The sequence below is a fragment of the Lissotriton vulgaris genome, chromosome 7, assembly GCF_964263255.1.
Source record: "Lissotriton vulgaris chromosome 7, aLisVul1.2, whole genome shotgun sequence".
Lineage (NCBI taxonomy): Eukaryota > Metazoa > Chordata > Amphibia > Caudata > Salamandridae > Lissotriton > Lissotriton vulgaris.
Genome location: NC_141695.1, coordinates 195831045 through 195903133, shown reverse-complemented (window position 1 = coordinate 195903133; position 72089 = coordinate 195831045). Strand labels below are relative to the sequence as shown.

Below are 72089 nucleotides of genomic sequence, written 5' to 3'. Positions count from 1 at the left end.
AAGAGGTCTCGAATGCTCGACCTAAAAACCTATCTCATGTTTGACATTGCTACATGTATAATAAGAATCTAGGCCTCAAATAGGGTGCACAAGACAACTGATTTGGATCTAAGTTAACTAATACCACTGCAACTAGGATGGAACAAATATAAATGTTTTCTAAATTAAATTTCAGCAAATACCTCTCAATGCAATGATATACTCTAAAATGGTAATGTTTGAAAGGAATAAAGGGGCATATTATCAAGAATGCCGTTAACATTTTCGCCGCTTTAGCTAAAGCGGCGATAATGGGCTTGATAATATGCCCTTGTGAATTCCAATAGAAGCCCAGGTTCTGGTATTAACCTGGGCTTCCGGGTGAGGTGAGGTTTATATTTCACACAAAGCAGTAGGGGAGCTGCTTCACCACTGAACTGAGGAGGACGCTGTAACGCGAGGGACTGCATGTCCCAGAGAGCTCTGCCCTGCAGAGGATTGCCTGCACCTGACACACTGCGGAGAGGTACTTAACTGTTCGCGGGGCCGCTCCGCGGGGGCCGCTTCACCACTGAACTGAGGAGGACGCTGTAACGTGAGGGACTGTATGTTCCAGAGAGCTCTGCTCTGCTGAGGATTGCCTACACCTGACACACTGCGGGGAGGTACTTAACTGTTCGCGGCAGCCGCTTTACCACTGAACTGAGGAGGATGCTGTAACGCGAGGGACTGCATGTCCCAGAGAGCTCTGCCCTGCTGAGGATTGCTGCACCTGACACACTGCGGGGAAGTACATAACTGCTCGTGGCACCCGCTCTGCGGGACGGGTACGGGGGGGCACGCGCCGGACAAAGCCTGGGTCAAGGGCGGGCCCATCTGAGCCCGTCGAAGGCCGGACAAGGCCAGGCCGGGCCCCCCCTCTAACGGCAACTTCTCCGCAAGGTCAGTTTGTGAAACATCCGTCTAAACCCTTGAGTATAGAGCTACAGTGTCTGTTTGAGCTTTTATCATTGATACATGATGTCTAAACGCGAGGGGAAGAAGACAGGTACACTTACCAGAAGCAGCGTGGCGGGGACCCTAGATCAATTTATACTAAGGGCCATGTCTGTTCTAGAAAAAGAAATAGCTATAGCAGAACGACGCTTATCCCTAGACCCGCAACAAACCAAATAATCCTCCCTAGGTGCAATTGCATCTGCCCGCTCTCCAGTCCACCCTGCCGCCAACCTTACTGCTCATAGACTTATCGTTGATGAGAACAGCCTTGTAACACCCCCTATTGGGCCACCGGAGGATGCCACAAAATCACCTGGAACTGCAATCAAAATTGCTCCTAATTTGCCCCCATGAACGTCAGCCAGACCTATTTCCAAAAATAAAAGCTTATCAATCCAATTGACCCCCGACCCGCCAGCAAAAAGGAAAAGGGGAGGGTGGCCACAGAGGCCAGTGACGGCTAAAGTGCCACAGATTAATAAAAATGGAAATCGACCTCAAGCCAAAGAGTGCAATGTACAAGATAACACTGTAACTCCCTGTCTGGATTTTAATTTTACTTCTATAGGCGACCTTGGCTCAAGCTCAAGTGAGGATATGTGGAGAAGATTGGAAAATCTGTTAGCAATCCTATTGGCCCCGATTACATATAGAGTGAGCCACATTGAGGAACGCCTAATAAATATTGAATCTCAGGTTAAGTCAGGCTTCTCGGGTCAAGAGGCCTTTCTTGTTCAATCGAAGCCTCTAGCTGTGAACAATTCTTGTAAGACGCGGTATAAGGCCACAAACTTAGCTACAGCCAAACCAAAGCCCCTGTGTTCAGAAGCATCGAAACGTCTAGTCCTAAGGTGTCCCTAACTGCACTCTCTGCGCTACACAAGGAAATAATTTTCCAGCACGAGAACAACGCTCATCTAGGGTACACATCAGGAGAATTTGCACAATCAATTATGAGTACATCGGGCGATGGCAAAGCGCTAACAGCAGCAGCTCCAACCAAAATCAACATTTGTAAAAACTCTTCCTTGGACAGACAGGCTAGTATAGCTACAGACCCACAGGGATCTAGGGCTCTGGAACATAATGTCGTGAAATAGAACCTTACTGTTTTTAACCTTCCCCCATTAGTGTTTGTGTTGACGAATGTTCCACCTCTACAGGCAGCACAGCCTGAAACCACAGAACAATTACTACTGAAAGCGCTGCATTGGTTTAGCACTCTTCTTAAAGACGTTGGGATATGGGAGGAAGGTGTTGACCAGCATATGATTATGGCTAGACGAATACCGTGGATAGGACCATCTAGCAAAGAATGGGGTGGTGACTGTGTTAGCGTTAATTTTAACAATGTACATATAACAAGGTTTTTGCTGGAGAATCTGGGAGGGATGTCGGGAGGTCATTCTGATAGAGTGTCCATATTGCTATTAGGGTATTTCTATAAACCCGGTCATCGTTACCCTAATCTGTTGGAACGCCAAGGGATGGATAGGCAAAAATGGGCTACCCTTGGTCGAGCACAAAGTTCAAAAGAGGTCCCTCCGTCTAACAGATTTGCCCCACTATCTGATTTAGACCAATGCGACTGACTACTCTTACATACACTGAATCTGGCGGGGCACTCTGATAGCTGTGTAATCTCATTCCGCTGCTCTAAGGAGGATATGTATCAAACGGTGGATAAGTGCCAGGATCACACTGAGAATTACCACTAATCCACAGGGTATACAATCAACACAGATCTCCCTAGTATCTTAGAATATTGCAGGCCTAATACCTAAGACAATGTCTTTGGAATGGTCAAGTTTCATCGAGGGGCAGGACGTAATTGCCTTCCAAGAAACTTGGTCGGTAGGTATGATCTATCATCCAGGATACTTGGCGTTTGGCAAAGCTGCAATTGCAAACAACAGGGGGAGACCCAGTGGGGGTCTGTTGATCTGGGTTAAACAACAGCCACCAATCAAAATAGTCGAACTATCTATAGGCAGTCCAGACATTCTTGCCATCTAGATCAGCCCGGAGAGAGCGCCAGACTTTATAATACTTAATGTGTATGCGAGAGGGATTGCAGGTGGGAAAGCCTCTCCAACTATTGCCCTCCTGGAAACTTTTATAGGTGATCTGGCTTGTTTGGACCTCCTGGCTATTGCAGGCAACCTAAGCTGCACATTTGAGCATTTAGGGCCAGATGACCATAGTCTCAGCACGGAAGAAGATCAGAACTGGGGGATACCGTCTTTATCGCTGCTTCCAATTAATAAATGGACTGAGGCAGCACTGCAGCTAAAAAGTCTAACCCTGGGGAGGGGGGTTAAGGGCTGCAAACTGGAAATCTCCCTCTGATATGGAAGGTAGTAATACTGTTTCTAATGGGACTAAGGGTAGAAGAATTGACTGCATCCTACTTAGTTTGGAGTTGTGGCCCAGATTTGTGGACATGCGGGTCTATAGCAGACCGGAAAGTGACCACGACCCTCTTGTATTAACTCTAGCTAAGAAGGTTATGGACCATCCTAAGGCTGCACCGGAATCTGATATAGGGGATGTATTCATGACCCAAGATTCTCCGAGGCTGAAATGGGCTGTAGTCTCTAAAGATGAGGGTGCTCTAAAGCAGATCAAGTCGACAATTAAGGAGACCTTATTACGGCTCGGCTCTAGAGATACCCAGGATAACCCTCCCACAGACCTAATGAAGGTTCATAAGGAGTTGTTTGCTAAATTAAAGTCCCTGATCACAAAAAGCAGAAGACCTTATAGGCACACCATAAATAAAAAATCAGCCAAATGGTACAATGAGGCATGTGGTGCTGCGTTTAAGCATCTCTCGAACACAATCAGAATAGGACCATCCCATGATGTAAAAATTGCAAGGGCAAACTATAAAAAAGGCCAAATGCAAGCGAAGAAGGCCTTCGATGAGGAGAGATGGGTGAGCCTATCCTAAGCAAGTAAGGGGAAAAACTGGACCAAGCTTTGTCAAATAGTAAAGTGAGGCAGCGGTGTCATGGATAATACACCAGTAATCAATGTACCTCCAGAACTCTGGGTGGAGCATTAACAAGCCCAATTCGACCCCCCGCACAGTAATGTAATAGTCTACCCTGAAGTTATCAGTGAGGTTGTCCTCACATTTAGTAAAAGGGAGATAGAAAGTGTTTTGGAGGGTGTCCCGGCAAGGAGGGCCCCCGGCCCAGATTGTATCCCTGCCGATATATATAAATTGTACAGGAAGAACTGGACTGAATATATTGTTATCATCATAAATACTATTGCCAGAGGTGCGTCAATTCCAGATACATGGTGCGGGGCTGAAATCATCCCCATTTATAAAAAAGGAGATCTTGCTAGCCCTTGCAATTACAGGCAAATAAGCCTAATCAACACCTTACAGAAAATTGTGGCTAGGATTGTTCTAGGTAGGGTTACCGAATGGGTAATAGATCGACCTACCAAGCAGGCTTCATACCCCACGTCAGCACCATAGATCAAGTTTTTAGATTTATGATGATATATTAGAACACAGTAGTGATTCTCGCAGGGGGCACCGTCTACACAGCCTTCATTGACTTAAAATCAGCCATCGACCAAGTGCCTCATCACAAGCTATGGGCCTCACTAAAGGAGGCTGGGATGCCTCTAGAAATCCTAGGCTAAATTATCAAATTACATATGGCGAATTACGCCCAGGTAAGGTGGGGACAGCAGGGCGAATTAACTGACCGATTCCCAGTTAACAAGGGAGTGCGGCAAAAGTGTGTCCTTGCCCTTACCCTATTCTCCCTGTTCATAAACAAGGTAGTCGGTTATTACACTAATTTTACAACCGATGCACCAACTCTAGCTGGTTCGAGGATTCCTATTTTAATGTTTGCAGACAATACTTTAATTTTATCTAAAACTCAAACGGGTTTGCAACGTGCCCTGGAGAGATTTATTGTTTTCTGCAACGACCATGACCAATTAGTAAACGTTAACAAAACTAAGTTCATGGTGTTGCATAAACATAAATCTGTTAAAGGCAGAGTAGGTTTGAATGAAGCATCCTTGGAACAAACTGATACCTTCACATACTTAGGTGTGACTATGGGTACGAGGATGAACTGGTCACCACAGTTAGATGTTCTGGTTTTAAGGCATAACCAGTTAGCGGGTGCCCTATTAAAAGAACACTTTCTTTCCACAACTAAACCCGTTGGGACAGCAATATCAATTTACAACGGGAAAATCAGAGCTTCTAAAATATATGGTGCCGAACTCTGGGAGTTCAAAAATTTAACACCCTTAGTTAGGGCACCACATAAGTTTCTGAGATCTTTGACCACCCTCCCACAATAGACCCCTATCAAACCCTTGCTATTAGATCTAGGCTGTACTTCCTTCGATGAGGTGGCGGGATTTAGACCCTTCGCTTACTGGAGGAGGCTATGGACTACCCCAGAATTGGCAACCTATGCACAAGCTTTAATGTGCATTAAGAATGCTGATTTGTCTTCAAAAATTAAATGGCTCCAGAAGCTTAAGTGTAACTTGTGGGACATGGGGCTTAGACACCTGTGGGATGACCCGATCGGGAATACATTTCTCAGTAAAAATAACTATAAAGCGCTTTATTGGGATATGATTACTAGGCAGACCCTGCTTCATGCTGCTGGTCTGCCCCCACAGCAACACGTTCACAGGTATCTTTATGGAACATAAGTTTGTAGTAGAAGGAGAGGCCTACTGGAATCAGATTACGAAACCTGGTGACAGGATATCATATTACCAATTCATAGTGGGCACTCTCCCACTAAGATCGTTTACGTCAAACTGGAATAATGCTCCAGACATTAACTATCCCCTGTGTTTATCACAAGAAGAGAAGATTAGTCATCTATTGTTTGTGTGTCCCGCCTATACCAGTCCTCGTCGCAAGTGGCTAAAGCCGATTTGCTCCAACTTAGATACAAGATCGGGTAAGGTAGCACTGCGTATCTTGGTAACAAATACCCGACCCGATATTGTTATAGCTATTGAAAATTTCTAAGCTGGGCAATGGCACTGCGAAGGAAAAATCTCCCTCGTATAGGAACTATTACTTCAAGATAAGACTGGACAGCGGTTCCTTGTTTGTAGTGTTCTGATAAAATAATTTATATGGAAATGTTTTTTTAAGCTATCATGAATCCTCTAGGGTCTTTCGATAATTCTTTTAAATTTTGTAAGTTTATATGTTAGGGTTTTACCATTTTAATGAAATTTTTATGATGTATATTGTCTTTTGTGATTGAAAAATTATCGAATAAACACTAAATGATGTTGATGACACAAGCCAATAAAAAGAATGGGCGGAAAGTGGGCGGAGCTTCCACGAAGCTTTCACACTATACTGAAATCTGCATGCCTCACAAAGCGAGCAACACATGTGCTGCAACGCTAGGCTCGACCTAAAAACAAAGTGAAGTCCCCAAGGCTGCTGAATTAAAATGGTAAACAATGGGCGGGTTGAAATCCTTATGTATTTCTTTTTTGCTTTTCCTAAGCACAAAAATCAGTCTCTAGGCGACAATGCCAATGCGCGCTATGCTTGATCTAAAACTGATAACAGGTCTGCCTATCATGTCTTTGCTCGAGATATTGTTGGGGCAGACCAGCAGCATGAAGCAGGGCTGACATAGGCAGCTCTTTCGCTCTATTAATGATTGTCATCACTGCCAAACTGCAACACCTACAGTCAGTGGCCTGAGGAACATTTTCTTTGGCGGCACCGGCACACCCAAAGATTTTGTACAGAGGCGGGCAAATAAATCCCAACATTGTGCAACCTACCAGGAGAGTTATTTTTCACACAAATGGAAAAATATCACCAATTTGTGTGGTAAATAGCCCAATCTGGCAACAGTGCCCCATCCGTCACTTTACTGGTCTCTCTCTAGGTGGACCTTAGGCAGTGTGCATGCGCTGTCTGCAAGACCTGCTGTAGTCCAAAAGGACTTTGCTCCCACCTGCTGCCTTCCCATTGTTTTAGTGCAGTGTCGGTCTTCTTTGCTGCTTTCTAAATGGTTTATGCAGCAATATTTCACTTCCATTTTTAGGCACTGGAGCACAGGCCAAGTACAATCTTCTTCCACTCCCATTGTCCATGTTTCTTTGAGTGAACTCTTGTTTCAGTTTGCGGCGAGCCCCAATTCCAGGGGGGACCCACTTTGCTTCCTGCCCGCCTCTGCTTTGCTGCCACCATCTTGCTGCAGCACTTTCCTTAGTAGAATGTTTGCACTAATGTGTTATGAGCTGCGACTGCTGATGCATGTTTTTAAAAAAATATATAAAGAGCTCTGTACTCTTCTTTTATAAAGTCTTACTGCCAAAGCATGGAATCCTGTTACAAAAATAAACAATTTGCACGTATTACGCAAGATAAGCGGAGCATGTGACCTTTTATTTGACAAGTAGTTTGCAGAAGTGCACAAACACAAATGTTCTCTTCCTCCTGCGAGTCTGTGTTTTCTGTCCCTGCAGCCTGGATAGACTCATATTCATGCGGTGTTCGTACCCGAGTACATGTGTGCTGGGCAAGCTCTCGCAGGAGCTGCACAAGCTGTAGACTTACCGTCGCACCGATCTCGGTGCCGGAACTCCTGCACAAGCTGCAGACTTACCATTGCACCAACATCCCCGCCGGAACTCCGGGCAAGAAGCAGAAGCCACGCCCACGCAGCGAGCCAGGTCCGAGCGCCATGCACTGTTCGGCAACCCCCTTGACGAGCAGTAGACGCGCCCGACTGTCACCCTTGCAGTCCGGGCTCCATGCAGTTTAAGCTCAGACTTATGTTTAAGAAGTGGAGAAGTGTGGCTCACTGGTTCGAGCAGGCAGACCCTGAAGCAGAGGTCAGACCCGGGACCAGGGTTCAATTCCCGACGCGGCAGGGTCTTGAGCTCAAATGTCCATGGACTCGATAATTCTCGCTTCGGTGCCTGACCTAATCATGGGTTCACACTCTGCAACTCTGGGCATTAAGCTTGCTTAATCTCCACAACGGCCCCCCCCCCCCCCGCGGTGGGATGCCTGGCTTTCACCTTGGGGATGCCCTGTAGGGGCTATCTCACAGGGAAAAGCCAGGACGGGTTCCTAAGGCAAGCGCGGAGATACCCCTTCGGGGGTCGATTCAGGCGCTATATAAGAAACATAATAATAATAAAACAGAGGAATATGATTCACAAGTTCCATTTAATTACTTTTCTTCACCTGTCCCTTTTCCAAAGCACAATTTAGTCACTTCAGGCTTTAATATTGCTAAGATGTTCTTCACATGTTAGCAAAGGCAGCTCATCAGGCCCGGCTCCAGGAATTTTAATTTGGGTGGGCCAAGGGTGCATTTGGGTGGGCCACTGGGGCTCGATTTGTCGCATATATTTCTGGGCAGGCCTACTTCGCGGCCCTCCTTTATCTCTTCTTAGTCTTGCAAGGCCCAGCAAAACACACTCTTTTCCAAATCTCTTTCTAAATGTCATCACTCTCAAAAAGTGTTTTTCCATGTAATGTTCCTTTGATGGGAAGAGGAGATTTCTGAGGTGGGAGGATCAGGCAAGTGACACTTCTCGGGCTCCCCCTGTGCGAGCCTTCAGGGAGAATCCCTCTTCATTACTACCTCCACCTGACCCCAGACTCTGCAACTCACTCCCTTTCAGGCTTGACTATCCACTACTCCTCTCCAGTGCACCTTATCTCACAGCTGACCTTGGGCCCCAGCCCCATATCAGGCACCATCGGGCTCCACTTTCATTTTGCCCGGTAAAAACATTAGTAAAATCACCTTCAAACTTAAAACATTGAATATAGCAGTAAATATAATTAGCACACACTTTAAAGTATGTTCCACAGTTGCCCTTATTACCTGACTGCTAATTAAATAAACAAAAACCGAAAGGCCATGACTGATGCGAAAGTCTTTTTTGGCACCACACTATTAACCTCTTTTTCCGTAAATACCTTTACTACTACCTTCCAACAGTGCCCCTCATTCCTCCATTACCGCCCCTATTGACCTCCTCCTCGGATTTCCTCACACCACTATTGCCCCTCATTTCCCCCATAGCCCCTCCCCTTCATGACCTCCTCCTCGAAGACCAGTACCCCTTATCACTGTAGCCCCCCCCTCATGACCTCCTCATCTGACTCCCTCACTACCACCCCCACCAGTGCCCTTCATCTCTCCCTAGCTCCCCCACCCCATGACCTCTTCCTCAGATTTCTTCACTTCAATCCTCTACCAGTGCCCCTCATCGCTCCATAGCCCCTCCCACTACCTCCTCCTCGGATTCCCTCACTGCCACCCTCCAACAGTGCCCCTCATCTTTACGTAGCCCCTCTCTCATATGCATTTCATTTGTTGTATAGCGCTACTCATATCAGTGTAGTGTGTCAGTACTTTACATCACACACACATTATACAGAGACAATGAATCATAGAAGTATGTAAATCAGCCTGTAGGGAATGTTACTTAAGCAAATGAGGATTACAAGGTGTATGAATCACGTCATCCATACTGGTGGGCAGCATATTTTAAAAGGGTTTGATATGGGGAAACACAAACTTAGGATTTAAAGAGTATTCCATGGGGGTCAGCTTTACTGATAAAAATGCACATCTGCCCAGACATACTAATTTTAGCAACATTAGAATAATGAAAGACTGAGTAAGTTCTAACTATATCACAAAACAAAAAAAGCGAAGTTTTAACTATACCATTCATGTTTGTAGGCAGCTCTTTGGTGACAGTTCATTGGTCACTGTCCTATGTTAGGATTGTACCTTCTGAACTACAAGTAGCACAAGGTTCTCTGTGACAAAGGCAGTAACCCACTGAGCTTCCACATAAAATACAGTTCATCTGCATTTAAAAACTACTAACAAACAAATGATTGCTCTCCAGCAGGATCATTAATCACCAGCGTTATCTAGGCATTTTGTATCGTTTTATTGTTGTCCTGCATTGGCCACAATATTGATAAAAACTGTTTAAAGGAAGCACACGCGAAGTATGTGTCCTGCTGGGTCTGTGCAGATTTTAAAAAGAAAAAAAATGTAGTAAAACATTCTCTTACCTACTCTATTAGTCGGACTTTGTGTCACAGCCTGATGTGATAAGCCACTGCAGGGGTTAGGAAAGGTGACTAGGAATAAACAAACTTCTTTTCTCCTGCACTGCATAGAAAAATAAATATCAATGCAGCAGAACAGTAGAAAAAGGTTACCAAAGGTTACCGTTGTCAAAGAAAGGGTTTGTCACCTTTCACCATACAGAGATGAAGGGGTGAAAGAATAAACAAAGCCTCATTAACATGTTAATGGTCTTTAAAGACCTGTTAAGTACTCGGGTGGGGGGCTATGATAATCTCTAATACTGTCTCTGTGTGCGAGCCGGGAATCTGTCTTGGCCCGGGATGACACACAGGACCTGTGCGTTGCACGCCTGCCTTCAAGCCCTCACTGCCAGGGCCAAGGCTCCTCTTTGGGTGGGCCAGGCTCATGTTTGGGTGGGCCTGGCCCACCCGGCCCACTCTCTAGAACCGGGCCTGCAGCTCATACATGCTTTATGACTGTCACATAGGCATCTTTTGCAGCACGTGCCACGTCATACATCTCAGGTAAGAACTATCGATATGTTTCTTTTCTCAACCACAGTATGCCATTGTTTTTCAGCTGAGAAGCAGATTTATGCACGGGGTAAATGCGTCTGTGGGGTGGGGCAGTCCATAAAGTTTTTGTTGCTTGGGCCCAGATGTAGGTAAAATAGATTTACCGATTTTTAATTACCGAATTCTACCGATTCGGTAATTAAAAATCGGTAAATCTAAGGGGTGGATATGTAGGAACATCCAGATGTTCCTTTTACCGAATCGGTAAATATCTGTATTTACTGATTCGGTAAATACCGACCGGTAATGCCCCATTCATTCCTATGGGCTTTGAAGCCCATAGGGATGAATGGGGCATTACCGGTCGGTATTTACCGAATCGGTAAATTTCGATTTTGACAAGGGTGCAGGGGGTGTCACTTTGACACCCTCTAGCACCCCCAAAAAAGATTCGGGGGCCATGTGGCAGGAATACCTGCCCTAAGGGCAGGTCTGCCTGTCATATGGCACAGGTGTGCATGCACACATGTGCATGCACACCGGAATCGGTATTTTACCATGAAGTTGGATTTCATTGTAAAATACCGATTCTGTAAGGCTTGTGGGACTCAGAAGAGTCCCACCTACATCTCATTGTTACCGAATCGGTAAAAATACAGATTCGGTATTTTACAGAATCGGTAAATTTACCGATCGGTAAATTTACCGAATCTGTAAAATATGTGGCCCTACATACCATTTCGTGAATCTCGGTCGGTAACGGCCGAAAATACCGATTTTCGGCCGTTACCGACCGACCTACATCCGGCCCTAACTGTTTTTGCTTTTTATATCCAATGCCACAGCTTCCCGGGGTTTTTGGAAATAATATCAAGGTGTCTTGACCATGACTATGAAGACGTACTAATAATGATGTCATCTGTCGTTTATGTAGCTTAACGGCTAGAGCGTTCGACTTTGCAGCAGGAGAACCAAGCTCGAGTCTGGCGGGAGTCTCAAACATCCTGTGATTCTGGACAAATCACTTAATCTGCCTCTGCTAAAAATAAATGTGTCCGTCTGTAACACTGGTGCTCATGTAAAGCACTTTGATACCTTCGGGTCAAGTTTGCGGTATATAAAACTGCAACAAAAAAAAAGCATTGACCACGGCTGACAAATTAACTATGACCTCATGTCTGCCTCACCGCTCAGGCCATTGTCGATGGTTTACATTTCTCGTTTATTCATTTAGCATCGATATACCTCATTAAGCCCTGTCCCACAAATAAAAGTCAAGTATAAAAACCAAATGGGAAATGAAGAGCGGTCAGTGATTTCAAAATCGTTCACTGGCATATGACCAACACATGCATCTCACAGTAGAACATGGACAATGGGAACCTTTCCACTTGGTCATAGATAGCACACCTCTAAAACACTGCGTGGAAGGCATCATGTGGACAAAAATACTTTACATGGTCTTCATAGCCAAGCACCATACCAAAAAAATAAAAAACAACAACAGGAACTCAACTCAATGAACCTTCACAGAAGTGTTACTTTGACTCAGCTAATTCAGATGTATGTGGCTCTGCACCATTTGTTCCCCATGTGAGCTTTCTAAACTGTCAGTCTAATGCTCCCGGGAACTCTTTAGTATGGACACTGTAACTGTAAGCTCATTTGGAACTAGGGCACCGGCAAATTAATTGGTTCATCAGCAGAAGCAATGTTGCTTTTTACAAAGCTGCAATTAACTCAAATTCTGCCTTTTCCGGCTCCCCAGTCCGCCTACTGTTGTGTTTTATTTTTGTGTAACTGTATTTGTTTTACCTTTGCCCACACTTCTCAATATCCAAACAAGTATTTTTATTTGGTTGCTATAAAGCAGTTCAGAACTCCTTTCATTCAGTCGCACAAGGTACACCTCCCACTGAGTATCAATATCTAAAAAACTCAGCTGATTTACGGGCTCTTCTTTATATCACACTCCACTGCAAATGCATGTTTTTATTGAAGTTGTATTCAGATGCAAATCCTGGGGTAGAAGGGTCATTGCAAACATTAACTGGTCCCCTTTCTGTTGCTTATTGCTATATTTTGGGTATTACCCTGGCACTAATTAGGGGACCGAATGCCCAGACACTGTTAACAGGTGTAAACAAGCACTGTAAATGCAATAGGTCTCGCATTTGTTTGATTTCGAGCTTTTGGCATTGCAAATGGCAATGCGTTGTACCCATGTGCTATGCAGTGTATGTATGTGGTGTCTAGTGGAAATATGTGGGTCGGATTTTAATTGTCATTTGTGGAGCAGCATAAGAAAAGGCGAGTGAGGCGGTGAAGAGCAGCGCCAGGCACAAGGAAAGAGAGTGAGGAGGAGAAGAGCAGCGCCAAGCACAAGGAAAGAGAGTGAGGAGGCGAAGAGCAGCGCCGGGCACAAGGAAGGAGAGTGAGGAGACAAAGAGCAGCGCCAGGCACAAGGAAAGAGAGTGAGGAGGAGAAGAGCAGCGCCAAGCACAAGGAAAGAGAGTGAGGAGGCGAAGAGCAGCGCCGGGCACAAGGAAGGAGAGTGAGGAGACGAAGAGCAGCGCCAGGCACAAGGAAAGAGAGTGAGGAGGAGAAGAGCAGCGCCAAGCACAAGGAAAGAGAGTGAGGAGGCGAAGAGCAGCGCCGGGCACAAGGAAGGAGAGTGAGGAGACGAAGAGCAGCGCCAGGCACAAGGAAAGAGAGTGAGGAGGAGAAGAGCAGCGCCAAGCACAAGGAAAGAGAGTGAGGAGGCGAAGAGCAGCGCCGGGCACAAGGAAGGAGAGTGAGGAGGCGAAGAGCAGCGCCGGGCACAAGGAAGGAGAGTGAGGAGGTGAAGAGCAGCGCCAGGCACAAGGAAGTAGAGTGAGGAGGAGAAGAGCAGCGCCAAGCACAAGGAAAGAGAGTGAGGAGGCGAAGAGCAGCGCCGGGCACAAGGAAGGAGAGTGAGGAGACCAAGAGCAGCGCCAGGCACAAGGAAAGAGAGTGAGGAGGAGAAGAGCAGCGCCAAGCACAAGGAAAGAGAGTGAGGAGGAGAAGAGCAGCGCCAAGCACAAGGAAAGAGAGTGAGGAGGCGAAGAGCAGCGCCGGGCACAAGGAAGGAGAGTGAGGAGACGAAGAGCAGCGCCAGGCACAAGGAAAGAGAGTGAGGAGGAGAAGAGCAGCGCCAAGCACAAGGAAAGAGAGTGAGGAGGCGAAGAGCAGCGCCGGGCACAAGGAAGGAGAGTGAGGAGGTGAAGAGCAGCGCCGGGCACAAGGAAGGAGAGTGAGGAGGTGAAGAGCAGGGTGAGGCACAGGGACGGAGAGTGAGGAGAAGAGCAGCGTAAGGCACAAGGAAGGAGAGTGAGGAGGTGAAGAGCAGCGCCAGGCACAAGGAAGGAGAGTGAGGAGGTGAAGAGCAGCGGCAGGCACAAGGAAGGAGAGTGAGGAGGTGAAGAGCAGGGTGAGGCACAAGGAAGGAGAGTGAGGAGCTGAAGACAGCGCCAGGCACAAGGAAGGAGAGTGAGGAGGTGAAGAGCAGCGCCAGGCACAAGGAAGGAGAGTGAGAAGGTGAAGAACAGCGCCAGGCACAAGGAAGGAGAGTGAGGAGCTGAAGAGCAGCGCCAAGTACAAGGAAGGAGAGTGAGGAGGTGAAGAGCAGCACCAGGCACAAGGAAGGAGAGTGAGGAGGTGAAGAGCAGCGCCAGGCACAAGGAAGGAGAGTGAGGAGGTGAAGAGCAGCGCCAGGCACAAGGAAGGAGAGTGAGGAGGTGAAGAGCAGCGCCAGGCAAAAGGAAGGAGAGTGAGGAGCTGAAGAGCAACGTGAGGCACACGGACGGAGAGTGAGGAGAAGTGCAGCGAAAGGCACATGGAAGGAGAGTGAGGAGCAGAGCAGCGTGAGGCACAAGGAAGGAGAGTGAGGAGGTGAAGAGCAGCGCCAGGCACAAGGAAGGAGAGTGAGGAGGTGAAGAGCAGCGCCAGGCACAAGGAAGGAGAGTGAGGACCTGAAGAGCAACGTGAGGCACACAGACAGAGAGTGAGGAGAAGAGCAGCGAAAGGCACAAGGAAGGAGAGTGAGGTGAAGAGCAGCGCCAGGCACAAGGAAGGAGAGTGAGAAGGTGAAGAACAGCGCCAGGCACAAGGAAAGAGAGTGAGGAGGTGAAGAGCAGCGCCAGGCACAAGGAAGGAGAGTGAGGAGGTGAAGAGCAGCGCCGGGCACAAGGAAGGAGAGTGAGGAGACGAAGAGCAGCGCCAGGCACAAGGAAAGAGAGTGAGGAGGAGAAGAGCAGCGCCAAGCACAAGGAAAGAGAGTGAGGAGGCGAAGAGCAGCGCCGGGCACAAGGAAGGAGAGTGAGGAGACGAAGAGCAGCGCCAGGCACAAGGAAAGAGAGTGAGGAGGAGAAGAGCAGCGCCAAGCACAAGGAAAGAGAGTGAGGAGGCGAAGAGCAGCGCCGGGCACAAGGAAGGAGAGTGAGGAGGCGAAGAGCAGCGCCGGGCACAAGGAAGGAGAGTGAGGAGGTGAAGAGCAGCGCCAGGCACAAGGAAGTAGAGTGAGGAGGAGAAGAGCAGCGCCAAGCACAAGGAAAGAGAGTGAGGAGGCGAAGAGCAGCGCCGGGCACAAGGAAGGAGAGTGAGGAGACGAAGAGCAGCGCCAGGCACAAGGAAAGAGAGTGAGGAGGAGAAGAGCAGCGCCAAGCACAAGGAAAGAGAGTGAGGAGGAGAAGAGCAGCGCCAAGCACAAGGAAAGAGAGTGAGGAGGCGAAGAGCAGCGCCGGGCACAAGGAAGGAGAGTGAGGAGACGAAAAGCAGCGCCAGGCACAAGGAAAGAGAGTGAGGAGGAGAAGAGCAGCGCCAAGCACAAGAAAAGAGAGTGAAGAGGCGAAGAGCAGCGCCGGGCACAAGGAAGGAGAGTGAGGAGGTGAAGAGCAGCGCCGGGCACAAGGAAGGAGAGTGAGGAGGTGAAGAGCAGCGCCAGGCACAAGGAAGTAGAGTGAGGAGCTGAAGAGCAGGGTGAGGCACAGGGACGGAGAGTGAGGAGAAGAGCAGCGTAAGGCACAAGGAAGGAGAGTGAGGAGGTGAAGAGCAGCGCCAGGCACAAGGAAGGAGAGTGAGGAGGTGAAGAGCAGGGTGAGGCACAAGGAAGGAGAGTGAGGAGCTGAAGACAGCGCCAGGCACAAGGAAGGAGAGTGAGGAGGTGAAGAGCAGCGCCAGGCACAAGGAAGGAGAGTGAGGAGGTGAAGAACAGCGCCAGGCACAAGGAAGGAGAGTGAGGAGCTGAAGAGCTGAAGAGCAGCGCCAGGCACAAGGAAGGAGAGTGAGGAGCTGAAGAGCAGCGCCAAGTACAAGGAAGGAGAGTGAGGAAGTGAAGAGCAGCACCAGGCACAAGGAAGGAGAGTGAGGAGGTGAAGAGCAGCGCCAGGCACAAGGAAGGAGAGTGAGGAGGTGAAGAGCAGCGCCAGGCACAAGGAAGGAGAGTGAGGAGGTGAAGAGCAGCGCCAGGCAAAAGGAAGGAGAGTGAGGAGCTGAAGAGCAACGTGAGGCACACGGACGGAGAGTGAGGAGAAGTGCAGCGAAAGGCACATGGAAGGAGAGTGAGGAGCAGAGCAGCGTGAGGCACAAGGAAGGAGAGTGAGGAGGTGAAGAGCAGCGCCAGGCACAAGGAAGGAGAGTGAGGAGGTGAAGAGCAGCGCCAGGCACAAGGAAGGAGAGTGAGGACCTGAAGAGCAACGTGAGGCACACAGACAGAGAGTGAGGAGAAGAGCAGCGAAAGGCACAAGGAAGGAGAGTGAGGTGAAGAGCAGCGCCAGGCACAAGGAAGGAGAGTGGGAAGGTGAAGAACAGCGCCAGGCACAAGGAAAGAGAGTGAGGAGGTGAAGAGCAGCGCCAGGCACAAGGAAGGAGAGTGAGGAGCTGAAGAGCAAGGTGAGGCACACGGACAGAGAGTGAGGAGAATTGCAGCGAAAGGCACAAGGAAGGAGAGTGAGGAGCTGAAGAGCAATGCACACTGGCCACAGCAGCACTGTACACAGGCTGCAGAATTGTGTATTTATTATCTGTGACACTGCACATTGGTTGTAGCTCAACAATCTGTGGCACCGTAAATTATTTGTGGCACTCGACAGTTGCACTGCACAGTCTGCTGCAGTGCAAACTAACTGTGTATTGTAGCATTGCTCACTGTCTGTGGGAAGGCTAGCCAATTTTCATACTGCTCACTTAATTCAAAATAGATGATGGCACTGCACCATTGGTCGTAGCAAATGGGTATGGCCCTTCCACAGCATAGAGCATTTACCTGAGCATCACTGCATGCCAATTACTGCTTCACACTTTGTGTAGCAGAGGTTACCCCCAAAGGGGGCCTTGAGGGCTGGCGCCGTAACCAACGCCGAGCCCTGGAATAAACCGATTTGTTTGTGCGCTAAGGCGCCCAGGAGCACGAAAATCACCCACGGCGATCGCCAGAGAGGCGCCGCCTCCCCAGCCAACGGGGGCCAGTGCGGGCTACAAACCCCCCAATGAGGGAAACCCGCTAGCAAGGCGGGAAAAGACTAAGGGGGGATATAAGCGACGCTCCCTGGGTAAGCTCCTATCTTCGTGGAGCGGGGGAGCAGCATCGGCACTGGCAAATTTTGTGTGAGGACTCTCTGATTGACTGCCCGATCAACTGCGTGGCGAAGCCCCGTCTCGGGCTCTGGAAAGAGGGTTCACCTGGAGTTTAAGCAGAGGACGAACAGGGCTACCCAGTTGTCCCTGACAGAGTCGGTGCCATTGCTGCAGGAACACGACAATAGGGCAACTGGGTGTCAAACCCCTTTCCTACATCAGAGAGGTCGGGCGGGTGCCACTCCGGCTCCACCATCTTCGGATCAAGCAACGCCGGCCGCCTGCAGGGTTACGCCGGGAGATCTGGTCCGGAGACCTGGGCGTGAAGAAGTAAGGAGACCAGAGGCGCACCCCGGCATGCCGGGGCAGGAGGAGGCCGATCGCGGCAGCAATGGGAGCTCCCACTCAACTTTTGCCCGCATCGCTAATCGTCACGAAAGCTGCATAGCGCATCGTCACGCCGCCAGTTTCCCAGCCAGCCACCGCAAGCTGATACGCCCGGGGCCCAGGTCTTTGTCTAACTGCAGAGCGAGGCTCGGGTGTTGCACAGGAGAGAAGAATCACCGCGCACGCCCCTCCGTGTTGGCCTGGTGTCGGTAATGTCGCCCACTACAGCCTACACGGGGTAATTAGGATTTAAAGGGCCAGACGCATCAGCTGCTGAGAGGGAGCAATGATAAGCGGCCGGCTTGAACAAAAAGCCACCCTCTTAAGGAAATAGGACACAGAGGCTCAGACTCAGGGAATTTAAGCCCGATCCAGAAGGCGTGTAATTATAACATACGTGGTAGCGAAAAGGACAACATACAGGTTGAGGGCAAACAAGTGAACTCAATTTCAAAGCTTGTTGAGGCATAACGGCTGGCGGCAGCACCCCGCCCTAACAAAGCAACTCTCAACAACGCCACAGGAAATTGCAAGGTGCCGGGGCAAGTGCCGCCAGAGGATCTTAACAATCTGCTGAGAGGATACGGGCTGCGTCAGAGGTCCATGGGAGGGACTGGTTGCAGCCTCACCTGCTGAACAATGCCAGAGAAGATCCAAGTAAGCAGACACAAGGTGACAGCAGCACACTAGCAGCCAATAGGAGACTGAGAGCACCGGCCAAGTTGGCGGAAGCAGCACCAACAGAGAGACCCCCACGGAGAAAGACCCTGCAGCCTGTAGCCAGCCCGGCGGGGGCAGGTCCAGCTAGCGAGCCCTGAGACGCGGCAAAAATTGGTGAGCATATGAGTGCAATAGTGACAGAATGTTTAAAGACAATGGGGCGGCGGAAGTGCAAATAGAGGGGGAAGTTTCAGGTCCGTCCTTGGCACATGATGGACCCAGGTCAGGGCACCAGGACTCCTTAAGGGGCCTGGGCACACCAGAGGTGGGGAGAGAAATGGGATCCCCATAACAGCATGGAGGGGCATCCGTGGCACGTGAAGTAGCATCCAGCGCCCTCCCACCACAGCCTTACGCACGGCCCTCCCCCGGCCCGGCATCCTTAACCGCCTAGGGGCCACGGGGCTGGCGAGCCTCATACCACTAACGGTCAAAGAAAGGATATGGAGGAAGGAGTTCATTGATATTTTTACACTGCTAGAGGAAGAGGAGGAAGGAAAGTAAGGAAAGGAATTTCGACAATTGGCTTGACGCCTTCCACATAATGGCATGTATAATAGTAGAGAAAGTCCTGTGCTGTGCAGCCAACCTATGGCTCTATGAAGCCAACATCCATAACGCACACAGGCAGTCCTTTCAGCTTTCCTTTCTCAAGGGAAAGGGTAGGCCATATCAAAGGCCCAAGCAATTGGGCACATAGAAGGCACCACAGAATAGCGGGACAATAGCAATTTGGTGGAAATTCGAGGCAAACAAATGTACCTACGGGGCGTCATGCAAATTTCAGCATATCTGCTCCTCTTGTGGTGAGGGACACCCGGCAGCAGGGTGCAGATGCAAGAATGAGCACAAGGGAGACAGAAAAGAGAAGAAAAAACCGTGAGGCCACCGCAGTGGGTACGGGGGGGGGCTAACGAAATTCCAGGACTGCAAGCTATCCAAGTCTCCCATCAATGCCCCCAAATACGCCAGTTAGCCAACACATATCATAACAAAAATCTGAGATCAGCACTACAGCCCCCTGGGGTGGTCGCTCAGAAAGTAGACAAGGAAAGGAGATTGGGGAGAATTGAGGGTGCCCTCCCCTCTCACATGAGCAAAGGGCTAGTGATCTCACCATTGGGGGTTGCCCTCAAAAAAGAACCAGGGCAGTTCTGGCTAATTCACTACCTGTTCTTCCCAGAAGGGTCATTACTAAACGATGAAATCAGCACAGAAACTTGCTCAGTGGGTTATGCTATGGTAGACGATGCGATTGACCTAGTCAGGTTGGCAGGGCGCTCCTGGCAAAACCTGACATTGAGTCCGCCTTTCGCTTACTCCTGGTCTACCTCTCGAGTTTCCACTTACTGGGGTTTCAGAGGGGGGGGGATTTACTTTGATAAAGCCATGCCGATGAGGTGCATCGCCTTCTTAGAATGGGCACTACACAACAGGCATCTTCAAGGTGGGAAATTCTATAACTTGATGATTTCCTGTTCACGGGCCCGGCGGCATCAACCAAGTGCGGCGATACCCTGGCAGCATTTGCGCAGTTAGCAGAGGACTTAGGGATCCCCCTTGCAACATAGAAAATGGTGGGCCCAGCGACAAAGATAACATTCCTGGGGATAGAACTCGACTCAGTGGTAGGGACATCAAGGCTCCCCGAAGAGAAGGTGGCGGATTTCAGGGAGGAGATCAGGGCCCTTAGTGGGCGGGAGAAGACAACACTGTGGGACCTCCAAAGGATAATAGGCAAACTCAATTTTGCATCCAGAGTTATCCCAGCAGGGAGGGTATTTGCTAGGCACTTAACCCAAATAATGCGCGGACTCACCCACAAGCACCATCATGTTGGGTTAGGGGCAGAAGTGAAACAGGACCTAGCAATGTGGGACACATTCTTGGCGGATTTCAATTGGAAGTTTATCTGGAGGGAGGGCTGGGTCACCAGCAGACAGTTTGCGCTATTTACGGACTCCGCTGGCAGCCCAGGGTTTGGGGCAATCCTTTGAAGGAATGGTGCACTGGGAAATGTTGGAGGGGAACATAGACCTGAGAGCACGCCCCGTCCCAGGGGTGGAGAACGAGGTGGCAGAGCACGGACGGACAGATTCAGGGAACTGGCGCCCGCAGCGGAGCAGGACATGACCCCTTTTCTAGTTCAACTGTGGGGCCTGGTGGGGTAGATCTATCTGAACTGGTCAACCAAGCCCTCGCTCCAGAATCAGCCAGGAGATATAAAAAATATGTTGGAACTGTAATGCGGATAGGGGGCATACAGACCCTGTGAGATGTGGGGGCCACACACAGGGCAGTGGAGCATCTTGTCCAGTGGGTGTACAATGGCAAGAAGTCCAGGTCTTGGGAACAAGCCCACCTGGCTGAGGTGGCACATCACCCCAAAAAAGTAACAGGGCAGGACCCCTCGGCATCACACTATATCAAGGCAGCAATGAAGGGGTGGGCACGCACGGAAGGCACAAGGAGGGACAGCAGGCGCCCAATAGACTACACAAAGCTGGGCTTGCTGTGGGAGCGCTGGGGGAGGTAACAGAGGAAACCTTTAAGCACCTCCTGTTCAAGGCAGCATTTTCAACTGCATTCTTCGGGGCCTTCCGCCTCAGTGAATTAGTGGCGCCCTGGAGGGCCCAGATAAACATTGCTTGCTGGCAAGCAATGTGACACCCAGAATGATAGAATTAGAGATAACATTGAGGAGGTCAAAGACAGACCAAGGCGAAAAATGGGCAATAGTAAAACTACAATGCATCAAGGATCAGAGCTGCTGCGCAGTGTGCTGCATGCTAGCATTTATGGTGGTGCGACCGGGCGGGCGACACCGCCATATTGCCACCACAACGTCACTATAGGTGACTATAAAGTTTGTTTATGTACAGGAAGGAACACCTTTCTATACATAAACATAAACAAACAATAGCATTTTATTTTTTCTATGTGTGCTGCACAAGGCAGCACACATGGACAAAGCAAAATCGAGGAGAAATAATGCTTTCCTCCTCGTTTCGCCATCTTTAGACCAGTTTTTACCTGGTCTTAATTTTGGCACTGCCTCCTATGTACGCCACCCTTGTACATAGGGGACAGCGTCAAAATGAATGGGTGTTGCGGTGCAGTGGAATGCCCACTGCAACGCCCACTGCATGCCCCTTTCACGCTAACCATAGCGTGAAAGAGGGCCTTATGTACAAGGCAGCATTAAGCCACGTTAAGTGGCTTAACGCTGCCTTGTACATAAGGCGCATCGCCTATCGTCACCACAACGTCACTATAGTTGACGTTGTGGTGGCGATAGGGGCTTGTCATATGCCTCTTGGTTGTTTAAATTATAACTATATCCCCTTTTTACTTTAATAAACATACGTTTCAGTTAGCGCTTAGACACCTCAGAGTATTGTTGCGCTTTATAATTTGCCTAATTCATTCATTCATACTATGTCGGGAGTTTAAAGCCAGTTGGATGGACAAATCTTGCCTTAAATTGAAGGAAAGCAATCCCGAACTGATGATCTTAGGGAACAATCCAAACCCCCATTGGTCCCTGGTTTGGTCAAAATGTCTAGGCAGGGTGTGTTTGGATAAATCTCTATCTATGGAAACCCAGGCCATCAAACTCTCGGCCCATTGTTTCGATATCCTTCTAATGCGACCTATGACCCTGCTCGCAGGCAGATCGCTCCCCACGCTGCTGCATGGCTCTGCCTGCATTGTTTTTGCCTAATCTTGTATTTTTCCCCTGTGCCTAACTTGCTTTCTTGCCCAGACTTGTTTTTATTCCCCAGTGCCTGTACTTGCTTTCTCGCCCAGACTTGTTTTTATTCCCCTGTGCCTGTACTTGCTTTCTTGCCCAGACTTGTTTTTATTCCCCTGTGCCTGCTTTCTTGCCCAGACTTGTTTTTATTCCCCTGTGCCTAACTTGCTTTCTTGCCCAGACTTGTTTTTATTCCCCTGTGCCTGTACTTGCTTTCTTGCCCAGACTTGTTTTTATTCCCCTGTGCCTGTACTTGCTTTCTTGCCCAGACTTGTTTTTATTGCCCTGTGCCTAACTTGCTTTCTTGCCCAGACTTGTTTTTATTCCTCTGTGCCTGTATTTGTTTTCTTACCTAAACTTGTTTTTCCTTCCTGTGCCCAGTTCTCCCGCGGCCCCCGCCCGTTTTTCCCACTGCTGCGTCCCTGTGGCCCCGCCCACCTGCAATCCCATTCTCCGCCCGCTCCCGTCTCCCAGCTGCTCCTCCCTCCCACATCCCCTCATATGGAAGCCGCTACGCGGCCGCTGTCTGGCCGTGCTCTGCGGGCGCGCCGCTGGCACACCTAAGGCAAGCCCGTCTGTGCCCGTCCGTGCCTGTACCGCGCCCAGCGCCAGGACCCCTGGACACCACGAACCCGACAATGCCCGACACCGCTACAATGCCAGAACCCTCCATGCATTCAACACCGGACGATCAAACACTTGCTTCCTGGCTGCCCCGAAGCGCACCCACAGAGCTATCATCTGCCGGAACTGCAGCTTCACAAGCATCTGCCCCAGCATGCTGCCGACCAGGAAAGAACCCAACCACCTCAGATGCATCCTTCTCAACACCCGCTCTGCCCGAAAACATGCAGTTGAACTCTGGGACCTACTCGACTCAACCTCCCCAGAAGTCGCCTTCCTGACTGAGACCTGGTTGAACCCGGTCTCAGCACCCGACATAGCCATAGCCGTCCCGGAAGGCTACAAGATCAACCGCAAGGAACGCACCAACAGAGCGGGAGGAGGAATCGCCATCGTCCACAGGAACACTCTCAGAGTCTCGACTAACACCGACGACACCCTCAGCACCGCCGAACACCTTCACTTCCAGATCCACACCGACCCCAACACCACCCTCAGAGGAACCCTCATCTATAGACCGCCCGGACCCCGACCACAGTTCAGCGACTCCATCGCCGACTTCGTCAGCACACACGCCCTCGCCTCCACGGACTACATACTCCTCGGGGACCTGAACTTCCACCTCGAGAACAATGACAACACCAACTCCACCACCCTGACCAACAACCTAGCCAACCTCGGACTCAGACAGCTCGTCACAACACCCACCCACTCCGCTGGTCACACACTTGACCCCATCTTCTCCGCAAGCCCCCACGTCTCCTTCAACCATACCACCAAACTCCACTGGACCGACCACCGCTGCATCCACTTCACCTTCAAGAAATCCACCGCATCCAATAGATGCCTAACCGCTGCTGGAGCAAAGTCATCGAAGACCAGCTAACTACCACCCTCGCCCAGAGCCCCGCCGACCATACCGACCCAGACACCGCCACCCGCAATCTCAGACAGTGGATCAACAACTGCGCTAACACCCTCGCCCCGATCAAGAAACCCTCTAAAAATCATACCATCAAGAAAGCCAGATGGTTCACTGAAGACCTCCGGGCCTCCAAGCAAACCTGCCGAAAGCTGGAGAAGATCTGGCTCCGTGAACGAACACCGGACAGCCACGCCGCCGACAGGAATGCCACCCGCAGACACCATCACCACATCAGATCCGCCAAAAGGGCCTCCTTCAAAGACCGCCTAGACAACAACGCGCACAACAGCAAAGAGCTCTTCAACATCATGAAGGAACTCTCCAACCCCAGCTCCAACACCAACGACGTACCACCCTCGCAAAACCTGTGCGACTCGCTGGCCACCTTCTTACACCGCAAGATCACAGACATCCACGACAGTTTCAACGTCTCGACTGCCCCTACAACCACTGTGACCTCCCCCCCTATGACCACCATCCGCACCAACCACCTACTCTACTGGACCAACATCAATGACGATGACACCATCAAGATCATGAACACCATCCACTCCGGAACTCCGTCAGATCCATGCCCACACCACATCTTCAACAAAGCCAGCACACCCATCGCACCCCATCTCCGGAACGTCATCAATACCTCCTTCGAGACAGCAACCTTCCCGGAGAGCTGGAAGCATGCTGAGATCAACGCCTTACTCAAGAAACCCAAGGCGGACCCCAAGGACCTCAAGAACTTCCGGCCCCTCTCCCTGCTCCAGTTCCCGGCAAAGGTCATAGAGAAGACCCTCAATGAATACCTGACCCGCTACCTCGAGGAGAACAACATCCTGGACCCTTCCCAGTCCGGGTTCCGCAGCAACCACAGCACCGAGACTGCCCTCATCGCCGCCACCGATGACATCAAGTCCCTGCTGGACAACAGAGAAACTGCGGCCCTCATCCTCATGGACCGGTCAGCCACCTTCGACACGGTCTGTCACCACACACTATGAACACGCCGCCACAGCGCTGGGATCCAAGAGAAGGCCCTGGACTGGACCATCTCCTTCCTCTCTGGCAGAACGCAGAGCGTCTGCCTTCCCCCCTTTCGCTCCGAAGCCACCGAGGTCATCTGCGGCATACCCCAGGGCTCATCCCTCAGCCCAATCCTGTATAACATCTACATGGCATCGCTCGCCCACGTCGCCTGTCGGCACGACCTCAACATCCTCTCCTACGCCGATGACACCCAGCTGATACTCTCCCTCACCAAGGACCCCCACACCGCCAAAACTAACCTGCACGAAGGAATGAAGGCCGTTGCTGAATGGATGAGGAACAGCCGGCTGAAGCTGAACTCGGACAAGACGGAGTGCCTCATCCTTGGATCCAACCCTTCGGCCTGGGACGACTCCTGGTGGCCGACCGCACTGGGAACCGCTCCAACACCCACCGACCATGCACGCAACCTAGGGGTCATCCTCGACTCCACCCTCTCCATGACTAAACAGGTCAATGCCGTCTCCTCCTCCTGCTTCAACACCCTCTGCATGCTCCGTAGGATCTACAAGTGGATCCCCACTGAAACGAGAAGAACAGTCACCCAGGTCCTTGTCAGCAGCAGGTTGGACTATGGAAACGCCCTCTACGCAGGAGCCTCGGCCAAACTCCTGAGACGGCTCCAACGTATCCAGAATGCCTCTGCACGCCTGATCCTCGACATCCCTTGCCGCAGCCACATCACACCCCACCTGAGAGACCTGCACTGGCTACCGGTCAACAAGAGGATAACCTTCAAGCACCTCATCCACGCACACAAGGCACTCCACAACACCAGACCAACGTACCTCAACAGACGACTCAGCTTCTACACCCCCATCCGCCAGCTCCGCTCTGCCGACCTTGCCCTCGCTACAGTCCCCCACTTCCGAAGAGCGACCTCAGGTAGCAGATCGTTCTCCCACCTCGCCGCCAAGACCTGGAACACCCTCCCCATCCACCTACGGCAGACCCAAGACCTGCTGACCTTCAGAAAACTCCTTAAGACCTGGATTTTCGAGCAGTAGCATCATTCCCCACCCCAGCGCCTTGAGACCCTCACGGGTGAGTAGTGCGCTTTACAAATGATATGATTGATTGATAATGCTACGCAAAAACTTAACCTGCACCCACTGACATCCAGGAGGCTCTTAGTTTAGTCACTGATTCTCTCCCTCCTGGTCTACTGCAACTTGCTATACCTGGGTGAACCCAAAGCAATCATTAGCAAATTACAAGTCATGCAGCAGCATGTACCCGACTGTCAGACAAGATATTACAGACCTAAACAGGCTACCAGTCACCCAAAGAATCAAATTCAAGGCCCTGTGCATTGTGCACAGAGCCCTCCGAATGCAAGGACCTCAAATCTCTCATCAGCTCATTGCCCCGTACATCTTTAAGAGGATCCTCGGATCCTCTAAAGCCCAAAGGGCGTCAGTTCCTCCTAGTAGAAGAGCAAGAAGTGGAGGAAGGTCCTTCAGCTTCAGTGTATCCAATCTCTGGAACTCCCTTTCCCTAGCATTGCGAACAGTGTGCAACAAACTGCCGATATGTAAACTACTCAAGACCTGGCTATTTGAGTACTAACCCCAGACGGAGTATCCTTAATACTCAGTTTGTTCAACCAGTGATGGGATGCCTATGTGTTGCCATGCCCTCTATAAATGCAATTAGTATAGTATAGAAATTATTCAGCATTCAACTGGGTGGAATTTCTGAGGACAGCAGGCTACTGCTATTCACAGACCTTTCGGGTCCAGGTCACTTCATGCTCCAGAACATTTTAAAGGATTTCCACACCAGACCTATATAAAAGTATAGATGGAACTGTGGCTGCCATAGTACTGGAATAGTAACTAGTGCAGGAGTTCATGACAACTCTAACAGTATTGCTGCCAGCAGGCAAATAACAAAAAACTTAACCTTTGATGCTATTTCTTGTGAATAATCTGTCTGACCTCTGTTTTCTCACCTTTAGAATAATTCCAGCTACCATACTAAAAGCAGTTGCTTCCTTGCACCAGCAGGTGGCGCAGTTGTACTGTACAACAGCTTTGCCCATCCCTGGAATAAATGGTCGCATATAGGCACCACTCCTGCGTACTCTCAATATTTTGCTCTCCTGGGTGACTTTAGATGCAGGTCAATCATGACAATTTGGATGTAACAGTTTGCTGAAACTAGTTTGGGACCTTTCTAGCAGAAAAGGGAGTTCACTCCATGGAACCGGGGTGACGGTGTTGAGAAATCTGCAGTTAGATAGACTATCCACCAGGATGTAACTTATTCTTCTGACAGCAATTTCTAACCAAATATTCTTCACATGTATAAGAGATTCCCAAGCAGTGCCCCTGAAAAGTTACTGTATATATGTACTTTTTTAACATATGATGAGACTTCTTGAAATTCTTAACACAGGAACACGGTTTTTTAATGTGGGCACTGTAATGTTACTTTTTATATATGTATGTGTTGTCTTGTCTGGCACTTATACTGTCATTTTTGTATGATTTTTAAATTTACAGCCCTGAAGAAGTTCTGGTTTCAGAACGAAACGCGTTGGCTGATGTTTTGTCTTTAAGTGGATCATTAAATGAATATTGCAATTTGTACATCACGACTCAGCGTCTATATATGAGGACAATTGAAAAGTTGAATAGTCTCTGGTAACCGGATGAGACCAACTTATATAGCGGTGCTTTTCCATTCAGGATAAAAAAAAGTGCCCCTGAAAAGGGTCTGAAGAGTGGCCTCACCCTGTGGAGCTGATTGTCTACGCACCTGCCGAATGTATGCAAAATACCCTCATAGAAGCCTGCCAGACAGAGGGGGGACAGCCCTCGCCAATGCACTGAGGGGCTGAAGACTTGGATTAAATGAGCTGGTAGGCATTCAGGGGGCTCCTTCCTGGCCAGGGCATAGCATCTGTTTATGTACAAAATGAACCACCTGGAGAGGGCCACTTTCTGCACTAACTTCCCCTTCTTGGTCCCAGCCAAACTTATGATGAGCTGGTCATCTACACAGCATTCCTGGTGTGCATGATATTAAAACTAAGGACAAGCCAATGGAGCCTCTCCACCTCTTTTGAGAGATGTGGCAGAGAGAACAAGGCAGCCGATGGAGCCTCTCCACCTCTTTTGAGAGATGTGGCAGAGAGAACAAGGCAGCCGATGGAGCCTCTCCACCTCTTTTGAGAGATGTGGCACAGAGAAGAAGGCAGCAAGTGGGATGGACTAACCTACGTGGAAGGTGGATACAATACAACCCACCTGCACAGGATTTCTGGGGCCCCCTTTCCCCACTTCGAAGGGATGTTCTCAGGGTCTGCACTAAGAGTGCATTACTTTACTGACAGTGCACCTCCTAAGAACATGCTTGTCTCTATGCCCACGCCCTTAATACAGTGCAGATGCAGAAGCAAAGTAATTCCCTCCTGTGCATAGGGCCACACTCCCATCTAAATGAGGAACACCCTCACACGATAAGGCTGGTGCTAAATGTGTATGAGCACTGTCAGTATTACACATTGTGTAGCACAAGCGTCTGCGGCCCCTCCTGTAATAACATGGTGCCCAGAGGAAGCAAAACACAGGCAAACACGCCCATTACGCCACTGAGGTCCTTTCTGTAACACTAACCGTGGTTCTAGAAACCTACTCAATCAGTTTCACTTCGGAAACATAATCCCATCCAATCACTAAGATCACAGAAGCAACACAAATGGGTGTGCAATGACTGGAGTCCTCCAACATTCATCCTAAAACTACAGAAGACTAGAGGCCTAAAGCTAACTGTGAATACTTGTTAGTTTGGATGACGACCACCATAGTGTCTATATTGTAACACCAATATTAATAATCTGAAACAAAGTGTAGAACCTACAAAACCATTAGAAAAAAACAATTTATTCGAAAATAGATAATAAGCTCCACAATCCCTAGGTTTTGTATGTCAGCAATATCAAAGTATTTCACAGTCTATTCTTGTAGGAAAGTTTAGTGTAATGTTATGTCCTCTTCTGGGGACTTTTTAAAGTATGAAAGCTGCAAAGGTATCTTAACAGTCATGTTGCAGGTGTTCCTATGTTTGGCTCTATTTCTGTGCAAATAAAGAGCTGAACATATTGAGCACTTGCTCTGAAAGAGTCCAGCACTTGGTGGCTTCATGCCCGTGTTCTTGAGCACCCATCCATTCTGTTTCCTGCTTCAGGTCTTCCTCAGTCCACCATCTATTGAGCTTCTTTCTTGAAAGACACCAAGGCAACAACACCTGCTCATGAAGAAGCCACGAGAAGATGAGACACGAAGACCACAAGTGGAGAGAAAGAACAAAGGTCAAAGGTCAGTGGATAGGAAACCAACATTCTTAATGTGTGTATCAAACATTTAGATAGACAGAGTAGCTTCTCCCACCCCAGCTGTGTGACAAAAGCACCACACTTAAAACACCAACAAGCAAAAAACAAACAAAAACTGAGAGTGATGTTTAGCTCCCAAGCAAAAGGCAAATTCGGACCCAGCATCTATGTGCCTTGTAGTTCCCAAAGAGAGAGCTCTGCTGTTAGCTTCTGATGCATGTGCAGCACTTGGCATATGGGTGAATGCTGTCCTCCTGCTGCAGAAGGTCTCTCATCATTCTGAACCCACTATCAACTTCAATAGGTCTGCGCATGTGTTACTTATAGGAACAAAAACATTTTTTTGAGGAGCTTACTGAATGATGGGATTGTCAAATACAAGGCTGCCTCAAGCCTAATTAAGAGTTTAGCAGAAAATGTGCTTCATCGCAAACATAGCAGAGTGTGCTGTCCACCAAAACCTGGGTCCGCCTGCCTCATTTAGAGATAGAAAGACCTTAAAAATTCTGTTGATGGAGCCTCCAGCGGCTCAATGGAGTAGATGCTGCCAGAGTAAGGACATTGAGTCATCTGCCCTATTTAGAGTGAATGTTGTAATGTATGTTTCCCTGTCTATCACTGCCAGGAATCTAATGGAAATGAGGTACAGGAAACAAACTATAATATCCTCCACACCCTGTCTGTCATTGCCAGGAATAATATGGAAATGAGTTGCAGGAAACAAACTATAATATCCTTCATACCCTTGTAGGTATGTGCCTGATCCATTAGTTTTTTGTTTCTCAAAAGCAAACAGTTGCTTTGTTTGAAAGAACAGCTGGGCTGGCAGTCATTTCTACATTTATCAGGTGTCAGTCAATCCAGATGATGGATGTAATGTCCTTTGCCACACTGATGCCCTGTACTCTTTCAGCCAAACACCTAATCAGGCCCTAAGTCTTGACTCAGCCTCCAACCTCTTTCATTCAGAATCCTACAATTCTTATCTCTTTATCTCATGAAAATAAATGCTGCCTAGGTTTGATTTCACCTTATGCTTCTTATGCCCTTCACCCTGCTCTTTCTGTATCTTTATCTCACACTCTTTCAGGTTCTTTTCATCCTTGCCTTTACATTTGCCCTGTATTTCCCATCTTTCTTTTACTTATTTTTCTCCATATTGTGCTTTTCTCTCTCTAGCTCTAGATCGTCTAAAGATGAAAAATGAGTTCTGGTCCCCATCAACTGCAACCACTGCCACAAAGTATGCACTGAAGTTGGCCTCTCTTTTTAAAGTTTTTTCCTCAGTATACTGCTGCTCAGAAGAGGCACCCAACTTTAATGTTGCTACAGTATACTACCCATGCACATACCCCTGTGTTTTGGGTAGTAAGAAATTGCCACTTAGCATTAATGTGCACTATTTTGCAGTTGTGCAATGAAGATATAATTTTCGAAGATGAATTTTTTTAACTTTTCTTGTACTCACATCTGGATATTTCTGGGCTGATACAATTTCTTCCCATTCAGTGTGTGATTATTTTCCAGGACCCTTCCCTGTTTTATTGTTGGCAATAAGATATGAAATGTAGGGAATTGCCACATCTATATGGTTCTTGACTATTGATGGAGCAGGGTTTCGCGAAAAAATTAAACCTGCTCGAATCAAGTACCCCTATAATACGTACTAACAGTAAGTAGAAGTAGTAAACTAATGTGCACCACACATAAACATGAGGGAATTTGCTTTGTGCATGTATGCACTTCTAATGAATTATCATACAAAAGAAATAAACCTGTATTTGCAGTGTGCTTAAAAAGAACCAAAAGATACTACATGAATAGGCTGCACGTGCATCCTTAGTTGCATGTTTCATCCGGCTTTGAAATCATGAATAATGCCACTTTTGGCCAAATATTATGCTAGGTTACACTAATGGGGAATCATACACAGGTGGGAGGTAAACATTGAGGGATACAATGTCATATGATTAATGAATTTCTATATTTCATTCATTTCAGTGGAGTGAATGAAGAACCATCTTTTCTTAAATTGTCTATTGTAAAGGGAGGGCTCGGAATGGGAGTGAGATTGTCATGACAAAGCAACCAGAAGTGCTGAGTACAGCAGAAGATGCCTAAACGTTGAAGGCCGTGATGCTGAATGCCTGCCAAGGGCTGTGATCGACCACGTGAAAGGCGACAATATTTGCGGATGCTGTTTAATTTGAATAAAGAATGTTTAATTGTAACTTTTGTAAATTTCATGTGAAAGAGCTGAGAGTCAGACTAAGTATGGGAAGGGAAGTAGAACAATATAATAGTCAAAATGCAAGTGAAGTTACAGTGGTGTGACATCCCACCCTCCAAAAGCAACCAATTATCTATCAAGCTTCATACATTTTGCAACTAATGTGGGATGGACATGTAGATTTTTAGACTGTAATTGGTTACCTTTAGGGGTGTGGGTTTTAGGCTTAGGCTGGCAGGAGAGAAAAGGGGAGATGCATCGCTGTCCGTCGGTTTGCAGATAGGCCTAGCTGTTCCTATCTTATCCTGTTAGAGATCTTGCGTTCCTGCATATCTTTGGGAACCCCTGTCATCACCTGGGTCCAGGGGTGGTTCTTCCTATAGACCGTTAGGTATGTATTTAGCCTATGTTGTTAGCATAATATAGGTTTTAATGTTTTGTCTTTGAATCTTTGTCTCTCCACCTATCCACTCTGCCAACAAATTATTGATATGCATTATTTTAGATGAACCTATTGTCTCTTCATCTATCTCTCCGTTAGGTATATTGTTGTTTGGCATACTCATTTGCTGAATCTTTATCTCTTACTCTATCTCTAATTTTATTGCTTAGCGAGTCTGTATCCATTTTAAAATGTCTCCTGTAATGAGATTTCAATGTTTTTGATTGTGACCAATTGCAACTGAACATTTAACCTTTAATTGAGATAAAAATGTATTTGTTAACCTTACAGAGAGTCTGTTATTAATTCTGACTAAATGTTTGACAATTAGAATTATCATTGCCATCAACTGCTCAACTAATTGGTCCATCGACCAAATAGGGGAAGAGTTGATGTCAAGATTAGTTATAAGACAGATTTCCCAAAAGGATCAATGAGGAATATTTGATGTAAGCAAAACAAATTGACCCCAGCGCCTCAGGGATACTGGGTGAATGTGTATGGGCCATTGTATTAATGTTGTTGAGTATCGATCCCTGATCAATTATTGGTATTGGCGCTGGATCACTATGTTATGCTAGTCCATATGAAGCAGTGGCAAGATCAGGCCCTTAACAACGTCTTTTTTTTAATAGTTTGGCTACTTACATCTTTAGATTTTTGGCAAGACACCGCTGTCATGACTATAAACAGCTCACAACTGCATATAACAGCACAACACACACTATACAACATACAATGCATCATACAATATGAGGAAAGGGGCTTGAATGGCATGTTGCTGATGGTGCAACTTCATTTGAAGTATTCCCTTTTATTTTACTTATTTTATGTTTGTATTCTCTATTTTGTCTGAGTTGACAGCAGGCTATAAACCTCAGTACAAGAAATACATTGATCCCTAAGATGTTGTTGGAATTAGAATGTTCCCATTCCCTAAGGGCCTGACTGTGAGCATTAGGTATCCTGTTGTTTCATTTTGACTTGAGCCTCCCACTAATCTAGTGCTTGCATGAAGGCCTAGGCTTGTCTTCTGACATGATTGAGGCCCTGGACCTGTCCTCTAACCTGGTAGGGTACACCAAGTATGCTCTCATTTGAATAACCGTGGACTAATGTCCTTGGCATTAATGTAGTAGGTTACGTATGTAGAGTGACGGTGGCAGCGTACTGTGCTTCATGAATCAATAGTTGTGATCAGACCTTTTTATCTGTTTCAATGTAATGGAACCTACTGGCCCATTCATATAACGTTCCAGGTTTATGTGCTAACCCACATTCAAGTGCTGATATCCAAAGTGCACATTATGGGGCCGATTCCGATCCGGTAAAAAGCGATCCGAATAGCCGTTCGGAGCATTTTTTCCTGTTCGAATCGTACCCTGCAACGTCCCCTGTACGTACAACGAAGTACGATTCGTACCAGGAGCTGGACTCCGTACGAATCGTACAAAGACCGTACGACTCTAATCTCCGTATGAGTCTTACTCGGAACCCGCTGTATGCGACATCTATACAGTACGCAGCTGGTTTATATGACACAGCAAGTACGATACGTGTCGGGTACGCACCGTACGACCCTTTTTCTACGGGAGCTGAAAACAGCAGTAAAAGCAGAGTTTGCGATGAAACAGGTACGGAATGGCCCCCCCCCGGGTACGGCACGTACCCCCCATGATGGATGGGTACGGTGCGTACCCCTGCGATCATGGGGGTACGCACCGTACACCCAGCGTACATGGGGTACGCACGTACCCCATGTATGCTGGGTGTACGGCGCATACCCCATGTTTGCTGTGTGTACGGCGCGTACCCTGCGTTCATGGGGGGTACGCACCGTACGGTGTGTATGTGATTGTGCGCTTTTCCGTACGAATCGCCCTTACCTGACGTGGACCGTACGACTCGCGTCCTGATACCCCGGTCCGGATCATACTCGTCGGGTCGTACGGCGTGTGTACAAGTCGTACGGAGACGGCTCCGGATGCGAATCGTACGGACGGTAATTTTACCAGATCGGAATCGGCCCATATGTGTGTGCAGACTGTGTAGTTCTTACATTGTGTGTATGAGTGAATCAGAGTAATCATGGTATGTGGGTTCCATTTTAGAAGTCTCTGGCCTGTTCATGTTTACAAGATGGAGGAGAGATTGCTTTACTAGATAGTGAAATATATTGCTGACATTCATGAAGGTGGAGGCATAAGACCTAGAAACTGAAGAAGAAAAAGAGAAGCTAGGGCTTTCTTTAGAAATGTTAGTAGGTCTTTTGGTTAGAAGGGCTGCTGATTAGTCTTCCTGAGCACCTCCATTTGGTAGATGGTGACACTACAGGGTGAGATTGATGTCTCATTTGTTGTTCTTCTGGTGAGGCCATCCTTTGGTCCCTTTCCCAATCACTGTTCAGTGTGGCTGTTGATAGCCAGGCGCAGAAAGCTCACATCTCTCTGTGCCTCTGTTGTGGTACTTCAGACTGGAGACTACCCTGATGTGAGGAACCTCACTATACAAAGACTGGAGAACAGGCATGAGAGGTCTAATGAAAGAATGTCCAACACTGGTTGTAGAAGTATAGACAGAGATTCGGCAATACCTTTCTGCTGTGATTGTATACAAGTGTGACCCACTGACCCACTTGTTTCAGTTCCACATTCACATTTGTCAAGGAAGTACGTTCTTCTCAGAGTACTTAAAAGTCTGCAATCTGACCAGGATTAAAGTAGTTGTCTTCCAGTCCTGAAGTGTCTTGAGGCCAACCTGCCTACTGAGAGGGAGAAGGAGCATGACAACCATGCAGGTGGTGTGGTTGTCCAGAGCAGGCCAAAATCAGCTGACCATATACAACATACAATGCATCATACAATATGCGGAAAGGGGCTCAGGGTTTATCCACCTAGGAAGAGATGGTATCTGCATGCTCCATGGACAAATCACAGTCCCTCTCAGTTAGGTGCCGGCACAGTGAAGCAGTTAAGTTGTGCCTGAACAGAACACGCCATTGTGACATTATAGAGTTTATTACAAGTGGGATTGTGCTGCTGTGACACTCATGAACCTGTGCCTGCACAGGCTGTACCATTGTGACATTTTGAAACTGTGCCAAGTGGAATTTGCTGCTGCAACATCATAAAGCTGTGCCAGAGTGGGGGGGATGCCTTGTGTTTCAACTGCACCCAAGCATTCTACGCCAAAAAACCCAGCAATATAAGCCAGTTCATGCTGCCAGAAACAATGTGCCTTGAGGCCACCCCATGAGGCTTGACCCCACAACCCACCACGCTAACTGACCCTAAGTCCAGAAGTGGGCTTAAGGCCGGTGAGAGACTGCTACCACGCCAAAGGTTGTTCACCTACACACAAAGCGAGTAGCGGCCTAGGATGCTGCCTTCGGCGGACCTGACGTGAGTGCTAGAGCACTCCCCAGCGTATCTCCTCTCGGAAGAGGAAGAGAGAGGCTGATGAGTGCAGTGGATCCCTGTCTTTGCTGAACAGCAGATGAAACTCCATAGTGGTGAGATAAGGACAATTAGGTCTAATAAGAGTAACTGAGCAAGCAATCTCATTAGAGGGGGTACCACTGCACCTGTGCCTGACACCTACTGAAGGCAGAACTCAAAAAGGGGAGAGAGGAGAGTTGAGAAAGAGTGAAGGAAGGAGGGAACTGGTCGATTACCATGACTGTTGAGTTCTGAGCTTGAAGAACCCCTACACTTCCCTCCTGAGTAGCCTTTTGAATGCTGCCATCTGAGAGTCAAGTGTTGAAGCACTTGCCACACTTTGCAGCTCAATAGTAGAGCGGACCCAAGGACATCATATCCAAATTATCCTCCTCTATTGTTACTGGTTGTGTACATTCTCTCACAGTTCACCCAATCCTCTTGCTCTTTCTCTGCCACTTGCTCTTCAATTTGTTTGCTTTTCTCTTTTGGCACTCATTCGCCTCCTCCCTTCATCTTTCTCTCTCCCCTTCATTCCCTACTCTTTCCTGCTTCCTCCTCCTCTCTCTGCCAGCCACTCTTTAGCTCCCTTCTGTCTCTACATCCCACCTCTCACTCTGAGTATTATGTGTTACAAATATGTGCAAATAAAGAGATAGTTGGCATGCTACGAAAAATAAAAATAGGGATGTATTGGAGTTTAAATTCTGGCTCACTTGCATGTATGTACTGGAAACCTTTTAGTAACCTTGACTTTTCCTGATTGTGTTTAAATGTGATGAATTCTAAATGCAACAAATAAGAAAAGCTCTCTGGTTGGAGTGGCGTTGCTTTCTCAGGCATTTGACAAATGGAAACATAGAGAAACCAGGTGATAGCTTATCCTAAAGTTTTTATTTAGAAAGAGAAATGTGTGCCTGAGTAAGGTGAAAGCTAGGGGATGGAAGTTGACATCAAGATGAGTGTTAGTGTTAACCAGTGTTACAGTCAAGGATCAACATTGGAGATCCTAATGAGCTTAGGGGCCCGATTTATAGATTGAGTGTAAGCGCACTCCATGGCAACGCTTACTGCCAAGATAAGGGATCTACTGGCCTCTGTAGATGCGACTGGGTCATATGTTTAATCATGGTGGATACTACTCCGCCTTTGTAGTGATTAAAATCCTCCAATTGCCCTGTAGAGTAAGGGCCATCAATGGCTGACCTGTATTTCCACCCATCTGATTTAGATGCACATAACAGTTTTACCTCCTGTTACTGACTGGAAAACCCTGACGGTAAGGAACAGTTGAAACTGGTACATGCATCCATGGTGAGGGGAGCGTTGCCTTTTTGATTTTCAAAAACAAAATCCCATTTTGGTATTTTCTTTTCAAAAAGAAAAAAAAGAAAGCAGTTTAGTGCAGTGCTCCGTCATGTTATTGGAGCGCTGCACCAAAGAGCGAAATGCATTAATAGAAGCCGCAGCGACAGCAGTTCCTGGCAATGCATCATAAATGACCACCAGCTTGACAGTCATTTATGAATATGGTGGGTGGTCCCACTGAACTACGGGTCATCCATCAGGATTGAAATCAGGCCCCTGGTCTTGAAGTTTATTAGAATTAGGAAAAAGCAATGAGGATCATGCAGAGACTTGATAGCAATGTTAGTTAGTGTTAAGTATTGGCTTTGGGAATCACGGTGGGACTTGGTATTAAAGTTTATCATAGGTAGGGATCAGTGTTCAGAATAATGGTGAGACTTGGTATTAAAGCTTATTAGAGGCAGGCATCAGCATTGAGGATCACAGTGAGACTTGGAATTAAAGTTTATTAGCAGTAGGTAGCAGCATTGAGGATCACGGTGAGACTTGGCATTAAAGTTTATCATAGGTAGGGATCAGTGTTCAGAATAATGGTGAGACTTGGTATTAAAGCTTATTAGAGGCAGGCATCAGCATTGAGGATCACAGTGAGACTTGGAATTAAAGTTTATTAGCAGTAGGTAGCAGCATTGAGGATCACGGTGAGACTTGGCATTAAAGTTTATTATCGGTAGGGATCAGTGTTCAGAATAATGGTGAGACTTGGTATTAAAGCTTATTAGAGGCAGGCATCAGCATTGAGGATCACGGTGAGACTTGGTATTAAAGTTTATTAGCGGTAGGTAGCAGCATTGAGGATCACGGTGAGACTTGGCATTAAAGTTTATTATAGGTAGGGATCAGTGTTCAGAATAATGGTGAGACTTGGTATTAAAGCTTATTAGAGGCAGGCATCAGCATTGAGGATCACGGTGAGACTTGGTATTAAAGTTTATTAGTGGTAGGCAGCAGCATTGAGGAGCATGGTAGGAATTAGGCCCTCATCACTATGTCGGGGGCGCACCATTGCGGAGTCGGAACCGACTCACCCGGGTCGGCATTATTTGCATGCAACCGCACATGGTGTGGTCGCACACTCCCATTTCTCTATGGGAGCTTGTGCTAAGGCCGTAAACCCGGCCATAGCACAAGTACCTATAGAGAAATGGGTGTTTTTGTTAATCCCTGCACTGCGTGGCAAGCACCTGATGGGGCCTATTACGCGGTGCAGGGACTAACAGGTCCCCCAGAGCTGCAACCGGAGGCTGCTGTGGCAAGGGGGCGCTGCTAAATGCTTCCAGAGTCACTTTCTGACAGACTTTTCATGTCGGAAAGCGAGGCATGAAAAGCCTGTTGGAAACCAACAACAGGCTGGCCGTTGGAAGTCAGTCAATCCAACTGGCCGGTTTCAAATCCGACAGCCTGTATCGTAATAGGACTGTCGGATTTGAAACCAGCGATGTAAGACAGAAAGCCTCTGAACCACGGTCAGAGACTTTCCAATTCATATTGTAATAGGGCCCTTGGTGTTAAAGATTATTAGTGGTAGACATTGGGGTTGAGGATGATCGTAGGACTTGGTATTAAAGTTTATTAGAAATAGATATCAGCATTGCGGATCATGGTGGGAACTGTTAAACTGTATTAGATATCGGACCTCACCTGCCAACAGACTCAGTCCTGCGGAGACCCAACCTAGGGCATACGACCAAGAATATGAAGCATTAACTCCTGCGAATCCAGTGAAGACACTCATAGCAATGATGGCGCTGCAAGCTGGGGACAAAAGGAACAACATGAGGCATCTCTTCGCTCAGGGAAAGCAGATGAGGCAAGAGTCAGCTCACCATCAGGAAAGAATGTTGACTGTTTACTTTGATCACTTATATTTGTTTCATGTGGGAAAATCATTATAGTCATAGTTCCATTTGTACTCATCCTTTGCACTAAATAAATGTTTTGTGATTTTTGGGAAACTTAAATAAACAGAAATAAGTTAGTCAGTTAGTCAGTCAAAGGAATGTTTATTTAGACCATTGGTTTTTAAACAACACAGTGACACCTATATTCACCTTACCGTAAACATTTAACAAATTAAGTAAGATATATTACAGTATTAAAATTTCAACAGCAAAATTCATACTCCAACCAATACAACTTAAAACACAGAGAATGCAATAATATTTAGATTCAGCTTCATACTCATGTAATCAAAAAGTTCTAACAAAGTTGTCGGAATGCCATTGTTTTAAAATTGGATACTTGAACATGTCCGTTCTTAGGTGCCTAGATATACATTTTCAATTTATTATGCAGTGTTGACTCATTTGGAGTTTCTCATTTAAAACCAAGATAAAAACTGCGACATTTAAACTTCCCGATTATATTTGTACCATTTCATTTCTTATTATAACTGCTAAAATAATTTATCTGAAAACAAATTCATTTTATTTATTTGAGCATGACTTTTTAACTGCAGCCATAAACCTTCCATTAGCAATTGAAATGTCCAAGTAGTGTATGTCAGTAAGAAACTCTACAGCCTGAGCCCGATTTGTAATACCATATTTAAAAAACAGTGGGCGCAAAATCAATTTCCGTAAGGACAGCACCTTTAAGCAATCCCGTAACATGTGCAAAATTCCGCATTTTGTATGGAGCCTGCATTTGCAGTTCGCATCAGGTTAGATCATTTCCATTTTTGTTTTTCCATTTGCATAATAAGGACTAACAGCAATTCTTATTCTTAATAAATTCGCACTCAAGCCAGCTGTTTGGCAAGATTTCCAGGTAAGGAAACCAGGCTCCTTTCTGCCATGAATTTAACATAAATTCCCACACAGATATTGCCAATCCATTTCCTGGGATAATTATCTCCCTATTGACCTCAGCTCACTCTTGTAGACTTCTACTTGCAGGGTTTCATTACATAAGCTCACCTTCATATCCCTACAAACAGATTTCAGATTATTTCTGACCCCCTTTGCACATTTTAGTTCACAGTGATGGATCTTGCAAAGGAGGTCAGAAATAATCTGAAATCTGTTTGTAGGGATATGAAGGTGAGCTTATGCAATGAAACCCTGCAAGTAGAAGTCTACAAGAGTTAGCTGAGGTCAATAGGGAGGTAATTATCCCAGGAAATGGATTGGCAGTATCTGTGTGGGAATTTATGTTAAATTCATGGCAGAAAGGAGTCTGGTTTCCTGACCTGGAAATCTCTGTTCCTCTCCCTAGCCCAGTCTTTTCCAGAATCTTATTGAATCCATTTGGGCCATTATGTGTCAAGAGGTCAGACCCACCTCTAGTCTAATGGCCTTTATGATGGAGGAGCCTGGCAGGGACATTAAGGTCTTGATACATTTCCCTTCTTCGGTGTCCCACCCGCTTTAGCCACTAGTGCAAATCAATTCAGCTCCCTATTGTAGTTGTGGTGGTATCATGGCCACAAAAGCTTTCAAAACTGGTCTATGTGACATATCCCCATAGTGTTGGTTGAATTTTCTCAAGCCACTCACTGAGGCGAGGGCCCTCACCTTTAGGGCCTCCAGGTGGGTATACCAATTCAGGGGCCTTTCAAACCATATTCCTAGGTATTTATAGTCATTAACTGTTTCCAGTTTAGTGGTCCCCAAATACCAGCTAAACTTATCAACTTTTTGACCAAAGTAGACTGCTTAGTTTTGTCAATATATATGGTTAACTGTTTGTGACTACAGTAATCTCTAAATGCATCCAACTTTCTCTATAGATCCATCTCTGTCTGATCTAAAATTACAAGCTCGTCTGCATACAGAAGGCATTATATGTGTTTCCCAAACATTTTTAGGGCTAGCGTCTTTTGCCCCGCCAGGGTCTTCAGGAGATGCTCGACAAATATGGAAAATAGCAATGGGACTAGCCCGCAACCCTATCTTAATCCATTATTAATATCTATTTAGGTAAATATTACTAGCACCTGTATTAATATTTACTGCCCTTTGTTTTCTTCTCAGCATCTAAGCAGAAGTGTTTGGTCTGTAATCTGCCAAAGGGCATGGATTTAGGCTTTTGCAGTGAAGTTCCAAACTGCAAGAAAGAAAGAAAAAAAGCAGGAGAGCCAGAAAAACATACCAAAAAGGGATAAATAAAAGAAGAGAAAAAGGAAAGAAGAAAGAAAGGAAGCAAAGAAATGAAGACAGATAGAAAAAAGAAAGGCAGAAACACACGAAGAAAGGCAGAAAAGAAGAAAGGTTCATGCCTGTGGTGGGTGCCATGTGTTCAAGGGAGACACTACTGGCAAAAATATGTACATCATTCATCATCAAGAAACAACTCCATTAAAAATGTTGCATCTGATCTAAAATATTATTTAAATGTAAATTAACGTTTACCAAATATAAACTGGCAAATTGAATGTATTCATCTAAACCCAAACAGTTTGTTAGTGCTGCTCATGAAAACAATGCACCTCATGTTTTGCAAAGGAAGCACTTGATAGTAGGAGGAATGATATGTTATGCTAGGCTATGTCATGCTATGTGATTTGTATTTGTAAACCACGCTATCGCCCGCGAGGGGATCCTGCAACTTACCGGCTCTTGGTTGATTCAAGATGTGAGACACTATTTCAAGGCAATAGCGAAAGGCTGCTGATGCCAAATAAGCCACTTGGCTATGCATTGTACACAAGAGGTTGACTCTTCCAGATCTAATAAAATCCAGGATACATTCTGGGTACATTAGTAGAGCATAGTGCTTCACTGTCACGTTAGCAGCCAGCCCTATTACCATCATTGTATTTTTTCAGTCTACAAATGCCTTTTTGAGGGGATTAATGACTATACAACGCATGACTTTACCATGCATGCATTTACCTCCAATCCTTCACCACGCAGATGCCTTTACTTCGCAGATGCTTTTACCACGCATACCTTTACACGCAAATGCCTTTACCATGCAAGGTAGGTATAGTTAAGGTAAGCTTACCCTCTACCTTTTTATATCCCCAACTATTTTTAATATCAATTATAAATGTATTTTTTCTTTATTTAGGGAGTTACCCTCCAAACCTCCCTTTTCCTAAATTATCTTTACTACCCATACCTAAACGCTAAAAATATCTTTAAAACCCTATACCCTTACCCACCCACACACCCTACAAATTAATTTATCACCTGTATCACCTGTATCATTACCCACCCTTAACCCCTAAAAATACTCTTACCACCCTATATTCTAATCCACCCCAATCCCTAGAAATACCCTTACAGCCCTATACCCTTACCCAAAACTATACCTTAAAAATACCCTTTCCACCCTATACCCTTTTCCACCCCAATCCCCCAAAATGCCCTTATCATCCTATAGCTCTACCCACCCCAACTCCCTAAAAAATTTTGTACCACTCTATATCCCTACTCAACCCAAATCATAAAAATACCCATGCCACTTTATACCCTTAACCACGCATATACCCTAAATTTATCTACACAAACACACACTCACACACACACACACTCTTACCTTAAATATACTTAGCTTGCATTTTAAAGGCATGAGTGGTTAAGACACATGCAGTGTAATGGCGCTTGTGTGGTAAAGGACAAGCATACTAAAGGCATGCGTGGTCAAGACAATATTGTAAACCTTTGGTAGGTTGCAACTTTTAACTTTACTGAAAACAAACATTGTGGTATAAGATGCCATCCTCTCCTCTTCTCAATGCTCTGCGGGATCATTGTTTAACAAATTGAATCAATGTCATTAACAGTCAACTATGTGATAAAACGATTAGTTGTAGAATATCTCATCATATTTAGTGCAATTCTTATAGAGACACCAAACTGTTCTAAAACAAAGTTAGTATAAATATTCACCTGCACCAAAATTCAGGATGGTCACCAGCAACTGCTTATTCATCCCCACCAAAATTTTCTTGATCCAGATTTCAAGGATCTGCGTGACGGCAGACCCCACCAACAACAGGAACGAGATGATGCTGAAGGCTCGAGTGGTGTCAATATCAGCTGCAAGGAACCACGAAAAAGTTTCTTAAAGTGATTCAGAACATGTTTCATACATCACTCTGATTTTGAGTTGCTAATGGGAATTCTGGTGATGGTTTGGGTGAGGTTGGTGCTCCCTCCTAATCAGGGCTAAGACAAACATGTCATTTCTAGAAAGATCTATCTCCCTCCACTTTCGAAAGGGATTAAAACCTCCCCAAAGAACAACCTGTCCATAAGTAAAACTATTTGTTTGTAAAGCCTATTCATCACCTAGGAGGGTATGGCTCACACCTGTATGTAAAAACCTTGGGACACGTGATAGCGCAGTGGCATTAAGAATTTTGTGTACATCAACTCAGGAGTCGATAGTTATTGGGGTAGCCAAATATTTGGGGTGGGCCTGGGCAATTAGGCGGCGATCCTTGGGGAGGTCCAGTTAATCAGGTTTTTAATTGTTATAAAATACAAAACTAATTTGTTATATATGTAAATTTTTCTACGTTGGTATTGTATGAGCTTGCACAACATGTTTTTATGAATTTGTACTTGTCAAATGATATGCTTTTTTATTCTGTCATGTTCAATTTTATGCTGTGCTTTTATGAGAAATTATCTCGAATAAAGCTTGTACACACACGTAAATAGAGCTACTGCCTTCCAGCCCCAGATGCTACATGAAAAGTTACCCCACCTCTCCTAATTAAAACATACTCAATCCACCATCGTGTAGCTCTGCCTCAAGCTTCTACAGTGCTCTGCAGCTCAGTTCCAAGGTCCACACTCTACAATTGCACAATCATATGTGCACATCTGTTTACATGCACTGTCCCTTTGTGATCTGAAGTGATGGCCAAGAAGAGGATTGAAAGCTATGATTGATTCACTGCTAGTAATGCCTGCCCCAGACCGATAATGTCCTGATTGTGATGGGATGTAGAGATGGGTGGACAAGGGAGAGTATCGGATTTCTGAAGGATGTGTTAAATCCTCTGACAAGGAATTCAGAGTCTGCCAGCAGAAGTATATCCATCAAGCTAACCTTACCTATTGTGGATGTTATTCCTCTCATAGATTAAGTAGCAAATTGGAATCCTTCAGACAAGGATTTAGCACTTCCTCAACAAATGGGGGGATTTTTCATTACCACCGAACTTTAATTCAGGCTCATAATTACTTTGTGACCCCTGAATTTAAACTTGCATGCTTGACAAAAATCATCCCTTTTGAGGATAATATATAAACCCTTCAGTGATTCTCCTTCTTGTTACAGAATGTGCTTCCAAAGTTACCTCTGACATTTTTATCCCAGATGCTGGGACAATTCTGTTAGGTGTTTTTTCAAAGGCCAACACAGCACATCCAGTGATTATTTATGAGAATGTGCCGCAGCGCAGTAAGCCACCTTGCTGAGCAGCACTGCATCAAAAGGAAAGAGCAGGGGGGCGTGGCCAAGATGGTGAGTGGGTAAGACGTGCTTCACCTTGTCTCCCCACTCCCGAGCACCCTAACTCACCCACAATAGCGGACTACACCTTCAGAAGCTCAGGGATTGAATAGAAGCTTGGCCCGTCATCACTGCTAAGACAGAGTTCAGCGGGGCTAGGAGACCACCCAATGGCGAAATTGTGCTCCACTGGGCTGTGAGGCAGAGGGGGAAAATGGCGTCTGAAACCGGCAGGTCAAGCGAAAGCGGCTAGACCCATCTGAGAGCTCCTGCCACCCTCGGGAGAGCAGCGGTCTATGTCCTGGAGTCTACTGTGCGTGGACCCCGGAAGCGGAGCGTGAGGGCGGAAACCTAGGGGAGAAAACGGGAGTAAGGCCTCGCAGGCCAGGCGTGACCCAGCGCGAGGTGGTGAAGAAGGCTGCAGTAGTGCGGCAGGCCAACCTCCCAGAGCATCAGCCAGGGACACCGACTGGCGCTCCAGAGCACAGAAGAATCGTGATCAAGGCTTGAACAGAGCTGAGCGTCGGAATGGTGACAATGGAGAGATCGTCCCAGAGTGAGGCCTGGCGGGGCACAGCTAGAGTGGTTGCAGGGAGATGGCAGCGAGGTCAAGATCCGAGGTGCAGCGGCGGCTCGACAGAGCACCGGGCAGCTCCCTCCGAAGGGCGCACGGGCATGGCTGCGGACTGACCCTCACCCTACGGGAGCAGAGCGAAGAAGGGAGCTAAGCGGACCCGGACAGAGACAATAATCCGATAAATCGCAACTTGGGGCATGTCCACTCACAACCTTGACGTGGTCTGGCAGGAGGGCCCTCATATGAGAGACCTCATCGACAGCACAAAGAGAGCCCCATGGTAGGCAGAAACCAGGGGGAGAGTGTTAGGAGGCCACGGGGCAGCCGCCCAACCTAGTGCGCTACTGACCGCCTGCTGCAAGGAGCCTAAGGACAGAACAGGAGGCCGGACACCAGGCAGAGCTCGACAAAGGCCCACTACGAAGCAACCACACGCAGCAGGAAAGCAGCCATTTGGAGCAGGACGAAGGGAGTGGCACAGAGACAAGCGGCTGCATCTGCCTACCTGTGGGGACATTATAGATGGAGAGAGGCCCGGAAGTGCGGATAAAAGTGAGCCCGCCTTCCCCCTGGAGTAGCAGTAGGACACAGGATGGTCATCAGAGAAGGGGACCCCAGCACAACGGAAAGCGGAACACACTAACCACCTCAGATGGGGGCCTACGAGGCAGAGATGAGTAGCCCAGTCAGCCGGCGCATGCCAAACCCGCAGTATTTCGGCCACAGCAACCGAGTGGCATGGTGTCCAATAGCATTGGTTTGCCTGGCGCGGGGAGCTGGACACGGCTACACCGGCAGAAATACACTTGGGCGAGAACAGCGAAGCAGGCGCCAAGTCCTAGCAGGGCGTGACAGCAGAGAGGAGGCCACTATTCCATTAGAAGGCCCAAGAGGAAGAAGTCACCTCAAGAGCAGGAGGCGGTACAGAAACAGAGGCAAGGAGCCATTTCCAAGGGGACAGGAAGTGATGACAGCCTAGAGCTCACATTATCTGGGGATAAACTGGAAGACCGAGGTGGCTGGAAGGAGCGGCGCCGGCAGGCCTGTGTACGGGGAGGGGGGTTTCAACGCACAGCGCACCCCCAGGCCCACAAGAGGAGATGCCACACCAGGCCTGCCCTCTCAACATGCAGGAGAATGACTGCTACACTTGGATAGGAGCCACAAGCAGGGGGAATGCGACTTCGGCAAGGGGCCGGAGTAGGACCGGTGGTCATGGCCACGGTGCCGGGCAAAAAGGATTGTACTTTAAAAGACATGCTAACTAAGATTCCACCACCCAGTGGTGTAGATGGCTGAGTTTCCCAGATACAGACACCCAAGATGGTCCAATCACGCATGCCTTTCAAGAGACACTGTTTGGCATGCTGAGAGAGGACTTTCATACGCAGAAGGGAGATCAAAGAGGTGCGACAGGATATCATTGCCATGAGCGAAAGGGTTGCATCGATGGAAGATCAGGAATAGGCCAGGGAAGAGGAGATAACACAACTGCAGCAAGAGGTGATCCGGATCCAACAGCAGCAATTAGACCTCCAAGCACACACGGAAGACCTGGAAAACAGGTCTTGATGCAACAACGGACGCGTAAAGTGAGTGCCATCGAAAGGAAAGGGATCAGACATCACACAGTACTTGCGGGGCATATTTTGGTGCATCTTGGGCATCCCTCCAAAATTCGATATCAAAATAGACTGGGCTAATCGTGTGGGCCTTCCGCAGCGAGCCCCTGCACCACCACCAGACATCCTATCTCCCAGACTATCAGCTCAAGGGATGCATCCTTCGAGCGGCTAGAGATAAGCAGCCCTTAAGGTACCAAGAGCACCCTATTGCCTTGTTCCAGAACTTGGCATTAATAACCTTCCAGAAGTGTAAGAATTCAGAGTGGCCATGAAACATCTCCGGAACCAGGGAATTCCATACTCCCGGGGTCACCCCTTCCGGCTCATCTTCAAGTGGCAAGGTAAACTGCATCAATTGCACTCTCTACAGGACACTTGCAAGGTACTGGGAATTGAAGGCACGCATCAACAGGAAGAGGAAAAATCCAGTCCAAGCATGGCCCCCAGAGAGGGATGACAAACTGTTGGCAGAAACTGGAAAACGGAGCAAACACTGAGACCGGACCCTGCGCAAATAGCACAAGAACAGCAGTCAGTGCTGGAAACGCTGTCCCGGGTCATCTCCCCACATGGAGATACACAGATTGAATGAACGACAGATAAGTGGCATGAACTGGGCTGTGGTGGGGGCGGAACCACCTATCGGGAGGGGTCAAATGCAAATAGGCGCAGGCATCGTAAAGACACGCTATTTGGTCCGTTATGACAGGGTCAACGTTGAAAATTCTCACTCTCAATGTGAGAGGCCTCAATAATCCCATTAAACATAAGTCGATCCTCTCCTACCTGAAGAATTCGGGGGCAGATATATGCCTTCTCCAGGAAATGCATCTCCTTAGCAAAGATTGGCATAGACTGCAGTCTTGAGTATCCCCGCATCAGTTCTTTTCATCTGGCCTAGACAAAAAGGCAGGGGTACCTGATGGCCAAACATTTCAAGGGGTCAGTAGGGGGAAAGGAGGCCGAGATTAAAGGGCGCCTTCTAGCTCATGCATTCCAGATAGGGGGACAAAAAGTGTTGATAGGAGCCATATAAGTACCCAACACAGGCCAGGAGAGCTTCTTAAAATCAGCCATCATGGAGGTCCTTAACAGCCACGAACGCAAAACCATTTCAGGGGGGGACTTAAACCTAGTCATAGAGGAGTCGAAAAACAGGTCGGGTAGCCAATACTCAGAGACGGGGGAGGTGTCGATGAAGGGCAGACAGTGGCTGCAATCACAAGGCCTTGTGGATTTGTGGAGGACTGAGCACCCTCTCATATCGTAATTTTCATACTATTCTCATGCACACAAGACATATGGATGCCTGATCACATGCTGGGTACAGAAGAAATCCGGGCAATAATGACAGAGATAGATATAGGCGATGCGGCGTTGTCCGATCATGATGCAGTAGAGGTCACACTACAACTGCCACCAAAGAGGGACAAGTTCGAGGAGACGAAGCCTCACAGAGAGGCGGTGAAATTGCAACTCACTGAGTGCATAAAGAGGTACCTAGAGACGAAAGGCTCCCAGACACAAATATGACTTACTTTTGGGGAGTTTTGAAGGCAGTAGTGAGAGGGGAAATGATCGCAATATATGCGGCAGAGGCTAAAAAGCGCAAGGAAAAGAGAGGGGAACTCTCTGCGCAGCTCCTAGAGTTGGAGCGAGTGAATAGCCGGACTAGGCACCTAGGGTAATGAAGCAGTTGAAGGCAGCGAGGGCACAGCTAGCGGTGCTGGACCTCGACAGGGCGGAGTACGCAGCCATGCGTCTCAAACACTCTTAGTACAGTGGTGGGGATAAAACAGGGCGTATGTTAGCAAGTAAACTAAGAGCCAGACACCAACAAATGAGGGTGCAGACGATACAGGATGATAGGGGATGAGTACCATATGGAGGATGAGGACTAAGCCCAGGTGTTTAGGGACTTTTATACAGACCTTTATACCAGAGGTAATATGTCAGATGTACTACAGACATCTTACTTACAAGGGATACAAAACGCCGCCTTAATACAGGAGCAGGCAGACCAGCCAGATGTGCTGATTTGGATCAAAGAGGTAGTGGGGGCAAATTTCCGTCTCAAACCTCTTAAATCCCCGGGACCAGACTGCTATTTGGGGGGCTTTCAAAAGATCTTTTGTCACTTGCTGGTGCCGATACTGACACTTCTGTACAACTCTTTTGAGGGTCCTGGCTCGATCCCCACGGAGATGCTGGTGGCGGAGATTGTAGTCCTCCCCAATCCGGGAAAAGATAAAACAAAATGCAGTTCCTACCGCCCGGTATCTCTACTTAACGTTGACCTCAAATTGTTTACGGGCATTTTGGCGGTGAGACTTGGCTCGATGATGAAAGGATAATAGAGCTAGATCAAGTGGGCTTCATCCAAAACCGTCAAGGGGGGACAACACAAAACGAATCCTCCATCTCATAGACAAGGCCCACCACATGAATACGAACGCACTGTTGTTGAAAGTCGATGCAGAGAAAGCGTTCGATCAAGTCAATTGGAATCAGCTAACGGTTTTGGTTAATTATGCAATGCTCACCACACAGATTACATATGATTTACAGAACTGGAAGCGACACCAGTTATCATTACTGGGCCGGGTTGCTTCAGTCAAGATGTTGGTCCTTCCAAAGGCACTTTATCTGTTCCAAACGATACCAGTTGGACCGCCAAGGGGGACACTTCAGGTACTCCAGAAGGAGATGATCCGCTTTGTTTGGGCAGGAGCGCGACCTGGATTATGCAAGGAGCTGGGCTATTAGAGAGTGGAAGAGGGAGGATTGGGGATCCCGAATCTGGAAGAGTATATAGGGCCACTCAACTGCGTTATCTTGTGGAATGGGGGGTCAGGAGGAATCGGAGCAGAGGTAGTTATTCCACGAAAGGGCACTGGGTCACATATCGATGTGGAAAGTATCCATTTTGGAAAAAGCAGATAGACCGCAGGCACAACAGGGCTCCTCAATTATGAGGGCGGTCTTAGAGGCTTGGGACACGGTAGTGACAAATAAAAAACCGATGTCCTTCCCCTCTCTGCGGACGCCACTGCTAGAGAATAGGGAGTTCTCACCGGAAATGACGGTCACGGAGTTCAAAGAGTGGAAGGGCACACTGTGCAAGGATGCAGGGCACCTGTTTGACTTAGAGGACATTATGCCCTTCACGCAAGTGAGACAGGATTACCCAATACCTGAGTCAGAAAGATATCACTACATGCAGATAAAACACTGGCTGCTACATCCTGATATCATCCCACAAGTAAGCAGAAAGATGACAAAGTGCGAAAAATGACTGATCACGAAGAGCTCGGATAAAAAGTTAATAACTGAGCTCTGTGGTATGATACGAACACAGGCCCCAGATGAATACACCCCCAGCCAAAGGAGATGGGTGAAGGAATTAGGGAGGGACCTCTCGAAAAAAGAGTGGGGAGAGATTTATTACAGGGCCAAGCACACAGCGAGGAACACTGCCGGGAAAGAAACAGCCTTTAAAATAGCCACATACTGGTACCCGACACCAGTGCGCCTAAACCAAGGGAATCCGGATCGCAGCCCTACATGTTGGCGGGGATGTGGGGGGAAGGGACACTGCTACTTCTGTTGTGGGAATGTCCGGTTCTCTCAAATTACTGTCCTCCAATTCTAGACGAGATTGAGGGGCAGTTTGAGACACAGATTCCAAGATTCCCAGCTTACGTGATACTGGGGTTGACCAATCCCCTCAAGTTTCCACTGAAGTCCTGTAAAGGTATACAGATGGGCCTGGCACTGGGGGCGGCGTTTCAGAATATTCTAACACATTGGGGCACACAGGTAGTACCCACTAGGACGGGTTGGCTCCATAAGCTATGGCACATTCTAGGGATGAAGCACATACGGGCCACACTTACAGGCCCAGGACTCGAGTTTGGGGAGGTGCGGAAGCCACTGCTGACTTTGTTGTCCACCGAATTCAATGAGATCACTTTTCCAAAATACCTTTGCCTACTGCGACTAACAGACACAGAAAACACCTCTACGACATAGTAAGAGATTTTCGTCCATTCATTTCGCAAAGGCGCCAGAAGGAACAGGGAAGTCTGCATACCAGGGGGAAGGAGAGATGAGGGAGGGGAGTTTTTATTGTGCTTATGTTATGGGGGTATGTTTCAACCTCCGAGAGTTAGTCTGTAGCCCACGGAAACAAAAGCACGGACTCACATGCCAAAGAATCAATAGATGATTAAAGCAGGTCATGTAAGAGCTGTAGGCACTGGAAGTTTTGTTATGAGCATCTGCACATAGTGCACTTGTTCACAGACTGATAAATGTGTATACAATGAAACTGCTAACAATAACAATAAAAAGAGTTAAAACTAAAAGGAAAGAGCAGGAATGCGCTGTCATTAAAAGAATATGACACATTCCTGTCCTCTCCTTGCACTGGTGCTATTTTGGATGCCTAGCGCCAATACAGGCAACCTTGCACCATGGTGCAAGGGTGCCTGTCTTGCATGCAGGATTGCTTTTGTGCAGGAACAGACACCTTCCTGCACAAAAACAATCCTAAGATGCATATTGCGTTGTCTATGTCTGCTGCAGGGCACAACACACATAAAAAAGGAAGTAACAAGGAGAAATAAAGATATTTCTCCTTGATGCACCTCCCCAGGGAAGGCGTATCATTTCGGTGCATTCCCAGGTTAACCAGTTCTGATAAATCTGGCAATTTGTCAAAAACCATAGGATTTGCATGAGAACACCCACCCAACGTCCATGGAACACCTTCCCAGAGCAGAGTAATGCAGCACTGTTTTGTGCTACGTTGCATTACTCTAGAATCTAGATTTATGAAGCCACTCAAGGCCACGCAAGGTGGCCTTGCTTGGCTTTATAAATCTCATTTTGGACTTGCGTTGCACTACCACCACATTGCGTGGTGCAAGAGCAATGCAACTCCTCTCAAAAATATGCCCCAGAGAATTTTCTGTTGATCCTCAATTCTAAACTTTCCCCTAATTGAGGGGTCCAAAAGTAAAGAAACAATAAAAAAACAAGCGTTGGCATAGCCTATAGGTTTCGCCTCTGGGACCTTATAAGTGTTTAGCCATGCAATAGTTGAGGTTGTTGCACCAAGGATATTGTGCTGCATAACTAAATACTTATAAGGCCCCAAAAGCCAGACCTATTGGCTATGCCAATGCTTGTTTACTTTGTCCCACCCCTGTATAAAAGAGATATGCATACACTGGACACATTTAAAATGTGCTGCTCTGTCCCAGTATTTACACACATAGCATTTTAAATACCATTTTTTTTCTAAAGGACTGATCTTCCCAATGTAAGGTGTCGCATCACTTTACATCATACATACACATTATACATTGACAATAAATCATATAGATGTGTAAATCAATGTCCAGGATGTGTCACAAAAACAGTGAGCTTTACACAGTGCAGAAGTTCATGTGCTTCATAGGTCGCTGTGTCTTATTAGAAGCATTACAATTTATGAACTGCAATTAAGAAAATGATCTCTGTGTTAAAAGCAGTAATCCACTTACCTAGCTACATAAAAATATATATTTGCATTTATTTAAAACTGGGAGTAGAGAAAACACAGATTTTTCCAGTAAATGTATTACCTGCCAAAGTTACCTTACCACTATTAATGTTCCTTGGAATATACTAGACACACAAGATCTCTACAGCAGGTGCCTTAACTCCTTATGATATTTAAAAATACAAAGTTTGTGACCAATCAAGCAGAATAGATTTACTGCCATATTTCGCCTTGTTACCAGTTTCTTTGTGGCAGAGTTTTTACAAAATAACTTAACAAGTTGAGGCACACATTTTTCAACATTTTGTTGGCCCTGATGCAAAATCGAATTTGTTAAATCTTGTAATGCACTCATGATAGACCTGTGAAACATATGTGTACAGTGTTAAGATCTGATATCACTTCTTGTGATGTCACTTCCTGTGAGGTAATGGGTTGTGATGCCACTTCCTAAAGATGTCACATTGTGATGCTGCGCTGTGATGTCGTGCACTATGATGTCACTTATATACTGACTAACTCTGTTAGTTCCCCCACTTCTATTTTGGGACTTGTGCCCTAAGGCAAGTGCTTCTGTGCTCCACATGGGAGTAGAAAGCGCTATATAAATGCAACAATTCAAGATCATATATGTGAGTATTTGTGCCTGTTGCCGGAGAGAAGGAGATTGTTCTCACTCTAGAATGCTGTTTCCAGAGAATGTGAATGGTGACAGATTAATAATCACGGGTGATTTCATTAAGAGCTAGGATATCGCTGCGTCTAGAGAAGTCTGTATTAAGCATGGGCGGAAAATCCGTTCCGCTCGCGGATTTTGCGGATTTTCGGGAAATTCGCAATCCGCGAGATTCGCGAATCTCCCGCAAAATCCGCAAATCCGCGAGCAGCGGATTTTGCTCGCACTGCTCGCACTGTTCGCGTGAGTTCGCGCCCCGCGAATAAGTGCAAAATTGCAGAAATACGCTCTTAGCAAAACTGAAAGTAACTACTTACCAGGTTCAAAAGTTCAGGCTCATCATTAGTAGCCATTTCCTGTAGTGCTTCCTGAGGGGCCCCTCCAGAGTTCAGTTGCCAGTTGAAACTATTATGTGACCCTGCTCTGAACCTCAGAATAGTTACACATATGCCACAAAGGTCCTGAATTACAGCTAAGGGAGACAAGCAGGAGCCAGGCTGGAAGTTAAAATCCATTAATCAGCCCCTAATTCATTATTGTCAGTTGGGGCAGGGCAGGTGTTGTAACTAATTTTGCAACAATGAAAGCACTTAGCAAGTGCAAAAGATCACTAATCAGGGCGCACTAAGGAAGCAGGTGCCAGCTAAAAAAATATTCTGTGACACATTAATCAGCCCCAAATTAATTCAGGTCACTTGAGGCAGGGAAGGTGTGCTTCGCTTTGCCGAAAATAATGTACACTGGACAACCAGAGGGTGTGGTGATGAAACAGAGGGTGGCATGGGTGGGCCAGAGGGTGGCATGAGTAGTCAGAGAGTGGCAGTGGTGACAGAGAGTGGCAGTGATGAAGAAGAGTGTCCCAAACAGGCTGGACACGTAGAAACAACAAGTTCGCAAAACTTGCGACCCGACAGGTAAGTTCGCAAATTGCGAAATTGTAAAAACCCTCGCGAACTGGCAGAAACACGGGCGAACACAAAAAAAAAAAATCCGCAAATTCGCGGGAATTCGCGGATTTTGCGGATTGCGAATCCGCAAATCCACAAAATTCGCGAACGCGAGATCCGCAAAATTCGCTCATGCTTAGTCTGTATGCCCCCTTCTCTGCTGGCTAAAAAGGCGCTCATCAACAACATGAACATGTTGAATGGGAGCAACTGCTCGGGGTGTTTCATTCTCTTTTATTCTAAATTACTATAAAAGTCTTGGGACAACCTCTGGGTTACAGTGCAGACTTTCAAAGCTGGGGCATAAAATAAGCGCTTTTATTTCAAATACAAGTAGCCCCATGGAGCAGATTAGGAAAAGAAATCCCCTCCCGCCCCCACCTCTGGCCTACGGCTCCGAACGACACCACCACCTGCGCGCACCCTCTGCCCTAAACGGTCAAGGGATTTGTAGTGCACCATTGGAAAGAAACGAGAGACAAGTTCTTTCAGGATACGGGCACAGTGGGTTGGGGAGGGAGGGTTTTTCTGCATACAGTGAAAGGACTGAGCTGTGGTAAGTTTTTCCACTCGCTAAAGAGGGTTTAGCAATGGCATCTTTTTTTTCTGCTTGTTGATGCGATTACAGCTGCAATGCTTTGTGCTGAAGGCTGAATTCCCGTGCAGCGGTGGACTTTACCTTCAAATGCACTCGCTCATCTCTGACAGTGGCGGGCCGCAGAGAACCCAGAGCAGCATGTTATTCCTGTATATTGTGGTGTCTCACGCAGGCTACCCTTTTGTCTCTGTCATAAAAAAATAAAGCGCCTCGCGCGACAGCAGGGGAAGGGGAGAGAGGAGGGGGCCTGCGCGATTCCCTCACGGGAGCAAGCAGCAAGGTGCAATAATTGAATACATATGGCGCCAGCTCCCACAAGTGAATCGCCAGACGTGCACGCATTCCATTGGAAGCAATGCAACGTGTGCACATTTTTGCAGGGAAAGCTGTGCCGATGGCTAAAGGTCTCTTTCCTAAGCAACGCATGAGCGCTGCGTAGGGGAGACCTAAACAAGGAGCAAGGTGTACAACTGTTACCACACATTTTTTACCACGCACTACACTTACAACGCAGGCATTACCACGCATACCATTACAACGCATTGCGCTGGGGGGCGCTCTAGGATAGGGAATAAGTTTAATTTTATACCCAACACCTTCCCTAGTATCCACGGGGACTGGAGTTGGAATATAAAATTATACTTTCCAGTATCCAGCACCTCAAAGCGCTATGCGTTGTAACGGTCTGCGTTGTAAATACTGCGTTGTAATGGTATGCGTGGTAATGGTATGCGTGGTAACGTCATACATCCAAGGAGCAAGTATGTTAAAACATAATGATTGTATTTCGGTAATAACTGTTTATGCATTTGACCAAACATTGTGTGATTTTGGGCAATTCCTTATCATCTCATTGTGTCTGGAATTATGTGTATGTAGACTTTTTGTAATGTCACTCAATTCACCCTCTGGTCTATGTAATATCATCCTGCCTAATACATCAAATCATTGCTAATACATAATTCAACAAGAAAAGCGCCAACGCACATTTCGGAAGTGGCACAGGAGTAAAGGTTTCCTTCACTAGGGCACTGGAAATATAGTTAGAATCAGTGGCTTAACGCCATCAGTGAGACATCCACAATTGCTGGATGTGTCGTGCCAGGGCCTCTGCGTCAATATATTTCACCAAATGTTCTGCAGGAACAACATTATGTATTAGCACTGATTTGATGTATTAGGCATATATTGAATTTTGAATATTCCTTGAGTGCGTCTGTGTATTTCTTATGTTCCCTTTACTCGTTGTCTGACTGTCCATTTGGTTTGCTTATGTGCTTTGTATTTTGTCGTGTTTTGTCTTTATCAACCTATACATTCTATGTTTGTGTATGGTAATGTTAGTGAGGCTTCATGATGTTTTATCCTATGTGTATTGGTGTGTTTTAATATGAATTGTATATGTATTATGTGAAAGAAAAATGATTTAGAAATTTGATACTCATGGTTGAATAATAAAATGTGAAAATCAATGGTCTGTTGAACAATTGAAATTCTATCCTGGGCTTAATTATTGGTTTTGGAGAATTGTTCTCAGTTATATTTAATGCCTTCAGATTAGCCTCCAGTTCATGCTTTTAAAGAAAATGTTATGGCATTGATTAAAAATGATCATATAGATTGTTACATCTCTGTGCATTTGCCAGTTTGATTCCTTCTCTTACCGGCAGATCCAAGTGTCCCACAAAAACCACCTAAACAAAGTCTCCAGAGTCCGAAATATGAACCAGAGCCAGATATCCAATAATCAGATGCGAGAGAGATTAGCATGAATATTAGGCTGATGATGATAAGGACCAACGAAGACAATTTCAGGGCAGACATCATTAATTAGTTTCTGTGCAACTTCTTTAGTTCACCTGAAAAGACATAACACAGATTACTATATTAATATTATTTTAATAGAACCTCGGTTAGAAGAATTCCCTAAATAGTTAACAATGGGGTTTAACCAATAAATCCTGAATTGCATAGCAAAGTTAAAGTTCAAATGTAAGAAAGAAATATATTACAGAAAGAGCTGTAAAATCTTAATTAATCAAAAATACACTGGAAAAAGAATGGCAAACTAAGATACTGCCTGAATGGCTTCATTCCAAAAACATTGTAGGGCCCAGAGAGCTCCTATAATATAAGGAGAAATAGCTTTTTACAGCACTTGTGATTTCTTCATAAAGAAATACACCAACCGAAAGAATCATGGAGGAAAGAGCCTCTAAGTCTTCTAGGCGATGGCTCTGTGATAAAAATGCTGAGCTTTTCCACACAGAATAAATAAAATCCACCCTGACCTGAAAGTTAAGCTTTCTGCAGTAATCGCATTGATTGGATCCAATTAGATGCCACAGTCAGCGCCATCTTGTATTATTTCTCACCTATTTAAACCGTAGCAATGACTGGTATAATACGCTAAAGAAAACCCAATGACTGTCTCTCGGATGTCTGTCCAGAAAAGGTTATGTTAGTTTTACTTCCCTCTTAGCATTTAAAATCAGTTTCTCTATAAGATCTAAATTAAGTGCCTAGTGCTTTAAATATAAAGTAAAGTTTCCCCCTCTAAAAAATCACAGGTGGATCCCGATGTTAAGTCAATGAAAACACCTATTTGCAATGTCCCTTAGAGCCCCGAGCTACTGGAATATATTGTCAAGGACACCTTAAAGCATAGATTAAGACCAACAGGACTGTGGAAGATTCCAGGCGGGGGTTCCCATCAGAGAGTCAGTCTTCATGGCATTACTGATGATCCCTGACTGCTAGTATTTTGAGTGCTAGTTTTACTAGATCTGTCATTCGCCTTCAACAACCTTGAGACACTGCAGATGCGGTCGACTGTGGCCTGGGGACTTAGCTTTTCACGGATTGACATGATTCTGTTTCAAACAACACAGGCTATGAGACACCTAAACTTTGCTTATAAACAGAAACCAGTGTCATGCGTCGGGTCACGTAGAGCAGCATTGGCACCACTGCTTTTCAGCTTTTATCTACTGGAAATTGACTGCTAGACGTGCTTTAATCGCATAAATTAGATCCCAGAAAAATGGAGGTCATGTTTGTCAGAGTTAAAAGAAACAAATGCGGCTGACCAAGGCTCAGCACCTCAATTTCTTAAGTAAACAAACAAATTTGTAAAATGTCTGTGCAAATAAATTCGGAGTACACCGCACTTGTACTCCACTGGAAACCAGATAACTAGATTTAAAGGAAGAGGGACGGTGCGCCAGGATGAAATCAAAACAATCCGTGTATATTCCAAAATAGTTTCTTTATCAAATTTCCAATTAAAAGCATGGACATCAGCCAACGCGTTTCGCTCCAGACGGACCTTCATCAGGGCACAAATTTTATTGTAACACGTTCAGTATTTCACAGTTTTCCAAGATAATCAATTCGTCTCAACAGAACCCAAGCAAGTCCTTCGAACTCCTGACCATCGGGAGTTCGAATGAGGGACTGGAGTTGAGACTGTGACCTTTGATATTTGACAAGGGACATTGGCTGTTATTTTGGCCCTTGGATTCTGCTTTCTATACCTTGAAGTATAAAGCCATATTTATTACACATGTTTGTCAGAGTGCTTCCTATTAGCTGGCACAAAAAATCTGAACAAGGAACGTAGATTCTAGTCCGCACCAAGAATGAAGTTGAGAAACCTGGGGTGGTCCATGAACTTTCTATAAAAAAAAACAAATCTTCAAAGCTCAAAGCACAGGCTTTTATCATCTTCCTCTACTGACAAAAACATTGGCTTTTTCAGTTTCCCCCAAAAATCTAGATGATCATCGTGTTAGTATCAGCCCTGAAACTTTGCAGACTGAGAACATTTGGGTGTGAACAAGAACCTGTTGATCTAATTCTATCCCCTTCAAATTGTATCTGCTGAGAATCTCATCCCTATAAACTGTAAAACCCAGCACAGCGCATGGAAGCCTACAGAGTCTCCCAGTTGGAGAACATATCAAATAGGTCAACAATTATGATCCAAAGCACTGTATTTCTCTAGGAACAAAGCCTCTTGAGCCTCCACTTTACAGATCTCAAAAGCTTAGGTCAGTAAACAAAACCCTGTTTGTTCCCAGTTATAGACCTGCTAATAGGGGTGGCCAGTCCCTCTCAGCCCGTAGCACCATATTATGGAATGCTCTTTACTTGAAATTATCCATTATGCACCGTTTCCCTCAGTAACTACCTTTCAGTAGCTGGTGACTGCCAAGGCTTTGTTTGCTCACTCCATAACAGTAATAATAATAATATGAAATTTGTAACGCGCTCAGCTTACCCGGGGGCATCCCGGCGCAACAGACCAGAAGGACAGACTCAACTAATCACTCCTGTAGAAACAGATTGGTCTTAAGAAGTTTCCTAAATAGTAGGATCTTGGGCTCTGAGCGAATCTTGAGGGGCAAAGAGTTCCAAAGAGTCGCCACCTGTACAGAGAAACGCCTGCCCCCAGAACGAGGTACCAAACACCATGTAAATTGTTTTCAGCATTGTCTCAAATCAGCTACCAGCAGAAATTTTAAATTGCTACTAGTAACAGTTCATGTAGAACTACTGATTATTTCAGGAATAAAAGAAAAGGAAAAAAGGGGGTTAATGTCGCCTTTTAAATCATGTAATTAGAGTAACATCTTAAACGTATTCTATTTACCTCCTAAAATATGTCTGAGCATGAGAGCACTTTTTAAAATCGCATTCCTACAAATAACCCGTTCGTTTTGAAGGGCACAAATCCAATACATTTGCATCATCAAAAGACGTAATTAGATTACTGTGATTAGCTGTTCTTTAAGTGACGTCTGACCGTCTAAGATTGGTTCAACAGTGTTTCTCAACAAAGATCTGTCCACAGAAGATTCGCTTCTTGTGATGACGGGATCAAAGCGCTTTCATTTTCACTGGAGCATTACAAAGTTTTCCAAAGATTCTTTCCTTGAGAAAATGCGTGAGTTCTGAAAATTATCTTCAATTTCTACTGCATGGAAACACAGCTAACAAATAAAAAAGGATCATAATGTACACTTAGGCATTTTTAAGACTCTACTGGTGGATATACTGTTCTGTACCTTTATGATCTTATTTTTAAGATCGAATAAAGTTATTTGAATGACTGACTATGCATTTCACCCTACAACCCGAGTTACTTTTGTGTATTTAACTTGAGAAAACTCATCTGCCCAGTTGTTTATAGTATTGTTAAGACTCCAGGCTCTCAAAACGAAATGTATTAAGTACACCAACCATAAGTAAGCAATTGCCTTTTGAATGAGAAAAAATAGTACTTCAGACAAACGTACTGGTATAAGTTGCTGAGGATTATTTCCTCTTGAGAATCTTTTATGGGGCTAGTCGTTATAGCATAACTTCAAATAAAATAGCAAAACCTTTCGACGTCAATCAATGTTGTGCAAAACAGCATTTTGCACTGCCCATCCTTAAATGCCATGTTTCCCCCAGAATAATTAAATCTTCTTATTTTCACTTACTCTTGCAATGGCAGTTCTGTTCTGCTGTGGTGAGGGTCCTTCTGCTGTTTCAGGTTCCTGTCCCAATTGAACGGCAGAGGCGCCTCTCGATCCCTTATAAAGGGCGGTCCCTAGGATGTCTCAATACTGACTACAGCCCACTTTTATTGTGTGCACCTAAACTGATAACTGCTAATGTGTTTGCTCTGGCGTTTTTTGTTTCGCACGTGTATTGTAAGCGGAAGGATGAATCAATATTTTTCCGTGAACATTGAGCCTGAGCGGTGAGTAAACGAACCTCTATTCAGTAAGCAAAGGACATCTATGGGTGGTTTTACATGCACACCTACACAGGTACTAGCAAGGTTCACACACACACATTACCCTCCTTGTGGGGACTAAATGTGGATACCTCCCTTCTGGTGACTAACCTTTCCCAATGTTTTTAAAATACATTAATAAAAGAAAACTGTTAAAGAAAAAAATCATGACACAGAACCATGCTTGTGGAGTTTTGAAAATGTGCATCCATCAGTGTGAGGACCCACTCCATAATACTGTTTGTGATTGAATAGAGTAATAGGCCCATGGTTAAATGTTTATTTTATCAACAATATACACAAACACCTTTATAATCTATTCATATATTGCTGTATAAATACTTGGGGTATGTACAAAAGACAGATGATGTTAATGTGTGAGAAAATATCATCATGATTAAAGAAAGACACTTAAAACTTTATTGAACCTATTTATTAGTGCTTACATTTTTGGAGATAAGGGAACTAACACATAAAGAAATTTACATATAAAACCAAGAAATATGGTCAAGTCAAACCCAGAGCTTGATTAGCTCCTTACTTTTTGTCAAAATGGCTGTTGGACTGCACCCCCTAGGAATGCATATAATGTTAATGTCTGCAAAGGAGTAGTATCGGATGATGCCCACAGAGGTGGCATGTCATCACTGCATTGGGATTGAATGTTGTAATGCCAACAGAGGTAGTATGTGATCTCAGTAGTACCAGTATTCTGTATCGAGATGGTGTCTTCAGCAGTGATGAAAGATCCCTCAAAGGTAGAATGTGAAGGTAATTTTTTTTAAGTCACCAAAGAAATGGCATATGATTATAGGTGTCCTGTTAGAAATGGGGTCTCTGGTTGGCGAAGGCTTGCGCCAAAGCCAGGCAGAGACCACCACTCTAGTTAGGGTAAAGAAGTTACACGCCAAAGATAACTCCTGCTCACCACCTTGGTAGCTTGGCACGAGCAGTCAGGCTTATCCCGGACGCCATGTGTAAGGCGTTTGTGCAACACCCCACAGCAGCAACCCACTAGGCACACTACAAAAGAAACTCGGCACGATGGCATATCAAAAATAGCCTTTGTATCATAAACACATTAGAGTAGTAATCACAGAATACACACTGTGACCCTTGGCACTAGGCAATATTTACAGGGGATTAGTTACAACTGGCGGGGCCAATCGGGCCACGGTATGAACCTTCAGAAATGTACAAGTAACACATACATAATGCACCACCAATAACTACTGGCATAATACTGTACGGAGAACTAGATCTTGTAACATAAAACATAGGGCACCTAAATCCTATCAGGCATGAATCTTGTTGGCATACCACCTTAGGCATACCTCCCATTAGCGGATAAATATCAACAGCATAATCACCACCATGAACCACAATAGGGTATCCATAACGAGATGCGATGGGCATCGCAAGCATAACTTCATTTTGTAATCCTCACATGAGGTCATAGGCCTAGCAAGCAGAAAGCACTTTAGCAGGAGACACCAATCTAAAAGGTCATAACATGGGATGAGGCAATAACTACATTAGCGTTAGACACCCTCCTAAGCATAACTCACATTAGTTGATACGTCTCAGCAGCATAATCAACAACATAAAACCACAGTAGGGAATAAATCACTTGAGGCAATAGGCCTCACAAGTCTAAAACACATTAGGCCATCATAAATCATATTATGCAGTCATCATTACACTGGGTGTAAAATACATAAGCCTAAACACATTATGCAATAACCCTCATACATAAACCACAGTTAGGAAATAATCTCACTAGCACAAACTACAGTAGAGAATAACGCAGACATGAACACAGTATGCAAAACCTCCTAATCATAAACCCACCTTTAGAGGCATAAAACTTATAAAGCTTGCGTAAATCATAATACATGTATCACATTTCCTAGCACCACATAAGTCACGCTAGGGCCTAGCGCCCTATAAACCTAACAGTCCCCCTGGCCAACGGCCTTCTCAGAGGGGCTCAAATGCCCTTTGTCTAAAATGTGAGGGCGGCTGCCAAGGCAGCAAAATCCAGGTGCGCAATTGCGTAGACCTAAACGTTGCAGCTGGCACAAAGTGCTGCTCAGCTGTGAAATTACTGATACAGGGGAGTGCATCTCACTACTTTCTCCCACAACGCGCTCAAAGGAATGACTGCCTAACCATTGCAGCTGCCCACTACTTGCTGGGCAGCTGTGAAGCAGAACGTGGGCCTGGCTGCTCGAGGTGCCCTCTGAACAAATGTGCAACAAAAACGTTGCAGCTGCCCGCGCTGGTGCGTTGCAGCTGAGTACAAAGGAAATGGGACCTGGCACGACTGTGCCCTCGGGGCACCACTGGGGCTCTCTAAATAAAACTGGCCCCATCATTGCAGCTGCCCTCTAGCAAGCTGGGCAGCTGGAGAACATGGCCAAATGAGCACCGACAACGTGCCCCGATCGGCATCACAGTGCCCTATTAATTCCCACTCTGGGACTTCTAAAATAACTTTGCCAAACATTGCAGCTGCCGGCTGCTGGAGGGGGCAGCTGTGGACCCTAACAAGCACGGACAATATTCTTCGACAGGGCAGCGCTCTGGGATTCGGAAAATAATGATCCCAACGTGGCAGCTGCCCGCTAAGGCGGTGCAGCTGAATGAAAAAGAACAATGGCAAAACATTGCACCTGCCCATTATCCTACGGGGCAGCTGTCACACCCACACTGGCACAGGGGTGCGCGCCTGACACACACCCCCACACCCAGCTCTCACTTGAGCCCCACTCATGGGGCTCTCCTCTGGGAGGACTCTGCTTTCCTCCGGTGTCGCAGCGACGGCGGCTGGAGAACTGCACACGGGGCTCTCCTCATCACACGGGGAGCCCCGCCAACGAGCCTTGATGCTGGCCTCTCCTCACTTCCCCCGGGCCCCCTCCTGGGACCAGGGACTTCGCAATGGGAGCCTGCAAGGCTCCCGGACTTCCGGCCCAGTTGCTTCTTTTTCCGGTCCCACTCCTGGGACCAGGACTTCACGTGGAGCCGGCAAGGCTCTAGGTGGCCCTCCCGACTGGGCGGGCTTCCTCTTCCGTCTCGAGGCCCCGCCCCCAGTCAGGCGGCAGGGTGCCTCACTTCCGAGCAGCAGCGGTGATCTCTTTTTGAAGCGGGATGGGCACCTGCTAAAAAAATAAATCAGAAATGCAGCAATACCCCGGGGTGGGCTCCCATAGGAATTAATATAATAAATCAAATGCGGCCATGATGCGGGGTGGGCACCCGCTATGAAATCAGCTGAAGCGGGGGAATCCCTACAACAGGATTCCCTCAAAAATGACCGCAGCTCCGCACTGCAGGCTGAAAAGAGAGGCGCTCGGTGAAATAAGGGAAGCACTCTGCAACAAAACCAAAGCACTTCTCAGTAGATTACAAATATAGCGCTTTTAAGAAATAAACAGAAAGTGCTCACAAGGATAAAAGTACAGCACTCCCAAAGCACTATAATCAAAGTCCAGGGAAAAATAAAGTGCTTCATTTTGAATGTTCATCAGAATGAAGGCAAATTTCCAGGGGGCAATGCAGTGCCCAGGGAGGCAGCCCTCATGGCCATTCCTCCTGGGCCCCAGCAGCAGCACAGCCCCAGCAAGGTCAGGAACAGCAACAAAGTACAGAACTGAACAACTCATGGGGTCACAGCCCCTATATTTATATCACCAAAAGTCTTTGTTCTGAAAAGTCATAAGTCACTGAACCCAGCCAGAACCAGTTCTGTGTGGCCAAGGGGCCTTTTTATTACCAGACTGCATCCTGCCTTTCAGGGAGAGGGGGTCTGCTATCAGACAAATCGTGGGAGGTGGAGCCATCATTTACCTCGCCAGGCACAGCCCTGCTCAGATCAAAGAGTCACTCCTACCCATGCTCTGAATGCTGATCTCTTTCTCCAGCCAGGCCTGGCCCAGCTGCTCCAAAACCAGACGACCAAAACATATACTAGCAACGCCTACTGGAAGGCTTAGGCAATAAAATACCTTGTTTCTAGAAGAGGTATTTTTGAACACAGGATATAAACATAATCCTTACTAAAAGATGTAGCTCAATATCATGAGCTCAAACATATCAAATTCGAATTTCCTATCATGTTCCTGGGGTCAGTTAGGCTTATAGAATGTAATACTCAGACTGCCCATTCTGACAACGGATAGCCTCACAATATTAAACAGTGAAATGGAACATGCTACATAGACCTAGGCATGTTCCTCTTGTCACATACAACACACCCTGCCATAGGGGTGTCTTACATGGCACAAAGGGAAGATGCAGGGACTGGCAAAGTGGGAGCACTTCACAGTTATAAAAGCAGTCCTGGAACTGCATATAGATTCTGCAATGGCAGGTCTGAAACCTACTTTAAAAGCTGCTTCTGTGGGTGGCGCAAATCAGCACTGCAGACCCACCAGTAGTATTTGGTCTACCAGCCTTGGGCACACACAGTGCAGTTAAACTAGGGACTAATAGGAAAACCAAATGAGCCATTTATGGTTATCCCAATTCATATCAGGCAGGCAGACACATAGCACACAGAAATGCCAACTTCTAAAAGTGGCATTTCTCACATAGTCATATTAAATGTGCGCACACCGTTGCGCAACATTTATTCTCACAATTTCCTACATACCAGACTTGACCATACTGCTCCTCTCATAACAGGGATTACTGCTGGTACACACTGAGCAGAGAATCCCCCATGCAATCTTATGGGAGGGCAGGCCACTTCTCACTACGTGTAACACAGAGTGCACGCACTTTACACTGGACTACAGTGCTAAAGTGCCTAGAGGCCCTGCACAGAGTAAAAGGCTGGGAGAAATGCAAAAAGTTTAGGGATGAACCTGCAAAAAAGGGCAAAAAAGATCCAACAGGTCATCACAGAGATAGTGTGTGAATGGAATCCTGTTCAAGTCCCCATAGTAATGGAATAATATTACTGGGATGTTCAAGTTCCCTGTGTTACCTTGGTGGATTCGGGGGGGGGGGGTGTCTACAGGGAAGAGGGAGGTGAATTGTTGGTGTGTGGTTGGTTGGTGGAAGATCATGAGTTTGATGATGTATGCTGGATTCTTGTGCAGGGCTTTGTATGAGTGGGTCAACATCTTGACCTCTTGATCTCTTCTGGATCTATAAAGGCAGTGGATGTGCAACGACTATTGATTTTATCTTTGTCTAATTTTTCTTTGCCCGGCTGATATCTTCTTTTAATATTCGACACAGCCCCTTCAGTCACCACAGCCCTTTGACTCTAGGGTTCGAAGTGCCGAGCAACCAGATAGCGCCTGTAGTATAAATGTGGCATATTATCTCCAACCGATCAAGGGAGGCGTCTACATTGGTCACAGTTGTGCCCCAAGGCTTTTAATTATTCTCTTTTTAAATTGAGACAACATGAGATTTTATTGTGTCAAGCTCCATCAGCTCCTGGAGAGGAAACCAAATATGCATTTATTGCCATTGCCTAGTCACTCGCCAGTCTGCTAACAGCCCCGGTAGTCACTCCTCGCTTTGAACAGCCGTGATGGTTTGATAGTGAACGCTCCCGGGCTCTCCGGCCACTTAAGATGGCCCTGAAACAGACGCAATAGAACTTGTGTGGCAAGTTGTCGCAGTAAGTATAATGGGGCCCTTAAGTAACGGAGGTGCTTGCTACAATAACAAGCATGAGATGAGTTAATAGAAGCAAGCAAACAAAGGGACTGTTCTCTTTTTTAGCAGGTTATTAACAGCCCCTGAATCTCAGAGCCGGATAAACTGGACCTAGGTCATCATATCACATCGGAACAATGGAAGGCCCATTTCGACAGAGTTTAGAATAATGGACAAAGTGAGGGATTTATTCATGATTTAAATCCCCTTCCTAGCAATGCTCCTATTACCTTTCTTCTCAACGAGGTTAGGCTTGGCATAGAGCGATTGTCCCGGAATAAGGCCCCCGGACACAATGGACTCCGACCTTTCCTGGGACACTATCCACGTTTGGGCCCCGGTTTTGAACAGGGTACTAAACGCCGCAGTAACAACATTGATGTCACCCTCGTGGTCTACCACCACCATTGTTCTGATTTTCAAGAAGGGGGACAACCTCCACTGTTATCTCCCCATATCCCTTATTGTTTCTACAGTCAAAGTTTTGGGCTGGGTTTTATAAAATAGGGTCTTCACTTGAGCTGACACAAATCAAATCATTTCGGAGGTGCAATATGGATTCCGCTTAGGAAAGTCAACAGTGGAACAGTGCTTTAATCTTTATTCTCTAAATATACGATAGCCAAATCTGGAGCCCTCTTCTTGGGTTTTATGGATCTTACCTCAGCATTTGACCGGGTGAACCGTAATAAATTGTGGATTTTACTCTGTGACCTAGGGGTTGACCAGGCGATTATAAACGTCTTAATGACTCTTCATGCTAATACTACTGCTGTAGTTAGATATACTCATGAAGGCGAACTCACTGATAATTTCAAATATTCTAGAGGGGTTTGCCAAGGATGCAGTTTAGCTCCTTTTTTATTCATGTTATATATTAACGGCTTGGAATCCGCCCTGATATCTTTACAAGCTGTCACTCCTAGGACAGGTAGGAGACAGGTGCCTGTCCTGTTGCATGCAGATGACATGGTATTGATAGTGCACACATGTATGGGCCAGCAGGTCCTAATAGACAGGGTTGTTTCTTTTATGAATGTGCTGAACCTGTCACTTAATTTCATAGAATCATGGAATTAGGTAATTGGGTGACTAGACATAAGACCTACAAGGCAGAAAAACATAGTTTAGCGAAGGTCCCAGCTTTTTCTTATCTACGATTTTTATTTGATGATAAATTAAACTGGAAACATATCCAAGAGGGGGAGATATGAATTGCAAATTACATCCACTGACTAGGCACATGGTGACTTTAAAGTTTTAACAGTCCTTTTGCATTTCTAAGGCTTTGTATGGAAGCAAGGTTTGGGGGTGTATGGTGGTTAATAAACTACAGACCGCACCAAATAAATACTTAAGATGGATTTTGAAAGTCCCCCAGGGTACCCCCTCGTACTCTGTTCATGAAGAATTAGGTATTAAGTACATAACTGACCTTGTGGCTGTCAAACCTTTGTTGTGCTGGGTGAAGAACTGGTCTAGTGACGAGGCAGCTTTTAATCGGTTAGTAATCCTGGACTGCCTTTCACTCAATCACGCATTCCAAAATCCCATGGGTAGGTATGCTAAGGAGACCCTCACGGCCCTAGAAAGTGCAGATATCTTCCTGAGACACGATATAGTAAAGACTCAAGACAAGAAAATACTTCAAGAATTGTTTTTTTTAAATGTTATGGCCTTCCATGAGGTTAAAGAGGGCATATTTTAGTTACATCTGTCCAGGCATGGAGATTTATCCCTCTATTCTAACTAGTGCCTATGATAGATTTTTAATAACCATTTTAGACTAAATCTGCTCCATCATCTATTGGCATCCCCGCTGGCTTTTGTTTTAAATGTAGAGGATAGAGGTCCCTGTGCTGCGACAATAGGTCACCACAGGACACCCTGCCTTTTGTATTCTTATGTAAATATTTTACCCTTCCTATGCGATTGTTTCTTAAACCGATTTTAAGAGAATTGAGATTTAGGCATGCTTGTGTAGCTCTATTATATTTGCAACTTCTGCCTAATGTTTTCACACTTTTATTGTAACAAACTTCCTAAGAGCTGCACTAAGATCAAGAAACCCTAGATGGGTATAAGGACTCTTGTGATTTTGCACATATTGTGATACGTTGGTTTAAACAAATGTATTGCTTTTTCATCTCCATCTCTTTTATGGCTGTGAGTACTGCTGAATAAAGATTATTATTATTATTCTGGATTGGGAGCCAGTGTAGCTACCTGAGTTGAAATGTGATGTGGGTTCATCTGGGGAGGTCAATGATGAGTCGGGCCGCTGAGTTTTGTATTGTCTGTAGTCTCTTTAGGAGGTGTGTGGGATTCCTATGTAGAGTGTGTTCCTGTAGTCCAGTCTGCTGGTAACGAGAACCTGCATGACGGTCCTTTTGGTGTTGGCTATGAGCCATCTGAAGACCTAGCAGAGCATGTGTAGGGTGTGGAAGCAGACTTATGAGACTGGATTTACCTGTTTCTTCATGGGTAGCTTGTTGTCCAAGATGATGCTGAGGCTGCGGACATGGTCCATCAGGGCAGGGGCTGGGCCAAGTTTAGCAGGCCACCATGCGGCGTCCCGTTGTGAAGTGTTGTTTCTAAAGATTAGGACTTCTGTCTTTTCCGTGTTGAGCTTGAGACAGTTGTCCTTTATCAAGTCAGTGACAATCATCAACATATGTAGAAGTTGGCACTGGTGGTGGAGGGGCCTTCTGACAGCAAGAAAATTAGCTGGGTTTCCTTGGCGAAGGAGATGATGTTAAGTCCATGCATTCTGACATTGTTGGCCAGAGAGTCATGTATGTGTTGAAGATGGTGGGGCTGAGATACGATCCTCGGGGGATGCCACAGATGATCTTTTTGGATTCTGAAGAGAACTGTAGGAGACGGATTCTCTGGATTTTTCCGGTGAGGCATTAGGCGATCCATTTGAGGGTATCTCCCGGGATTCTGATGTGGTGGTTTCTGTTGATCAGGAAATGATGCGTGATGGAGTCAAAGGTGGCTGACAGGTCCATGAGGATGAGGGCTGCAGTTTAGCTGTGGTCCAGAAAGGCTCTGACATCATTGGTAGCTGCAATCAAAGCTGTCTCGGTGCTGTGGTTGGTTCGGAATCTGGATTAAGATCGATTCAAGAGGTTGTTTTGTTCCAGGTGTTTGGTGAGTAGCTGGTTGATTGCCTTCTCGAGAAACCTTCACTATAAAGGGGAACAAGGAGATGGGTTTGTAGTTCTTGGGGTTGCTGGGTCAGTGGATTGTTTCTTCAGGGGGGGCTAACTTCTGTGTGTTTACAGTCCTCAGGGAATGAGGACAAAGATAGTGTGTTATTATAGTGATGTTGAAGTCCCCACAAAAAGAGTGCAATATTATAATGATATTCATGTCTCCAGGGAGATATTGTGTTATCATAGTGATGTTCAAGTCCCCACAGAAACAGCTTGGAAAGATGATTGTATTCAAGTCTCCAAAGGAAATAGTGTGTAAAGATACAGCTTACATTTCCATACAGAATGTGTGAAGCTAATGATGCTCAAGTCCAAACAAAGGTTGTGTGTAACTACCAGAATGCAGGAGTACCCACAGAGTTATTTTAATGATTTTCAAGTCCTCATACAGATAGTGTATTATTGTAGGGTTGTTCATGTACCCACAAAGTTAGTGTGTTTTTATAGTGATGTTCAAGTTTCCACAGAGATGGTTTGGGAAGATGATTGTGTTTAAGTCACCACTGAAATAGTGTGTAAAGTCAAAGTTTAAATCTCATTACAGAGTGTATGAAACTAATGATAGTTCAAGCCCACACAGAGGCTGTCTGTGAATATAGGAATGTTCAATTTCCCACAGAGATAGTATGGTATTATAGTGATGTTCACGTTTCACAGTGATAGTGTGTTATGATAGTGATGTTCAAGTCCTCAAAGAGATAGTGTGTTATCATTGTGATATTCAAGTCTCCACGAAGATAGTGTGTGAAGATGATTGTGTTCAAGTTCCCACTGAAGTAGTGTGTAAAGATAAAGCTTAAATCCCCACACAGAGAGTGTAAAGATAATGATGCTCAAGCCGAACAGATTTGTGTGTAATGGTAGTTCAAGTTCCCTCAGGCACAGTGTGTGAAGGAACTCATGATCAAGTCCTCACAAAGATACTGTGTTGGTATAGTAAAGTTGAAATCCCCATAAAGTTTGAGTGTGATTACAGTGATGTTCATGTTGTGGGGCATGGCCTGCGCAGAAAACATGTTGGAAACCTGAAGCAAGTATCCTGGCTCAAAGCTCTTTAAATCAGGCTATGATCTGTCCATGTAATGGACATTTTATCCCTGGGCCTGTGACCCAGTGCAGGAGGGGCTGGGGGACACACCACCCATTTCCCAGTCCACTTTGATCCTATGGCTGCACCTGGCTGCCAGGCCTCATGGGCCGGGGGCAGAGCGGGGACACCGCAACCCAGCAATGTCACTATCGGCCAGGGAAAGGGACCTGTGGAGTGTTTCCTGGAGGAAATCAACTGGTTCCAGGTTGGGGGGGGCATTGTTCACTGAGATCACCTACTGCTGCTCGCAGTGTGGAATCAGCAGATCCACACAGTGAGTCAGCCGATCTGTGGCCCAGAGAGACTGGCCTCTACCTGGGAGCTGGCAAGCCATCACACTGGACCTGTAGTGCCTGATCAGAAGTTGCAGGGGGTCAACCACCTTGGTCAGCCCTGTCAGGCCACCACCTATACTAGGGCAGCTGCCTGCCCAGCACCCCCAGACCATATTGCTGAGTCTGTAACTTGATGGGGAACCCCCTGGACTCATTGACTGACACTAGTCCAGGAGTGTGATGATGGCATGGAACATTTGGGGCTGGGCAAATTTTATTGGTGCCGAGCAGGTTAGTAACTAAATGCTTAACAGGACGGGCTCTCGAGGTTAGAACCTGAGGGTTGTGCATTGACATCCATGGTGACGGTGCCCCTACATAGCAAAGCTATTTCACAGGGGAGCCCTGTGACATCAGATTTACCACTGGTCCATTGTGCGGCTACCATGCTGGCAGCTGCAAGTCTCTCGACATTTGCTGTCTCCACCACCTGCCTATATTATGCAATGCAATAAATGGCAAAGACTGGTGCCCAGTCACTGCCTGGACCTGCCCCTTAAGCCTGGCAGCCACTGAATCAGACAAACTGGACACTATACTGAAGCTCATAGAGACTTCTGGCATCTCGCTGGAAGTGATGTGGCAGCTGATATGAGAACAATCACAGGTGCCTTGCAGAGCGCATCTACCTCTAGGAGAGAACATTGGCTGAGCTCCAGTCACAAATGATCGCCCTTCATACTCAGGTACAGGACTTACAGGACGTGGTCCGTACTCTGGAGCATAGAGCAGAGGATACAGAGGACCTCTCTTGCCACAACAATATTTGGGTAGCTGCAATATTGATAGAGCGCGCAGGTCACCCAACTCTATTTATCCAATATGCACACTGGGGCCCATAACATATTTATCACTATGTTTCATGAATCAGGTAACCAACACACTCCTATCAGTAATCCTTGTTCCTTTCTATTTATTTCCGTGTACCTGACTTACCAATCCTCGGAAACAGGTACCTAAAATCACAATGGATCAGGAGCTATCAGTGGATAGGCAAATTAACATGAATTGATACTTTGTACATTTGAAAATGTTTATACTTTTGTAATAACCTCAAACGCAAGAAATTTTCAACACCATTATCTAATTAATTTTCGTCATCATATGCCATGAGAATGAAATTTACACAGATCAGACTAGCAATAACTAAGATTAGAAATATAGTGTAGCTGTGAATCAGAGTGAGAATCATCTATAAATCGAAGAATAAAGGGAGGGGAAAAATAAGGAACACGCTATTTTAGTCTATCAGACTTTCACAACGTTACTAAAGGCGGGTAGAGAAAGGGAACATACTAATCAAAGTAAGCTTTCAAATATTCTAACGGTTAAGAAGAAACGAACCTCATGAAAGTTTCTATATCAACAAGTGCTTATTTTCTATAGGGAGGGTAAGAATGGAACATACAATATATGTAAACAGTTCAGTGTTTGACTAAAGGTAGGGAAAAAATATGGAACATGCTAGTAAACACTTTGCATGAAAGTCAAAATTTATATAAAGACAGGGAAATTGACATAGGCAAGTTTGCTTTATTTAAGACTGGAGAGAGAAAAGATTTAGATAGACAAACACCCACACGGAATAAATTTACCTAGAACAGGATGGAGACTAACCCTGGCCACGGGTCAGTTGGGAAAGGCAGGAAAGGACCCTCAAGGACTTAGGATGCCAGTAGGCGAGCAGGTACAGCTCATGGACAGTCAGGACAGGATAACCCCAGGATTTGGATCAAGACTGGGCTCACCAAAGGGTACGACCAACACCTGCAGCTTCGGATGCAACGCCTGCGCTACTCCCTCTCTGCAAGGAATCTGCCAATAACCCCGATTGGGTTCTCGAATCTCCCAGCAAAGTGCTTCGCCAGCACTTAAGGTTTCCAAACTCCGACTGAGTTTGTGGAAATTTCGGACAGAGTGCTCCGCAGCTCTCTGTATCAATCACCTATAGAGTTCGTTGGGTCAGTGACAGGTCAGCTATTCGGACAAGTCCGACAATTTCTCTAGCTTAACCTAGGCTAGTTATACTGTTTTCGGGCCAGTGTTCCACCCACCAATGTTGCAAGTGAAAGGATCCCCAACTTCGGATTGGACAAGAGAGGTGTTAGGTCATAACACCCCC

General features: G+C 46.2%; 1 protein-coding gene across 1 annotated transcript; it reads right to left on the bottom strand.

Annotated features, from left to right (window-relative positions):
* Positions 1–28525: 28525 nt before the first annotated feature.
* Positions 28526–59467, bottom strand: LOC147701175 (lens fiber membrane intrinsic protein-like). The gene is made up of 5 exons (XM_086929931.1): positions 59344–59467; positions 55519–55713; positions 42308–42457; positions 38112–38225; positions 28526–28905 (listed from the first exon to the last, which is right to left on the bottom strand). The coding sequence occupies exons 2-5, from the start codon at positions 55679–55681 to the stop codon at positions 28865–28867; spliced, it is 468 nt and encodes a 155-aa protein (XP_086786057.1). The 5' UTR covers positions 55682–55713; positions 59344–59467; the 3' UTR covers positions 28526–28864.
* Between the last annotated feature and the right edge of the window lie 12622 nt (positions 59468–72089).

What these genes read in the sequence shown, in the direction of transcription:
- LOC147701175 (XM_086929931.1), bottom strand. Translation starts at nt 55,681, where the DNA reads ATGATGTCTGCCCTGAAATTGTCTTCGTTGGTCCTTATCATCATCAGC. An exon ending in CATCCTGAATTTTGGTGCAG is followed by an intron (nt 38,226 to 42,307) that starts GTGAATATTTAT and finishes TTTTGTCCCCAG; the next exon opens with CTTGCAGCGCCATCATTGCT. An exon ending in AGGACTGAGTCTGTTGGCAG is followed by an intron (nt 28,906 to 38,111) that starts GTGAGGTCCGAT and finishes CTTCATGAGCAG; the next exon opens with GTGTTGTTGCCTTGGTGTCT.